The sequence below is a fragment of the Chiloscyllium plagiosum genome, unplaced genomic scaffold, assembly GCF_037043375.1.
Source record: "Chiloscyllium plagiosum isolate Xiang-an unplaced genomic scaffold, Cpla_swu_hap1 HiC_scaffold_8, whole genome shotgun sequence".
In the NCBI taxonomy this organism is placed as follows: Eukaryota; Metazoa; Chordata; class Chondrichthyes; order Orectolobiformes; family Hemiscylliidae; genus Chiloscyllium; species Chiloscyllium plagiosum.
The window spans coordinates 33,937,961-34,010,049 of NW_028270146.1; the positions used below are offsets into that span (position 1 = coordinate 33,937,961).

At 40.9% G+C, this 72,089-nt stretch overlaps 1 protein-coding gene across 4 annotated transcripts; it reads left to right on the forward strand.

Annotated features, from left to right (window-relative positions):
* Positions 1–7,269: 7,269 nt before the first annotated feature.
* Positions 7,270–54,410, forward strand: lgmn (legumain). 4 transcript variants are annotated; one of them, XM_087989689.1, is made up of 14 exons: positions 7,270–7,492; positions 23,501–23,666; positions 25,187–25,284; positions 25,373–25,454; positions 27,285–27,370; positions 30,669–30,744; positions 32,999–33,061; positions 38,357–38,423; positions 40,018–40,136; positions 41,830–41,919; positions 49,004–49,201; positions 51,149–51,319; positions 52,733–52,800; positions 53,932–54,410. In XM_087989689.1, exons 2-14 carry the CDS (start codon positions 23,520–23,522, stop codon positions 53,972–53,974), a joined length of 1,308 nt encoding a protein of 435 aa, XP_087845815.1. In that variant the 5' UTR covers positions 7,270–7,492; positions 23,501–23,519; the 3' UTR covers positions 53,975–54,410. The 4 variants fall into 4 exon arrangements, with proteins under 4 accessions (XP_087845815.1, XP_087845816.1, XP_087845818.1 ...); XM_087989690.1 differs by having other exon boundaries at positions 7,280–7,428; XM_087989692.1 differs by lacking the exon at positions 7,270–7,492 and adding an exon at positions 7,577–7,594.
* The last annotated feature ends 17,679 nt before the right edge of the window (positions 54,411–72,089 follow it).

A 72,089-nucleotide genomic window follows, 5' to 3' on the forward strand; every position in this document is an offset into this window, starting at 1 on the left:
AAAGTTACCTCAGATTACAACAGGATCTTGACCAGATGGGCGAATGGGCTGAGAAGTGGCTAATGGAGTTTAATTCAGATAAATGTGAGGTGCTGCATTTTGGGAAAGCAAATCTGAGCAGGACTTAGACACTTAATGGTAAGGTCCCAGGGAGTGTTGCTGAACAAAGAGATCTTGGAGTGCAGGTTCATTGCTGCTTGAAAGTGGAGTCGCAGGTAGATAGGATAGTGAAGAAGGCGTTTGGTATGCTTTCGTTTATTGGTCAGGGTACTGAGTACAGGAGTTGGGAGGTCATGTTGCAGCAGTACAGGACTTTGGTTAGGCTACTGTAGGAATATTATGTGCAATTCTGGTCTCCTTCCTATCGGAAATATGTTGTGAAACTTAAAAGGGCCCAGGAAAGATTTACAAGGATGTTACCAGGGTTGAAAGATTTGAGCTATGGGGAGAGGCTGAACAGGCTGGGACTGTTTTCCCTGGAGTGTCGGAGGCTGAGGGATGACCTTATAAAATCATGAGGGGCATGGATGGGGTAAATAGACAAAGTCTTTTCCCTGGGGTGGGGGAGTCCAGAACTAGAGGGCATAGGTTTAGAGTAAGAGGGGAAATATATAAAAGAGACCTAGGGGGCATAGAGAGTGGTACATGCATGGAATGAGCAGCCAGAGGATGTGGTGGAGGCTGGTACAATTGCAACATTTAAAAGGCATTTGGATGGGTATATGAATAGGAAGGGTTTGGAGGCATATGGGCCGGGTGCTGGCAGGTGAGACTAGATTGGGTTGGGATATCTGGTCAGCATGGACCGAAGGGTCTGCTTCCATGCTGTACATCTCCATGACTCTATGACTTGGAACTACAAACCAGATAAAATTATTGTAATTTGCATATATATTGTAAGAAACCTTAAGGAATTAAGTACTCACCGTACAATCAATACTTCAGAATGGAAACTTCACCAGCTTTTCCATTTGCTTGTCAGATAATTCTGGACATTAAACATGTTGTATATGACTGTCAATCAGATAATATTTGCCTACTGTTTGGAAATGTTTATGCAGTTACATCTGTGGAGTGCAGCAGGGTGGCTTGGTGATGGGATACTGGCTACTGTGGAGTTATTTCAGCATGTTTAAAAATATTGATTTACTTTCTTGAAAATTAGTATATCACAGGTGAAGAAAAGGGTTTTTGAGTTGAATTGAATTTACTGTCACGTGTACCAAGGCACAGTGAAAAGCTTTGCCTTGCGAGCAGTACAGGCAGATCACAAAGTTAAGTAGCATAGATAGTAAATAATAGGTAAACAGCAGCAAAGACAAAAAGACACAGGTATAGGCAAGTGTTAAGATTTTGAGAGTCCATTCAGTATTCTAACAACAGTAGGGTGGAAACTGTTGCAAAACCGGCTGGTGTGTCTGTTCAAGCTTCTGTACCTTCTCCCCATGGTAGAGGTTGTAGAAAAACATTGCCAGGGTGGGATGGATCTTTGAGAATGCTGGCGGCCTTTCATTGACAGCGGGCCTGGCAGATGGAGTTTATAGATGGGAGGTTGGCCTTTGTGATTGTCCGGGCCGAGTTCACCACTCTCTGTAATCATCTCCGATCTTGAATGGTACAGTTGCCGTACCAGGTCATGATATATCCAGACAGAATGTTCTCGATGGAGCACCTATAAAAGTTGGCAAGGGTATTCACCGTCATGCCAAATTTCCTCAGATGCCTGAGGAAGAAGAGATATTGTCAGTAACCAGCCCAGATGAAGAGTCCAAGAAAGCTTGTTGTGGATGACCACTCCCGAGAGCTTGACACACTCCAATTGTTCCACCTCAGTGCTGTTAATGTGTAAGGGGTGTTGGGGGGGGAGCATGAGTAACAACCCGCCAAAAGTCAATAATGAGTTCTTTGGTTTTGCTGGCATTAAGAGCTAGGTTGTTCTGACTTGTTGGAAGTGGAAAATCATGCAATGAACAACTAGGAACATGTCAGACAAGAGTTAGCACTTGTGTTTTGAGTGTCTTCGTCCTCTGACATCCTTACCATAGTACGTAGAGATGTTGGTCTAGTGGTTTAATACTGGATTATAAGGGTACTGTTCTGGGAACCTGGGTTCAAATCCCATTGTGAACAATGGCGAAGTTTGAATTCAATAAAAATCTGCAATCAAGAGTGTAATGATGACAATGAAACCAACCAAGATAGTATTTGCGAATGGCTACTCTGTACACTTTTCACTGTACTGATGTAATTCTATACTTGAGTACATGTGACAATAAAATCTAATTCTAAAATTCTGATGGGAAAAACCCATTTGGTACATTAATGTTAATGCCCTTTAGGGAACAGAAACTGCTGACCTTACCTGATCTGGACTACATGTGACTCCAGATTCTCAGCAATGTTTGGTGGAAGGGTCACTGGACCCTGATACATTAACTCTAATTTCTCTTCACAGATGTTGCCAGCCCTATTGAGCTTTTCCAACAACTTCTGTTTTTGCCTCAGCAATGTGGTTAACCCTTAACTGCTCTGTGGGAAGTTAGGCATGAGCAATAAATGCTGGCCTAGCCAGTGTTGTCCACATCCCATGAGCAAATGAATTGATTGCTGGGCTCTTTGCTGAGATATTTGTATCATCGATAGCCACAGCTAAGATACCGGAAGGCTGCAGGGTGACTAATGAGGTGCCATTATTTAAGAAAGGTGATAAGGAAAACCCAGGGAACTATAGGCCAGTGAGCATTTCACCAGTGGTGGGTAAGTTGTTGGAGAGGATTCTGAGGGGCAGGATGTAGATATATTTGGAAAGCAAGGACTGATTAGGGAGCGTCAACATGGCTTTGTGTGTGGAAATTGTGTTTCACTAACTTGATTGAGTTTTTTGAAGAGGTGACAAAGAAGATTGATGAAGGCAGAGTGGTAGACATTGGCAATTTGGACTTCAGCAAAACATTCAATAAAGTTCAACGTGGTAGGCTGGTTAGCAAGGTTAGATCACATGAGATCCAGGGGGAGCTAGCCATTTGGTTATAAAATTGGCTTGAAGGTAGGAGACAGGGTGGTGATAAAGCATTGTTTTTGAACTGGAGACCGGTGACCAGCAGTGTGCCACAAGAATCAGTGCTGATGTAAATATAGGAGGAATGATATGTTTGCAGATGATACCAAACTAGGTGGTGCAGTGGACAGTGAAGAAAGTTATCTCAAAGTACAATGGGACCTTAACCAGATGGACAAATGAGCCAACGAGTGGCAGATGGAGTGTAATTTTGATAATTGTGTGGTCTTGTATTTTGGTAAGACAAATCAGGGCAGGACTTATACTGTTAATGGTGGGGGCTTGGGAAGTGTTGCTGAACAAAGAGACCTAGGGGTGCAGCTGCATAGTTTCTTGAAAGTGGAGTTGTAGGTCGACAGGTGGTGAAGAAGACTTTGCATTCATTGGTCAGAACATTGAGTATAGGAGTTGGGGCATCATGGTGCAGTTGTACAGAACATTGGTCAGGCCACTTTTAGATTACTGCGAACAATTCTAGTTGCTCTTATATAGGAAGGATGTTGTTAAACTTGAGAGGGTGCAGGAATGATTTAAAAGTATATTGCTGGGACTGGACGGTTTGAGGAAGAGGCAAAGGCTAAGTAGGCTGGGTCTTTTATTTTCCCAAGTAGTGACAGAGGGTGAGGTGTGACCTTTTTAGTGTTAGTAAAATAGTTATGGGCATGGATAGGGTAAATAGCTAAGGTCTTTTTCCTCGCATTGGAGAGGCCAAAACAGAAGGTTAAGGTGAGAGGGGAAAGATTTAAAATTGACCTGAGGAGTAACTTTTTCACGCAGACGATAGTGCATGACAAATAAAGTGGTGGAGACAGGTATAACTACAACATTTAAAAGTCATATGGATGTATGTAAGAATAGAAGGAGTTTAAAAGGATATAGGTCAAGTGCTGGCAAATGAGACCAGTCTGTTTGGTGTGGAAGAGTTGAACTGAAGGATCTGTTTCTATGCTGTATGATTCCATGATGCCTTTAATTATACTGATGTATTCTCTTCTGAAACCACCAGATGTCAGTGGTGTATCATGAACAACGTGTACTTCTTGTGCAGCTGGGATTTTTTTTCTCATCAATCTTTTCAGAGATTATTAGACACCTCTGAAGCAGGTGTGATAATATGAACCAGACCTCCCAGTTCAGAGGCTGGGACACTACTACTGTGCCACAAGAGCATCCCCTTGCCAATAAAAGAAAATTGGGAAACATTGAGTTCTAAATAGTTACAGGTAAGTATTATAGTTAATTAACAAAATCAAAGTGGGACGCTTGTACCCAATTTATTTAGGATGGCTCACTAAGGAGTAGATGAATGGGCAAGAAGAAAATTGTCATCAATTAATTTTAAGGTAACAGATATAGTTTAAAAATGTCACCCATAAAGGACAAAAATTTAGAAGGTCTTTAGAAATCATTTCAAAACAGCCAGGACTGCTTCTGCCAAGACTGAAAAGGCCAGGAGATTTAAAAGAGGGCAGAAGATAGAAGGAGAATGAAATCCAAGGTGCAAGCATGAGTCAGCAGATAATTGATGCTGAATACAAAATGGCTTTGGGATCTGACTGACAGATCATACAAACTCTGATCTTCAGATCTCATGTGAATACAAGGATGCCCAGCAGAATGGGACAGCTGCAATTTTTATCTGTGTGTGTGTATGTAAAACAGTAGCTGGAAAACCTGGATTTAGATGATGATTAAGAATGGGGGAGAAATTCTTCCCCCCCGCCCCCCCAAAGAACTGGGTTTCTAGGATATGGAGGGTATAATCTAATGGAGTGGGAAGGGGAAGGGTGATAACACAGCATTAAGTAGGCTGAATAATATTTGATAAAGAGCATTTGTGATTGCAATGGAAAAAGGGCAAAATAAACTATATCTATTGCTGTAAATAATCTACAGCAATGTACAGGGCAGTTCATTCTTTGTAAAAAAGAATTGTCTGTTCCTATCGGCCATCACAAATATGTTTTTCTCTGACAACTCTATCACACTGGCAGACGTGCTGCTGAATGCATCAGTAAGATGATGTCAGTGCCCGACTACATTTCTCAATGTACCCAATCATCATTCATCTTGAACTCCATGGCACAACGTGAAATGTCACATACCAGGCTGGGTAAACACCATAGTGCTAGATTTGTGCTAAAACCCCAGCAACCATTTTGCAGACCCTGTCCCACTTATGTAGTAGGACTGTATGAAAGAACTGTGCAGAGGGTTTAGATCAACAGAGAAACTGATACCTAGTTGTGCCATCTCCTGCAAGAACATTAGTGGCATACTCAAGGACAGTATGACATTCTGAGGTTTGTCCATGTTCTGCTGGTCTTATAAAGACATTACTACAATGTAAGTTGGTAAAGATCACATCCGCCTGAGGGACCAACTCAATTCCTGTAACCAAGCAACTGTAACCAAGGATGTGGAGGTTTTAGAGAGGGTAGAAAATAGGTTTAGCAGGATGTTGCCAGGACTGGAGTGTAGTAGCTATAAGGAGAGGTTGGGTAAACTTGTTTTCGCTAGAGTGACAGAGGCTGAGAGGCAATTTGGAAGAAGTATACAAAAGTATGAGGGGCATGGATAAAGTGAATAGTCAGAATCTTTTCCAAGGGTGTAAATGCCAAATACTCGGGGGCACAGCTTTCAGTCGAGAAGAGTAAACTTTGAAGGAGATGTATAAGGCAAATGTTTACACAGAGTAGTAGAACATGCTGCCTAGTGAGGTGGTAAAAGCAGATTTGACAGCAACATTTAAGATGGACAGGCAAGGAGTAGAGGGATACAGATCATTTGTAGGCAGATGGGATTATTTTAGAATGGCATCACTGTCAGCACAGACATGATGGGCTGCAAGGTGAAAGTGAGGACACCAGATGCTGGAAATCAGAGTCACGAGTGTGTTGCTGGAAAAGCACAGCGGGTCAGGCAGCATCCGAGGAGCGGGAGAATCGACATTTCCTGATGAACAAAACATCGATTCTCCTGTTCCTCGGATGCTGCCATGATGGGCCGCAAGGCCTGTTCCTGAGTTTCATTGTTCTAAGTACTATGTATGGTTGAAGTATTTGAGATTGGAACTCTGGGATGGCCAACTGCATCTCAATGCCATATTCTAACTGGGTAGAATACTCTCACTCTGGCTTCCATCAGCTGAGTTGACTGGGTGGAGGTGGAAGGTTTTACAGTGAAGCCCTCAGTAATATGCGCAATAGGAGTTTCCTGCCGTTTTTCAGTGCCCGAGGTGAGCGGGTTGGGGGGCTGGTGGCAGAGTAGCGGAAATGGGGCGATTTATTTACAGCCGCAGCCTTCATACTGTTCAATGTTGACTATCATTTCCATATTGATAGCCAACTGAAGTCTGCTATTGAGAAAAGTCGAATCGATTCTATTACCCCTTCACTTCTTTACACTGTATATTTAACCATACAGCACAGATTTGATCAAAGTCACGAAAACTAGTGGTAAATATTGATGTTCATAACTTTGAAAGGGCGGCGAAGTTGCGATTTCAAACGGGGATTGTGAAATCCACTCAAGTTTTAGAATGGCTCAAATGCATTTTATACCTTTATATTAATTTCCAGAGAAAAAGAGATTATGCCTTTACCTAAAACTGTCAGCTGTGCGTGAATGTACAGTTATTACTAGGGTTTCGCTTTCACATCACTTCCCGATTCCAATTGCGGTCTGGCTAATCGAAAACAGTGGCATTTATATGCACAAATCAACAATGTTCAAATGAAAACATTTTATTTCCTTGTTTTTTTTCCCCTTCTCATGGCGTTACTTGCGCCACAGCATTCCAGGAAATGGATTCCTAGAAGCTAAATCATATTTAATCTGAGGGGAACTGGTCTATTTTAAAATGTAATCGACTGAACCCAAGGTCGAAATGTTCCTCTCTGTATTAAGAGCGATTATTTAAAACAAAACAGGCATTTACAGTTTGAGTAATTTCCCACTTTTTTAAAGCAAAATTAACCGATGCCCAGAATGCGTACAGTACTGCATTCACCATTCCCAATTTGGGATTGGTAGATTTTCTGCACCCTTTAACCTCCTTATTCTCTCAGGAAAAAAAAAGCCCATACACCTTTCCACTTTAGCATTTTAAAAGAAAACTTGATGCAGTATAGCTGTTTCACTGATATTTCTCCACCGCTTTTTTGTAAAAAAAAACATTTCTTTCTCTCTTCCTTTTCACTTTCCAGTTGATTTCGGTGGCCAGGGATTTGCAGAGAAGGGTTTGACTGGTGGATACAAGTGTCAGTCAGTGGCGAGTTCCTCTTTTACTGGAGCATAAAGCAGAGACTTGCGCAGACTGGCAATCAGTGCGAGCCAAGGGGCGAATGCAATCAAAGTAATTCAGGAAGGTAAGAGGGGGATTCTGCTTCCGCACCTTACAATAAAGATCCCTCAAGCAGGCATCAGTTGAAAGTAAGCATTGACGGAAATTAATACTGCGTTTTTAACGGGGAGGGTTGCTGTGTTTGCTAATTCCTTCTCAAGTCATGGTGTAATGAAACAAGACGTGAACTGGTAATCTGAAGGTCGATTTTTATTGTATTCGACTCACCCTTTTTATTGCAGTCATTATTTTAAATGGGCTGAAGACGGGTGGGGCAAGTACTTCATGAACAATGCGCTAGTTTTTCCTAGTCTTAGAAGTTTGGATGGATGGAGTGGTCTAATTTTATTGTTCATTCCCAGAATGTTTGTAGTAAAACGTGAATTGTTGTGTTGACTGGCGAAATCATACCGTAATTTTCAGCTGCCTTCGGGAAACTGTGTATTCATTTTCTTCCTGCAGATGAGAAGAAAATTAGCAGACCTGAACTATTGAACGCAAAATAAATGCTGGCATTAGGCATTGGCTTAGGTTGATCTTTTGTAGAAAGACCCTTCAACAGAATTGTCCAGTGGCAAAACAAGTAAAACATTACCTCAACTTTGTGTGTCAGGTGTAATGCTACATTTTTGGTCATTTTTGATTTGCAATAGCTCAAAACAAAATGCAGAAAATCAACGAACAGTTGACAACTGGAATAATTTTCAGGGAGTTTCTTTTTTATCTGTGCCTCCTTGGTTATTTATCTGTCCATCTCTTCTACAAACCTGCTGCTTAAAAGGGCTACTTACTGCTGATAGCAAGACTCAACATTTCCAGGGCACTATAAGTATACACTACTACAGCATTAACATTTGTAAGTTTCAGTATGATTCTCACATCACGTCACTACATGAGCATTCAGAGAAAAGAAAAGACCAGCTTATAGGCTAGATTGATGTTATGTCTTGATGAGTTTTCATCTTCACAACTTGCTAAACAATCTGCATATTGAGTATATTTAAGTTAATATGGATTGTGCGGAGTCTTGTCCAAGGCTTCAGCTAATACTACCTTGGTGTAATGTGTACAGCAGCTGAAAGATCCAGGTTTGACCTTTGAAGTTGTCCTTTTCCTAGTTGCGCTGTGGAGAAGGCTGAAGAACCTCTTCTACCCTTGACATTAGAATCCAGTCTTTTGGGACTAGTTACAGTCTCCTGCATTGACAATTGTTTTATCCCTTGCTAGTTAATCTATAGCTGGGAGCATTGATATCAGAGTTACCCTCTCCTTGGTAGAGTGTCAATGAAGGATAATTATTATGAACCACACCGTCAAGCACCTACCTTCACGACTGTGCCCGCAGTTTGAAACAGGGATTAGTACGTGAAGCCAGCGGCAGAAATTTGATAAGGAAAGGTTCTTGCGACTTACCATATGTGATTTTTTTTTTTGGCAAAAAGTGTCTTGACAGTCTTCACCTTCCTGGTTTTTAAGTCTCAACATATGAGTTTTATAACTCATTTTTGCATCACCCTGTACTATTGTGGGATTAGCATAGTATTACCTTTAGTGAGTTGGTTGATGAGCTTACAGAATGTGACAGGGTAAGTGCAGGGAAGATGTTTCGTCTGGCTGGAGAGTGTTTATGGGTTACATTCTCAGAACGGGAGGAGGAATCGCCTAATGAGAACTGGTTTCAGGGGGAATCTCTTCATTTGATGGGTTATGAATCATTGGAATGACCTGCCCCAAAGGGTTGTAAATGTTCATACTGAGTGAGTATAGAACATTACAGTGCAGAACAGGCCCTTCGACCCTCGATGGTTTCACAGGTCGGTGCAACAATCTAAAACCCATCTAACCTACACTATTCCGTTATTGTCCATATTTATCCAATGGTCATTTAAATGCCCTTAATCCACTACTGTTGCAGGCAGAGCATCCCATGCCCTTACTATTCTGAGTTAAGAACCTCCTTTGATATCTGTCCTATATCTGCCATCCCTCAATTTAAAGCTATGTCCCCTCAAGCCAGCCATCATTATCCAAGGAAAAAGGCTCTCACTGTCCACCCTGTCTAACCCTCTGATCATCTTGTATGCCTCAATTAAGTCACCTCTTAACCTTCTTCTCTCTAATGAAAACAATCTCAAGTCCCTCAGCCTTTCCTCATAAGACCTTCCCTCCATTCCAGGTAACATCCTGGTAAATCTCAACTGCACCCTTTCCAATGCTTTCACATACTTCCATCGGTGACCAGAATTGTACGCAATACTCCAAATGTGGCTGCACCAGAGTTTTGTACAGCTGCAACATGACCTCATAGCTCTGAAATGCAATCCCTTTGCCAATAAAAGTTAACACACCGTATGCCGCCTTAACGACCCTATCAACCTGGGTGGCAACTTTCAGGAATCTGTGCACATGGACACTGAGATCTCTGCTCATCTATACTACCAAGAATCTTATCATTAGCGCAGTACTCTGTATTCCTGTTGCTTCTTCCAAAGTGAATCAGCTCATACTCTTCCGCATTAAACTCCATTTGCCACCTCTTGGCCCAGCTCTGCAGCTTATCTATGTCTCTCTGTAACCTGCAACATCCTTCTGCAATGTCCACAACTCCACTGTTGTCATCTGCAAATTTACTAACCCATCCTTCTCCGCCCTCATCCAGGTCATTTATAAAAATGACAAACCGCAATGCCCCCAATACAGATCCTTGCAGCGCTAAGTAACTGAACTCCAGGATGAACATTTCCCATCAACCACCATCCTCTATATCTTCTTTCAGTTCGCCAATTTCTCATCCAAACCACTAAATCACCCTCCATTCTAAGCCTCTGTATTTTCTGCAATAGCCTACCATGGGGAACCTTATCAAACGCTTTACTAAAATCCACATACACCACGTTAGCTGCTTTACCCTCATCTCTCTGTTTGGCCACCTCCTCAAAAAACTCAATAAGGTTTGTGAGGCACGACCTACCCTTCACAAAACTGTGTTGACTATCCCTATCAAATTATTCCTTTCTAGGTGATTATAAGTCCTATCTCTTATAATCCTTTCCAAAACTTTGCCTGCAAAAGAAGTAAGGCTCACTAGTCTATAATTACTATATTCAAGACAGATATTGGGAGTTTTTGGATACTGAACGAATTGGGAATATGTGGATAGTATTTTTTTAAAAAAGTACAGTTGAGGTAACAATCATTAGTCTTAGGAAAAGAGTTAGCAAATTTAAAACAGTTGAAGAGAAACTACTTCTCCCAAAGGGTTGTGAATCTGTGGAATTCTCTACCCCAAAGTAAGGAGGAGTTGGACAGATTTTTAATTGGTAATCTGATTAAGGGATATGAAGAGAAAGCAGGAAAATGGGGATGAGGAGCATGTCAGCCATGATCGAATAGTGGAGCAGACTCGATGGACCAAATGGCCTAATTTTGCTCCTATATCTGATGAAATTAGGAACTTAGAAGTTCAAGTGGGATCTTATTGAATGGCAGGACAGGCTTAAAGGAATGAATGGCTTATTCCTGTTTATGTTTTGTATTTTAGTTCTCTTTTACAGAGCCCATATAATACACATGTAATGCTGTGTGTAAAATTTGCCCAAGTAAAATTTGGATGTCTTAAGAATAAAGAATTTATTTAAAAGTTACCACACTTTGCATTCAAACCAGCTGCCCAACCAACTGAGCTAAGCAACCTCCAATTTAATAAGAAAACTCATGGTGAATGAATCATTTGCTTCAGAAGCTGAAAACCATAGAGCTGACTTTAAATCTGTTATGCTAACCTTTGGACAACACTCTTGAGAGTTTGCAAAACCATTGCTTTGGTTCCAATTTAAACTTTTGTATTTGAAGAATTGAGAGCAGTGAGTATGTACTAGATGTACTGTTAACATAAGTGATTTCTGGGTGAGTTACTCCGAGGGTGATATGCTGCTTTATAAAGTGGCATAAAGCAAAATGTCTTACATATTTTGCATTTCTGACCATTTAGCTTACAAAATAGCTTAATTTTCCATTTAAATTGTTACTGTAAATTAAAATTGGCTAACAATGGATTCAATTTCCATAATATATAAATGTCTGGATTTGAACATTGATTCCAGGTAAATATTTATCAGAACCTGGGTTGAACATTTAGTTTATTTATAAGTAAGGTTCATTAATTACTCCTGTTGAATAGTCCTGGATGTTTTTCTCTATCTCTGTTGAGAAGCTGTGACTGTTTCTCATGGTGCACAGAAATTTCTGGTCCTGAATCTAAAATAGTTGGTGATAGCCAGACTTTTAGATATCGTCTACATTACTCTGTCTAGAATGATGTGATTCCATACCTCTGGAGCAGGTGGGACTTGAACTCAAGCCTTATGGCTCAGAGATAGGGACACTACCACTGCACCACAAGAAATCTAGCCAGACTGACTGCTATCCCAAAATGTCAAATGCTTCAGTTTTAAAGTATTAGGTTAACCATTTATGAAGCATGGACCCACCCCAGTTCTTCTAGCTAGGATGTGTAAATAGTTAATTGTTTCAGCTGTTCATTTGGATGACTGTAATTTTGTCAGATTTTAGGTGAGACAGAAAGAACAACTTTGTAACTCCAAGATAACCATTGGTGGGGCGACACGGTGGCACAGTGGTTAGCACTATTGCCTCACAGCGCCAGAACCTGGGTTCAATTCCGCCTCAGGTGACTGACTGTGTGGAGTTTGCACATTCTCCCTGTGTCTGCGTGGGTTTCCTCCGGGTGCTCCGGTTTCCTCCCACAGTCCAAAGATGTGCAGGTCAGGTGAATTGGCCATGCTAAATTGCCCCTAGTGTTAGGTAAGGGGTATATGTAGGGGTATGGGTGGGTTGCGCTTCGGCGGGTCGGTGTGGACTTGTTGGGCCGAAGGGCCTGTTTCCACACTGTAATGTAATGTAATCTAATCTAATCTAAATAACCGTTGTCATGGGCGTTTCTGTTTACCCTTGTTCATTGAATTTCAAAAGGCCTCTGGTGATTTTTGTGAGGTAAGCAGAGTCTGATTTCAACACTTGCTGAAGTCATGGGATAGTCATGTGACTTATGGGAACTATTTATATAAAGTATCCTGTGTCCATTTTAAAGATAGATTAGCTTTTCATCACAAAATTTGTAATATAATTACACATTTGAGATAAAGTAATGTTGTTGCTATAGTTGGGAGTTCACTCACTGAAGTCGGTTTTCAAAGGGATTTGTATGTAGGCTTGAACAAGGGTAGAAAAACTTCAGGTCATGGCAAAAGAGCAGAGGAATAGGGCTCATGCTCGAACCTTCAGAGAGTTGGTATAGTCCAAATGAGTGGAATGGGCTCTTATATGATTCAATAAATATGGCTGTAGCCATTATTGAAGTCAGGTGTTTTGCTTTGCTGAATAGAAAGCAGACCAGACGTCCTTTTGTGGCACAGTGGTAATGACCCCGCTCCTGGAGGGAGGCCCAGGTTCAAGTCCCACCTGCTCTGGAGGTATGTTTTAAAAAAAAGTCTCCTGAACCGGTTGGTTAGAAAAAAGAGATTAAATGAAACAAAATTAGAAAACAGACCAGGCAGAGGTTGTTGTGGAAAACAGATTCAAGAGCAGATGCTGTCAAATCTGCTGAATATTCGTTGTGATTTTTTAATTTAATTGCAGAAGCAGGGAATTCGTTCTTAAGATTAGAAATGAGTATTCATGAATGACTGGTAGAGTGGACTGCCTTGTTATCTATGTGAATAATTGAAATTCATTGAAAGAAATATTGTTTTTATTCATACTTTACATGTAATCCAAATCAGCTTGTTTACAAATGACCTTCTCTCCTGTATTGATTTAGTTTTCTTTGAAACAGATTTAAATGAACAATTGGTGGTTCATGCAGAATTCTCATATCCAGTATTTACAGCGTGAGATTTTATTATTTGCCTGAGTCATACGATCATATGACTGGGTTATTAAAGGAAAATATTGATCATGACATATGCAACATCCACTTCTGGAGGAAATAATGATCAAGGGAATATCAAGTGCAGCCGAGAAATTTGTAATGCCATGTAGTACAGAAGTTGTTGATTTTTAAGGTCATGAAGTCTAATTGCTGTCAAGTACTGAATGATCGTAAAGGGGTCAATTAGGTGTCAGTGAATATTCTGTCTCTGATCTATTAGATAGAATCTTCAAGGGTTCTGAGCGATGTGGCCTATGGTGTGATTGTGGCAGAATCAAGGCCATCTCAACGTCAATCTCATCTCACACCATCTTTATGCTTCTCCCAAGCAGCATGGTGAGATTCTCATTAGGAGGCAGCAAGATGCCAATTGATGCTTATTAATGACGTGGAATGCTTTTGTTAAGGGCATAACTCCCCTTGTTAATAGTCAGACTTCCAGTTAATCAAATTCACCAAGCAGGCTAGATGTTTTCAAATTTTGCGAAGGAAATCAGAAAGAGAACCGGATGGATTTAGCTAGCCACTTGTTCAGAGTAACCACCTTGTTGAAAACCAAGGACCAACATTTCAGAGCATCATCCAAAGATCCTGGCCTCGTGGCACATCTTTGATCCACTTGCGATATTGTTCTGCACTTCAATGCTGCATCTTGGGTAGTACCAGCTTCTATCACTGTAAAGCTGTAGCAAGGACACTGTGCACTCAGGGACAGACACCCAACTCGCAGACTGGACCGGGCTGAATCTCCTGGTCCTTTTTTCACTGTTCTTGTGTTCACTTACTCTAGGCCTACCTGGATGCTCACAGCATCCACACATTGCATGGTCTTGCTTTGCCCTTTTGCACTTTTATCCCCCTGTCAGATACAAGGCTCACATTACTGCTGTCTTGCTGTGTCACTTAGAGCAGATGCAAAGCCAGGGAGCTTGTCATAGGTTGTCAGCAGGCCTCGGTCATCAAGAGGAAGTTGGGAAGAGGTTTTACTTGAGCGTTCCTGGCACAGTAAGTCCAAGGCAGCCTCCATTACCAGTCCAGGCCCTGCTCAGCATGGTCAGAGTTTGTATCCTGTCCTCCTAAAGGGTGAGGAGCCGAATGACAGGCAGCACACAATGCCTCTTGACTCTTTCTGTCCTATTGTGAGCTGTTTGTCTCCTGCAATGAGTGAGAGACCGATGTTACAGTAGGAAAAAAGAAGGTGGGTAGGGCAGTTGGTGGTCATTAAAGGTCTAACAGAAAAAGGCCCTTCAGCCCATCAAGTCTGTTTTGGTCAAAAACAACCAGCTAACATTTGGTGGCTGTGGTGGTGTCCTGAGTGACTAGGCCATGCAGAAGACATGTAGGGTTTGGGGTGTGTGTGAGTGAGTGGGGAAGATGTTGCAGGCAATATTGAGAGTGTTAGAGCATTAAACTTGGTTGGAATTGGATGCAGTTCCAGAACGGAGTGAGTGTGAGAAGATGGTGGACTTTACTATGTTTGAGGGGAAAAGGCTATTGCACTTCCGACAATATTGTCACCCCAGACGGCTGAGGCTGCTTTAGAGGCTGGCAACCTCTGACCAGGCTGGCATGGTCTGTTGCCTTGACTTCTGCTGTTGGTCCTGAGGGAGGAGGAAATTAAAACTGTGCATCACCTAGCCAGTAGGACCTCCAGGTCCTTTCCTGCATTGCTGAGCATTGCTTTTTTTTTTCCCCGTCCAGAGTAAATGTCAGCAATCAAGCAGAACTGTTCTGCATGATGGTGCTTGTCTGAGTGTACAAAGATGGTGTGGCCACGAGGGATGCTTGTGAATCCTGGGATCTCTGGTGACCGGTAAACTATTCTGAGAATGGTATGTGGTAAGGTGGAGCAGAAATTGAATATGAGAGATGCCGTGGAGTGGGGTAGCTAATTAATGCGGCGTGTTTGTGAGAGACTTGCTAAGCCTGACAGCGAGGAATCCCTCTAAAATAATCAATGCAATGTGGATTTAGCCCACTGTATCTGATCAACTGTTCTTTTCTTTACTGTTCATTCGAAACAACTGTCACAGTTTGAAGAGACACTGAAGATACCATTCAGATGTACCACCTTCAAAATAACCACACTTCAATGATATTATTCATGCCAAGTTGAAGGAAGTTTTTAAGCAGTGGGATGTAATGGTGTGTTTGGACTTTGTTTTAATTTGGTTAAAATGAAGAAACATTATCAAGGTGAAAGTAGTGTATGATATTCTGTATCGCTAGGATAGTGTTGGACAGTACAGAATTTTTGGGTATGCTCCAATCTGGCAAAAGTTTAGTAGCAATTTCGAGAGCAGGTGGGTTCGCTCCATAATCTGATGGGCTCCTATAGATTGCTACCAAAGAATACGTGATTTCGAAAGATGGCTGTTGTGGTGGTTCAAGTCCAGAGGAGGGAAATTACTGCTTTTTCACAGACCTTTGGTGCTGCTTGAGTTTGGGAGCATGGAGGCAGTCAGCCTTATTGAGATTTAGCAGTGTAGAAGGCAGGACCTTTTGTTAGAACTGTGAGACATTTGTAGTTTGACAGAAATTGAGACTGTTAGGATTGATGGTATTAAAGGTGGGGGTTAGAACATAGAACATAGAACAATACAGCACAGAACAGGCCCTTCGGCCCACGATGTTGTGCCGAACATTTGTCCTAGCTTAAGCACCTATCCAATTGCCGCTTAAAGGTCACCAATGATTCTGACTGTGCCACTCCCACAGGCAGCACATTCCATGGCCCCACCACTCTCTGGGTAAAGAACCTACCCCTGACATCCCCCCCCATACCTTCCACCCTTCACCTTAAATTTATGTCCCCTTGTAACACTCTGTTGTACCCGGGGAAAAAGTCTCTGACTGTCTACTCTATCCATTCCCCGGATCATCTTATAAACCTCTATCAAGTCACCCCTCATCCTTCGCCGTTCCAATGAGAAAAGGCCGAGCACTCTCAACCTATCCTTGTACGACTTATTCTCCATTCCAGGCAACATCCTGGTAAATCTCCTCTGCACCCGCTCCAAAGCCTCCGCATCTTTCCTAAAATGAGGCGACCAGAACTGCACACAGTACTCCAAATGTGGCCTTACCAAGGTCCTATACAGCTGCAACATCACCTCACGACTCTTGAATTCAATCCCTCTGCTAATGAACGCTAATACACCATAGGCCTTCTTACAAGCTCTATCCACCTAAGTGGCAACTTTCAAAGATCTATGAACATCGACCCCAAGATCCCTCTGCTCCTCCATCTTACTAAGTACCCTACCATTAACCCTGTATTCCGCATTCTTATTTGTCCTTCCAAAATGGACAACCTCACACTTGACAGGGTTGAAATCCACCTGCCACTCCTCAGCCCAGCTCTGCATCATATCTAAGTCCCTTTGCAGCCGACAACAGCCCTCCTCACTATCCACAACTCCACCAATCTTCGTATCGTCTGCAAATTTACTGACCCACCCTACGACTCCCTCTTCCAAGTCATTAATAAAAATTGCAACAGCAGAAGACCCAGAACTTTGCCTGCGGAACTCCACTTGTAACTGGGCTCCAGGCTGAATATTTACCATCTACCACCACTCTCTGACTTCAACCGGTTAGCCAGTTCTCTATCCAACTGGCCAAATTTCCCACTATCCCATGCCTCCTGACTTTCCGCATAAGCCTACCATGGGGAACCTTATCAAATGCCTTACTAAAATCCATGTATACTACATCCATTGCTCTACCCTCTTCCACATGATTGGTCACCTCCTCAAAGAATTCAATAAGACTTGTAAGGCAAGACCTACCCTTCACAAATCCGTGCTGGCTGTCCCTAATCAAGCAGTGTCTTTCCAGATACTCATAAATCCTATCCCTCAGTACCCTTTCCATTACTTTGCCTACCACCAAAGTAGGACTAACTGGCCTGTAATTCCCGGGGTTATCCCTATTCCCTTTTTTGAACAGGGGCACAACATTCGCCCACTCTCCAGTTCCCTGGCACCACCCCCATTGACAGTGAAGACGAAAAGATCATTGCCAACGGCTCTGCAATTTCCTCTCTTGCTTCCCACATAATCCTAGGATATATCCCGTCAGGTCCGGGGGACTTGCCTATCCTCAAGTTTTTCAAGGGTTCTAGGGATTTTGGCAGAATTGATCTCTATCCTTTCATTGATTTTGTTATGCTGCCTGTTCAATATATAATATAAAAATTGGGGAAGGCTGAAGTTATTGTCTTTGGTCCCTGCCAAACACACAATTCCCTAGCCACCAACTCTGCCTATTTCTCTGACCTGTGCCTGGTATTTATTTGTTATAAGAACAGACTTGCTGAATTCCTCCAGCACTGACAGCAATAGAGGGGAGAGAAACAGGATGCTTGGCCATGAAGTGTCATGTTAGATTCAAAACATTTGACTCTGTTCCTCCTCTCTCAAACGCAGACAAACCTGCTGAGTTTTTCCAATACTTCTTATAAATATTCAAGACTCCAGCATTCACATTTGTTTTTATTTGAGTGTTTTTGTTACCTTGCCATACTATTTGAGCTGAATCTCTAACTACATATCATAGGCTATGATTTTTGCAATAGCCTATCTCCAACCCAGTCTCAGATCATGTGTTGTTGAAACCGATATCCTGTGCCTTTTTACTTTTTGTTATCTCCAAAGTTGACCATTCCAAAGCCGCTGATCTATGATCTTCCATTAATTTGAGTTCATCCAAAAAAATGAAGTGCACATCCTAATTTGGAATGAGTCCTGTCCATCCACAACCCCTTTAGCCTCACTAGGCCAGAACCTACTTTTAGAACCCCCTCCCCATCTTCAAATCCTTGTATCGCAGTGCCTTTTCATATCTGTACAACTTGGTCCACTCCTATAGTCCTTTGGAGATCTCTGTGCTCCTCCAATTCTTATTTTGAAAATCCCAGATTTTAGTCGCTCCACCATTTATAAGAGGCTATATAAATGCAAGTTGTTGTATCGAGGCAATGAATTCAGAAGTGAAATCAGGAAGTGCATTCACACAAGCAGTGGTTGATCTAACTCCTCGTCACTCCCTATCTTTGTAATCCTCTCCAACCCACAACCTTCCACTAATCCTGGCCATGAATGCCGCCTTCATTTTTGTTTTTGGTTCACCATTGGTGGCAATGCCTTTAGTTATCTGGACCATAAACTCTGGAACACCCACTCTCTGCCTCTGTACCTCACTTTCTTCCCATTAAAACCTACCTCTCCGATCAGGTAACCAAAACATGGTGATATATCTCCTCTGTTACCCTTGCGATTCTTTAAATCTTGCTTCTATGAAGCATTGGGATGTTTTGATAGAGTAAAAGTGTTCTTTTAAATTGTTGCTATTTAACTCTATACAGTTAATGATTATTATTTATTGGAATGTAAGTGATCCCCAATAATCTGGAACAGTGATTATAGATTTAGGGAGTGCATGCTGTTAGTATGTGTAACTCTAAATGCTGATAAGTGTTTGAAGATCAGTTCCAATTCTATTCTTTACCAACTAAGGTTTTGGAATATAATACACCCTAGTGTAAAGATAGCAAAAATAAATATGAAGGCTAGAATTTAATAAATTTCCAAACTGAAATGTATAATCTGGTGGCTACTGTGAAAAGGAGCTGAAAGTGAGGAGGGTGTGTGTCAAGTATAAGCAGGTAGGGAAAGAATTAAGTTTTGTGAAACGAGAGGTTCAGCTGAACATGGCTCGGATCAGATGAGAGCTTGTGGTTGACAGTGGGATTACAGGCATGTAGGGCTTGAATCTACACCTCATCATTCAGAGGTAGAGACACTACCACTGCCCAACTAAAGCCCTACCCCCTGGTATTGGAATTGATAACTAATTATAACAAAACAATCTCATTGTATCACATGACTACCAGATAATAGATGAATTATATAGACTTTGCCCCTACCCTGCCCCACCCCCACACCATTTTGATGAAAAGCCTTCAGTCTGAAATGTTATCTCTTTTTTTTTTCTTAGATGTTAACTGCTGAAGGTCTTGAGCAATTTCAGTTTTTACTTTTTTTAAATCTGTAGCATTTTGCTTTTATGTTTGTGCTAATTCACTGCCAATTTTTCTTCCAGGAATGTGCATCTTGAATTCCTGCTTTCCTGTCTAATTGAAGTTCTTTTGTAATCTGTTGTTTTACCTTTTTTGTTTCTGTTTCCCTTCTTATATTTCATTGGGCATCATCTAACAAATTTTAACAGCTAAATCTCTTTCCTCAGCATCTTTCTTTCTCCAGCTCTGACTTACTTTTGAGATGCCTACTGAAAGTTTAGTCTTCACAATTCCGATCCACCAACAATTACAGCTATGTGGCTCAGTGGTTAACTGTGCAGCCTCAGAGTACAGGGTCCCTCGGATGGCTGTTTGTGTGGAGTTTGTACACGCTCCCTGTGTACGGGTGCTCCGGTTTCCTCCCAGTCGTAAAGATGGGCAGAATAGGTCGATTGGCCATGCTAAATTGTCAGTGTTTAGGATGTGCAGACTAGATGCATTAGCCATGGGAAATGTAGGGTTACAGGGATAGGATGTGGGGGTGGGTCCGGGTAGGATGCTGTTCGGAGGGTTGGTGTGGATCTGCTGAGCCAAGTGGCCTTTTTCCACACTGTAAGGATTCCATGATTTTATCTCAAATATTCTGACACCTTCCTGCTGCCACATCCCGAGATCTACATTGAGTGTCTTGTGCCCCTTTTTAATCTTCTTTCCTTCCAAAGCAGTCTGTATCTGCAGTAACATTTAATCCTTTGCTGTCCTTGTTTCCTTTCAGAAACTTTTTATTCCCTTTCTTTTCAGATGTGAAGGATCATCAGCTGTAACACCTTTTTTCAAGACCACTGTTCACTTTTCCTTTCAACCTTTTATATTATGCTCTAACTCCAGCTCTCCTTCCAATCTAATTTCCTGCTCTGTTTTCACAATCCCCTCTCACCTCCCCCTCTTTTGATCCCAAAGATCCTCATCTGTTATTCACGAAGACCATGGTTGATCTAATTGTGGCCTCAGCTCCACATTTCCAACTGCTGAATATAATCTTTTGGTTCCTTTGTTTATCATAAATCCATCTAACTCCATTAAAAATATTCAGTGACGTATCTCCACTGCTCCCTGGGGCTAGAGAATTTCACAGCCTAACAACCTCAGTACAAGAGCAGTTCTCCCCATCTCCAGTTTAAAAGGAAACGTTGTTTATTTTTTAAAAATTTGTGTACCCCTATTTCTAGTCTCTCCCGCAATGGAAAAAAATTGCCTTGGCATTGACACTGTTGGTTTCCCACAGGACATATTTCATACTACAGTAAGATTACCTGAAAGATAAAAAGGAAATTGCTGGAGAAACTCAGCAGGTCTAGCCGCATCTGTGGGAAGAAAGCAGAGTTAATGTTTTGAGTCAGGTGACTCCTCATCAGAATTGGTAATATTTCTTCAAATTCTTCTCAACATCAAAGCCCCAACCTGTCCAGACTTTCCCAATAAGCTAATCTCTTCATCCCAGGAATCTGTCATGTGAGTCTTCCCTGGACTGCCTCCATTGCTCTAATAGCAACCAAAACTTTATGCAGTGCTGCAAATGTGATCTCATTTGCCTTACAAGATTACACATTTCACATTTCGTTCCCTTTTAAATTAAATGATAGCATTCCATTTTCCTTCCTAATCGCTAGCTGTACTTTCATACTATCTTGCTGTACGTCATATACCAGGACACTCCGATCCCTCTGTACTGCAGAGTTTCAATTTCCCCTCACTCACTCTGACCTCTTCCCTCACTAAAGCATACAGCACCGTTTATTCTCTGAGGTCTAAACCTAACAATGTCAGCAAATCTATTCGAAAGGAGATGCTTCCCTGGTAATTCAGCAAGCATGAGGCATCTGCAGTTCTTGGCTTTTAAAGAGACACTTTTTGGTCTTGTCTAATATTTCCTTTTTTTTACTAATTGTGCTGTGCATGCAAACAGTGGGGCATTGAGAAAATTTTCAAGTGGGTTAGCTAATGCTGAATTCTGCCAAATACTGTATATTCCTGGTATCTCACATGGAAGTGACAGCATTTCTAATGACTAAGAGTCTACACTAGTGAAGTATTGCTTCAACTGTGTTTCTAGCATGAGTGTATTCACTGGTCGTGGATTCAAGGTCCATGCTAGACTGAGCTGACTAATGTAAACCACTACTCTGTTGGCTGTAGAGTGCTTTGGGACATCTTGAGGTTGTGAAAGGTGCTGCATAAATGCACATTTTCCTTTTTTGTTGTTCCCGATGTCCAGTGGCTACTTTTGTAATGGTCGCTTCATACACCGTGAAATTTTCTACAATTTATTTACCTCCAAATGATTCAAATAACAGCAAAGCATGAGAAAGAATAGAATTGTATTAAATTTCGTTATGAAATAATGTAGTTTCCTTTTTTTAATCAAGTATTTTACTGTGAAATTAACAGATATTTTTGAAGTCTGCTGTCAATGAAATGTGTTTAGCTTTGATTAGTGTTGAGGTAGCACATGACAAAACAGGTAGACATTCTTATTTTTGCAGTGGCACTTGTCTTAAACCACAAGTGAACTGTGGAATTTACCGTGAATTATGTAAAGTAGGCCATAACCAAAACAATCTGAAACTATTCTTCAAGTTTCTTCCAAAATATGACCACTTCCTTCTACACGCTTTGTACAGTATCCAGTCAAAGTAGATTAAAAGATGGAGAATGTACTCTTTTTATCTCCCCATTATGTATGTGTCACAACAGTAAATCTCCTGTTTTTGTTGTTTTGCATTGCATGAGAAACCATATGTACTTGAGTAAAAGACCACCTCATGTCAAAGTCGGCCCCCTACTTTTGGCCAAAAAGTGTGAAATTTTCCATCTATCTCATGTAAAAGTTGACCCCATTTCAGCTTTGCTCGTGTTTCACAGCACAGTAAAAATTTTACTCCTACCTTCATGCAGGATTCGATTGGATGTGCAGCTGTTGACAGTTTCTCACGGCTACAATGATCAGTGACACTATATGAGAGTCAAATGTCTGATACGTTTTATTTCTGATTTTTAAAAAAGGTTTAGTTTGAAAAATTAAAACAGTAGATGAGAAAAAATGGAGGAAAATGGAAACATTTGGCATGAAAGTTTAAAACTCATCCGGTCAGAGCCAGGTGACAAGCTCCCTTTGTGTACCACACTTCGTTTAGAGATCAATTGGGCTTCTGCTAATGATGCAATATTTTGGATTATTGCATGAATTTCAGACCCTCCAAAGTAGTATGCATGTAATAGTTGACCACATAAATTTAACCTTAAAAAATTGTCTAAATAATTCTAACTTTACGTGAGTATATATGATAGGTTAATTAATAAAAGAAGTAAGTTGTACCTTGGAATTCACACTATTGCGCTGCTTGAAGGTAGATCTGTTTTGACAAAGTGCTAACTAAAGTCTTGAGCTGTTTGAGTTCAGTCATTTTTATGATCAGAGCCTAAGCAATGTATCAGTTGAAAGTTCACCTCCGATGCTGTCAATATTTTTCAACTGTTAGAAAAATCACTGGGGTGTGCAGATTTTGAACATAAGAATGGATCTATTACAGCAGTGTTGATAAATTGGCTGTAAAATGACCCAGTAATTTACACCTCAAGCCATGTGATGCTGTTCCCACACATTGTTAATGTGCCATGTTTTACAAGTAAGCAACTGGGGAAAATCCATGCAGGAAGTAGTATGATATTATTACAGTAAAAATATTGAGTTAATTTTAAATTACTTCACATTTCAAAAATTCACCTTATGTTTTCAAACCATGTAACTTTCCAGTTTGTGAGGCTTGATGTAGTGACTTGTATCAAACCATATCTGATTTTCGGAGGTGGGGAATTTATTGACATTTTACTATTTCACTTCAACCCAGTTTTCTGTGATGAGGGCAAAGCGAAACTACTTACTTTGCACTTTTCACAAAGGAAAGCTCAGTAAAACGTTTCGCAAAGTTTTATTTGTATTTGAACAATCTTGTTTGTACGCTGATTATCCCTAAAGTACAGAAGTAAGACTTCCTTTTTGTAGGTGTTTATGATGCATTCATGTTTTGATTCAAATTAAGTAATACCTTTTCTTTAATTCACCAGTTAATTGACTCACTGCAGAATGCACTACTTGGCACTTGGAGTTTTAGTGCTAAACAGTCTCCTGCTTAATGTCGTCACTACTCCGTTGGAAGAACTGGAAAATGGAGGCAACCACTGGGTAGTACTTGTTGCAGGATCTAGTGGCTGGTACAACTACAGACATCAGGTACTGTGCTGAATAGAATAGTTTGTGTGCATGTATGTATGACTCCACTAGGAATTAGTAGTTCATGACTTTGCACTGCCTTAAATTTTATCAATTTCCTTTCTCTTTGCTGTATATTTTATGATGTTGAAGTTTTTAAAATAACTATGCCTAAGCATTTTTAAGCAAGGTTGCATTGTTTATAACAGCAAATTCATTTTGCCTGGCCTCCTTAGCAACTGGGGACTAAATGACAACAGCCTGTATTCCTTTTTTATAGTACCTTTTCATCTAACGTAATTGTTAATGTCATTGTTAGCTAATCAAACACAAGATGTTGCAGTGAATGAGTTTGGGGCAATTATTTTAGATAATTGGCCTTTTGTTGCTGTTTTTGACCATCCTGACATCCAAATACCTGAATGTTCTTTATTGTGCTTGAAAAGTTTCTAGTGTTAATGTCCTATCAGCTCCAGAGATATAAGCTCTGAATAGGCACATTAGAAAATATATATAACCAGTCTTTTGAAGTGAATTTCCTCCAGCTATAGTCTATTGAAATTTAAATGAAATCTTAAAGTCCCATTATTCCTGATAATCACACCTTTTACAATTTGATTGGAGGAATTCTGTCTCAAAGATTCTGTCACTTCTGTGTATGGGGGGATGATTTTCATCTGACTGGTTGCCCTCCAGTTGAATTCTCCATATGTTTTTTTTTCTCGCTGATTTGCCCATATGTATTTTAAACACTGCCACCTGCATTACATTTTTAGTGTAGAACGCCAAATAATTTCGGTGCCATTTTTAAAAATGTTTTTTGCTCTAGTTGATAGTGACAGTGTTCTGTTAATTGTCCTAGAATGTGACCAATCCAAGAAAGGTGAGAACCCTATTTTGTAAGTTAAATGCAGAGTTTTCTTTTGAGGGGAGGTCATGTTGGAAGTGTGAATGGAATCTGCTGTACAGTTTTATAGCACTGTAATACATGTCCTGGTATAGTTTCACTTGTGGAGTGCTAGATTATTACTGACTAACTCATGAACATAGGGACTCTCCGATTCAAATATACAATGTGGAAGCAGGCTATTTGGCCCATGTCCACACCAACCCTCCGAACAGTATCCCACCCAGACCCAATGCTCCTACCCTATCTCTGTAACTCTGCATATTCCATGGCTAATCCACCTAGCCGGCATGTCCCTGGATACTATGGGCAATTTAGCATGGCCAATCCACCTAACATGCACTTCTTTAGACTGTGGGAGGAAACTGGAGCACCCGGAGGAAACCCACACAGACACTGGGAGAATGTCTACACGGGCAGTCCCCCTGAGAGTGTAATCAAATTTGGTCCCTGCTGCGGTGTGGCACAGTGCTAACCCCTGAGCTGCTGTGCCACCTGTACCAATAAGGTACATTTGTTTACTTAAGAATTTTGAGTTTTCGGAAGGACTTAATACTGCACGCATTTTATATTCAAGGCACTTTAACCAGGATAAATTTACATTTGGTCTAATTGAGTTTTGCTGTAATACTAGGCTGACATTTGCCATGCCTACCAGATTGTACACCAGCATGGAATACCCGATGAGCGGATTATTGTCATGATGTATGATGACTTGGCCCTGAATGAGGAGTAAGTACATTTTATGAAAACTGTTGTGAGAAGCTTTATTTGTAAATGCACAGGAACTGAATAGGTTGTGTTGTTTATCTTGTCTCAGGAATCCTACGCAAGGTATCATCATTAATCATCCCAAAGGAAAAGATGTGTACAAAGGAGTAGTCAAGGATTACGTCGCAGAGGTAACCCTTCAATTGGAGTAGAATCGTAGAATCCGTGTAGTGTGAAGCTGTATGCTAGATATTTAAGTAAAATGCATCGGGACAGGCCATTTTCAAAAACAACATGAGTAATTAAAGAGCCCTTACAGTTGTTATCGCTCAGTCAGAGCTTGTGGCCCCAGACTGTTGGTTTGCAATCTTATTGAATGTTGTGACCCACATTCTGGGCAGTCTTGCTCTATTAACGGTGATGTTTTAAACTTTTAAACCCACATCATGCATGATCCCGTGTGATGAGAAAAGCCATAATAAAAGTCACCTTGGTCCTACCAGACCATAGGCCTGTTCTCTCATTAGACAAGAGAGAGAACTGGTGGTGGTTTAACCCAAGGGTCACCACACTTCAGGTGAAGGGAAGAGGTTGAGAAGGCGAATCTTCATGATAACCTCAGCTTGTGCTGCAACTGAACCCACACTGTTGGCATCCCTCTGACAACTGAGCAAAACGACCCTCCATCGAGCCATATAACAGCTGTTATATTTAAGGGATATCGTATTGCCCTATCTTCTGAATGGTCAGTGCAATTGTTTGTGAATATACATAAGTAATTGATTGAAATATTATTTCACTATTTCATAACATGGCCCTCGATCTTTGCAAGTGCTGAGTTGAACATGTTGTTGGAATTCAGTAAACATTCTATCACATGAAAGACATGATCCTACTTGCTTTGTGAGACTTGGTGCAGTACATTAGTCCACTTATGTTCTGTCTCAACAGCTACCCTGAATCCCCTTTTTGTTTTGGACAGCATAAAATATTTGTGATTATTTCACATACCATTCGGCCTTTTTCTTTTGGTTTTCTATCTTGTTTCATTGGCGGCACTTACGCCTCGTTGAGTTAAAACATTGTGGATTAAAGCCCCATGCCAAAATCAAGCACATTCATCTCAGTTAATACCTCCATGCAAAATTGAAAGAGTGCTACACTATTGAGAGTGCCATCTTTCAGCTAAGGTGTCAAAGCAAAGTGATCTCTGCTCCGACTGGTACATGTGGAAAAAGTATCTGAGCCAAAGGGTCTCCATCGAAAAACACCTCTGGCCTTTTACTTTATTGTTCCTTGTGGAGACTTCCTTTGGCAGCTTTGATTCCAAAATTTAAATTCAGATCCCCAAATAAGATCTAATTGTATAAGTTGTGTGGCTACTAGTGCAGTTCAGACCCTGGGAATTCTGCAATGAGTAACTTACTTTGCAACTTTCCAAATTTTGTCCACTATCAATAAGGCACAAGTTCAGAGTGTGATGGAACACTGCCACTGGCCTGGGTGAGTTAGCACTAACTTGAGAAGCTCAACAGCATCCTGGACAAAACAGCCTGCTTGATTGGCACCCATCCACTGCCTTGGAAATTCGCTGCTTTAATCATTAGCCCACTGTGCACAATATACAAGATGTGCTGTAGCGGTTTGTTAAAACTCTCTTGTGAGCACTTTCCAAAACCCACGATTTCTACCACTGAGAAGGACAAGTGCAACAACTTAAGGGAACACCACCTACTTCACACACCCTTTCTAGGTTTCCTTTAATGTCCTAGAACTAACTCCCTGGCAGCACTGAGTGTAGCTACACCAGATGCACTACAGTGGATCCCATGCTCACCATGCTGATGTTGCTCATCCCCAAAAAAACAATAATAGCACTCTCTCAAAAGTACGTGTGTGACTGAGCTGTGTCTAGGTCATGCAGAGGTCTTTTAAAGGTGGAATATGAATATAAGTTCTGTTGTTACTTACACCTCATTTCATACATGCTGCTATCTTCTATATCTATTTCTGGTATGTAGAATGTGACCCCAGAAATCTTTTTGGCTGTTCTACGAGGAGATGAAGATGCTGTAAAGGGGAAAGGTTCTGGCAAAGTTTTAAAAAGGTAAAATGACAGTACTTCAATTGGTTTATTGTTTTGGATTTTTTTGTGTGTAATTTGATAATGCTACTAGGCTGAAGTAACAAATGAAAATACATACTTCCAACAGAGGTCTTTTATCAATTAAAACTAAACATGAGTGATTTTCTGTAATTGTATGTAACTGTGGAACATATAAAGAGAGGTTAGGAAGCATTTCTACACAGAAAGGGTCTTCGATGTCTTCCACAAGTGAGGTGGGAGGTTGGGTCAGTTGTTAATTTTAAGTAGAAATTGTTTGTTAAGCAAAGGTATTAAGGGATGTGGGCCAAAGGCAGATGTATGGACTTAGGCAACAGATAAGCCATGATTTCATTGAATGGTGGAACAGGCTCAAAGGGTTGTATCACCTACCCCTGTTCCTTTGTTAGTGTATATTTCAGAATGTTTAACTTCTGTTTTCATCTAACCTGCATTATGATGTGAAGCATTCTCTTTCTGGATGTCACTCCCAGCAAGACCTGTATTTGTAGCTGAATGTTAATTTATGATTTGTAAATGAGCTTCTGCAAACTTCTGATGCATTTAAATGGTATATCTACTTTTAATGTTAAAATAGCAGCTCCAGGGATTTTGTATATGTTCTTTGTTATTCATTCAATGGATGAGGATATTGCTGGCTAGGAGAGCATTTATTGCTTGTCCCAGAGGACTGTGAGGAGTCAAACCACATTATTGTGGGTCTGGAGTCACATATAAGTGGAGGTAAAGATGGCAGTTTCCTTCCCTAAAGGATGTTAGTGAATCAGATTGATTTTTTTTTTCCAAAAATCGGCAGAGGATTCATGGTCATCATTTGATTCTTAATTCCAGATTTTTATTGAATTCACATTCTGCCATGGTATGATTTGAACCCGGGTCACCAGAACATTATCTGGGTCTCTGGAGGGATTGTCTAGTGATAATGCTACTAGGCCATCGCCTTCCCTATTTGTGATAACAAATGTACCAGAAATCATGCTCAGCTGTTTAAAAATACATCCACTTTGATAGCCACAGTGAAGGTGAAATTCTAATTTTAACTGGAGACAGTGCTGGCTAATTGTGAATAAATTGCTTATGCATGTCTTGTCTGTTTTCTGTCATCAATGAAATTAGTGAAAGGAAGAATGAGGTAATTGGTGGCCAATTTATTGCTGTTGTGCCCATCTTGCACACCAATACTTCATTTATTTCTTTATATACACACTAACATATTTTAGGATTTGAAAGAAGAATAAATTGTTGTTTAATGTTCTGTACTTTAAAAAATGTAGATTAGATTAGATTACTTACAGTGTGGAAACAGGCCCTTCGGCCCAACAAGTCCACACCGACCCGCCGAAGCACAACCCACCCATACCCTTACATTTACCCCTTTAACCTAACACTACGGGCAATTTAGCATGGCCAATTCACCTGACCTGCACATCTTTGGACTGTGGGAGGAAACCGGAGCACCCGGAGGAAACCCACGCAGACACGGGGAGAATGTAATTGATATGTTAAAAAAGAAAAGCAATTTAATAGATGACAGTGAGACAGTATGCTGAATTCCTCTGAGTTTTAGAATGTAGGAAACAGGAACAGGATTAGGCTGTTTGTCCTCTCAACTCTGCTCCGCCATTCAGTAGGATCATGACTGATCTGATATACCTCTGACCATCTCTCTGCCCTTTCCCTGTAAGCCCTGATTCCCTTACTGATGAAAAATCTATCTCTGCCCTAAATATAAACGAGGATTCTACCCCCACAGGTCTCTTTGGCAAGGAGTGCCAGTGAAGAAATTCCTTCTCATCAAAGTCTTAAATTGGCGCCCCTTTATTCAGAGACTATACCTGCTAGTCCTAGAATCTTCCCATGAGGGGCAATATCCTCTTTGTATTTACCCTGTCAAGCCCATTTAGAACCTTATGCTTAATGAGATCAACTCTCATTCTTCTAAATTTCAATGAATAGAGTCCCAACCTGTTTAGCCTTTGCTCCTAACAAAGTCGCTCTATACCAGGTACCATCCCAGTGAACCTTTGCTGAGCTACCTCCAAGGAACTGATTCTTTTTCTTAAACAAATGGACCAAAACTGCTCACAGCACTCCTAGATGTGGTTTCACCAGTACCTTGTACAGTTGCAGTAAGATTTCCCTACTGTTCTACTCGTCCCCCTTAAAATCAGGGCCAACATTCCATTAGCATCCCCGATTACCTGCTGCAGCTGTGTGCTAGCTTTGTGTTTCTTGCACAAGCATCTCCAAGTTCCTTTTGTGTTGGGTTTTCTGTAGTTTTTCTCCAGTTAAACAATACTCTGTTCTTTTGTTCTTTCTTCTAAATTGAACAACTTCATGTATTCCTACATAGTACTCCCTTTGCGAACCTCTTGCCCATTCACTTCTGCCCATATCAGAATCTTTCTATAAACTGTTTGTATCCTTCTCACAACTTGCCTTGTTACCAACTTTTGTGTTGTCAGTAAATGTGGCTACAATACATTTGCTTCCCACTTCTGTCATTTATATAGATTGCCAGGACCGCAAATGTTTACACTGATCCCTGTGGAACCCTGCTGGTTACAGGTTGCCAATCTGAAAAAGAACTTGTTATCCCCACTTGCTGTTTCTTGCCCATGAGCCAATTCACTGTCTGTGACAAAATGCTACCTGCAACACCATGGGCTCTTGTCTTATAACTTAACGTTTTGTGAGGTATCTTGTTGAATGCCTTCTGGGAATCCAAATGCAACACCTCTGCTAGTCCCCTTCTATTCACTCTGATCAAGACTTCCTCTCAAAATAAATTAGTCAGCCATGATTTCCCCTTCATGAAGCCATGCTGATTCTCCTTGATTAGATTGGAATTACCCAAATAGTAGGATTTTTGGCTTGTGTTTTCCTTTTCTTCATTTTCCAAACCCTATACCATATTGTATTTGCACAGAAATTTTTGCTATAACTATTTATTTATTCCTGCTAAATGTCAGATTTGTAGGTTTCTAGTTCTGGAAGCAATTTATTTGACACCATGTAAATCATTCAGTTTGCTGAATTTGTAAGTTATTTGAATGTTATTTTACACATGATGCAATTGTTTTTTCCAAAACATCTACTTCCAGATCTTAGGTCTTTATTTTTTAAATTTCTACAAATTGCAAAACTTGCTGAGCAGATGATAACACTTAAAATGGAAAATGATTTTATCTTGTTCCTTAGCTTTGAATCACTTGTAACTGTGTACATAGTTCCACTCTATCTGATAGATGACTTGAATTGTTTTTTTAACTTTTGCCAGTGGCCCCAAGGATCATGTCTTTGTTTATTTTGCTGATCATGGAGCTGATGGGATATTGGCATTTCCTAATAGTGATGTGAGTAACTTCTTTGATGAGCACTTGCAATTGAGTAGTTGGATAGATGTCTGTTGTTAGAGGCTGCTTACGCCATCTTCAGTATCTAAGCTTCTACAGTTGTTGAATTGCAAGAATGTATTTCACATTTGAATAGAATAAGTGGTTCATCGGCCATACTGATCTTTTAGATCAAAACTATGTATCTCTCTCTGACAGGATCACAATGCTGTTAATAGTAGATTGTACAGGTAGCATTAGGGGTGACCATTGCTGCTGCTTAGGTTATTCTCATGCTTGTATCTGTGTGAATTCACTCTGCCTTCCTCCTTGTGTGAACAAAGCAAGTTAACCATCTGTGTTAATGTCCATATTTGACATAAAGCAATTGCTTTCGCACAATCTCATGCCTTTTTTTTTTTTTGCAGAAGTTAACCTGTCAGTTCAATATTCCACCTCTACAACCTTTTCCATTTATAGTTTGTTGGTAGCTTTTATTTTAAATGATAATATCATTAAAAGACAACACTTGATGCTCTGAAATCCTCCTTGATATTAGTGAATGAAAGGAGTTGGCTGCAATTGTTCAGAAGGGTGATAACTCGTCATCCATTTGAGTCATGCTGTTATAATGATGAAGCAGAGTGGTAGCAGAGAATGAAAGAAAACTAAGCAAATGTGCCATTTGAACCCATTCCATGTGAGACATCCTTCCCCATGTGTACTAAGATTTACTGTTAACAATTAACCTATTGAGATACAGGATGGCCCATAACAGAAACTCCTATCAATGAATAGACCATGCTCAATTTTGGAGACAGCTACCATAAATTACTATAAGTTGCAAAAATTATCCACTTGTGACATAATGGAGATCTGTTGACTTCCATAGTACTTGTCAGCTCTGCAGATAATTGTCTTTATTTTCTGGGACATATTTGTCTCAGAAGACCATAAGGTATAGGAACAGAATTAAGTCATTTTGGCCCATCAATCTGCTCCACCAATGGCTGAGCTGTTTCTCAATCCCATTTTCCTGTCTCCTCCCTGTAACCCTTGATCCCCACAAGTTTCACCACCCTCTGGCTGCAGATATTCCTTCCCTAAAGTGTAATCCCTTTATTCGGAGGCTGTACCCCCCGGTCCTAGTCTCTCCTACAAGTGGAAACATCTTCTCCGTGTCCACTCTATTCAGGCCTCTCAGTATTTTGTAAGTTTCAGTGAGATCCTGCCATTCTTCTAAACTCCATTGAACACAGACCCAGAGCACACAGCGGCTCCTCATACGATAAGCTCTTCATCCCCAGAATCATTCTTGTAAACCTTCTCTGGACTTGAGGCCAGCACATCGTTCCTTAGATATGGGCCTACTCTGTCTGCCAAATACAGTATGATTAGAGCCTTATACACCTTCAGTACTACAATCCCGCTCTTGTATTCTAGCTCTCTTGAAATTAATACTAACATTGCAGTTGCCTTTCTAACTGCCAAGTGAACCTGCATGTTAACCTTAAGAGAATCTTGAACCAGGACTCCTCAGTCCTTTTGTGCTTCTGTTTTCTGAAACCATTTGCCATTTAGAAAATAGTGTATGCCTCTATTCCTCCTACCAAGGAACATAACCTCTCATTTTCCTACTTTGTATTCTGTCTGCCACTTCTTTGCTCAGACTCCTAGCTTGTCCGAATCCCTCTGCAACCTCCCTGTATCCTCAACACTATCTGTCTCTCAACCTATCTTGGTAGTCATCTGCAAATTTAGCAACAACGCCCTCAGTTCCTTAATCCAGATCATTATTACAGAATATGAATAGTTGCAGTCCCAATGCTGACCCCTGAGGAACTTCACTAGTCACTATCTGCTATCAGCAAATGCAGATAGATCACGTCCACTGGCTCTCCTTTGTCTAACTTGCTTGTTACCACCTCAAAGAATTTAATGGTTATCTTATTATTCCCTCGAGCTGTTTCTATGTACTGTTTCGATCACATCCTCCTTTTGATGTGTAACAATTTTTTAAAAAGCCCTTAATGATTCTCTGTGAATTGAAACTGATTTGCTAGTTTACTTAATTGCCTCACCGACATGGTGAAAGATGAAGCTGGCTGTGTTGGGTTATCTAATCCTTTAAAATGTTTTTCCTACCTTCAAATGATCACATGCTGTAATATAAATCTATAAAGTTTGTGTTTTAACTGTTTTTGAATCTTTGTTTAATTCTTGACTTCTACAAAATTGCTGATTGAAGCTTTGTTTTTTTTTGTTTTCTTTTTAGCTTCAAGTTGATGATCTGCAAAGAACCATTAGACATATGCACAAACATGAGAAATATGCTAAGGTATTTTAGAACTTTTCAGCTATAACAGAATGTGAAAAAAGGGGCTGGTTAGTGGGACCCAATAGAATTCAGGTTAGAAGTCTGTTTTACCAAGATTTAACAGGAACTGTGGGTGTCACTGTAAGGTGAACTTGAGACCTTGCCCAGAATGTGCCTCTTAAACCAATACTAAACACTGTGTATGTGTGTATTGTGTGGGGGTGGAGCAGAGAAATTATACCAGCCTATCTTTTTAAGGAAAATATTCAGAACTTAGTTGTAGCCAATTAAAATCACCAAGAATTGTATGGGATGCTTATACTTAGAGATGTAGAATAAAGTATATGTGTTTGTGAGCTTAGCATCTGTTTTATTTTAGCAAATTTTGAGAAGTTTTGTAGCTCAGGTTGAAGTTTTGGATGTAAGTTTGCTCGCTGAGCTGGAAGGTTCATTTCCAGACGTTTTGTTACCCTACTAGGCAACATCTTCAGTGGGCCTCAGGTGAAGCAATGCTGAAAATTCCTGCTTTCTATTTATGTTTGTTTGCGTTTCTTTGGGTTGGTGATATCATTTCCTGTGGTGAAGTCACTTCCTGTTCCTTTTCTCAGGGGGTAGTAGATGGGGTCTAGAGTTCCGGTTGGAATGCCATGCTTCTAGGAATTCTCGTGTGTGCCTTTGTTTGGCTTGTCCTAGGATGGATGTGTTGTCCCAGTCAAAGTGGTGTCCTTTCTTATCTGTATGGAAGGATACTAGTGATAGAGGGTCATGTCTTTTTGTGACTAGTTGGTGTTCATGTATCCTGGTGGCTAGTTTTCTGTCTGTTTGTCCATTTTGTAAATGACATTAGTCTTGCTCATTGGGTCTTTCAATTTCATTAGCTGCTGCTTTAGTGTATTGGTGGCTTTGTGGGCTACCATGATGCTAAGGGGTCTGAGTAGTCTGGCAGTCATTTCCGAGATGTCTTTGATGTAGTGGAGAGTGGTTAGGGTTTCTGGACGTGTTTTTTCTGCTTGTTTGGGTTTGTTGCTGAGAAATCGGCAGACCGTGTTCATTGGGTACCCATTCATTTTGAATACACAGTATAGGTGATTTTCCTCTGCCCTGCGCAGTTCCTCTGTGCTGCAGTGTGTGTTGGCTCTTTGAAATAATGTTCTGATGCTAATCCAGAGATGTCCTGGGTACTCCGGTTCAAATCCTATTATTGGCAGATGGTGACATTTGAATTTAGTAAACATCTGGAACTAAGAGTTTAATGAAACAATTGTCAAGAAAAGCCCAACTGATTCACTGATGTCCTTTAGGGAAGAAAACTGCCAGCCTTACCTGGTCTGGTCTACATGTGACTCCAGATCTGCAGCTATGTTGACTCTTAACTGCCCTCTGGGCAATAACTGCTGGCCTTGCCAGTGACACCCACATCTTATGAATGAATAAAAAAAAAGTGCCTTCTTTTTCTTGACCAGCGCTTCAATTTCTCTAGTCATCCAGAATTCCCTTGTCCTTCGCACTAGCAAGCACATAGACCCTGGATTCTCATTATCTCATTTTTGAAGTCTTCCCACTTTCTAGCTGTCCTTTTACATGCAAATATCCATCCCCTCAATAAACTTTTGGAACTTCTTGTATAATACTGTCACAATTGACCTTTCTCCACTCTCCCCCCCCCCATTTAGAAGTTTTAAATCCGGTCTATCCTTTTCTATAATTATTTTAAAACTGGCCCAAAAGTGCTCCACCACTGACTGCTTTGTCACTTGCCCTGCCTTACTTCCCAAGCTTTGCTCCTTCTCTTAGGTGCATCCAAATATTGACTCAAAAAATGTTCTTGTGTCCATTTAACCGATTCCTTGCCATCCAAGCCATTATGGCAGTCCCAGTCTATGTTTGGAAAGTTAAATTCCCATAGTATGATAAACCTATTATTCTTACAGATAACTGAGATCTCCTTACATATTTGCTTTTCAATTTCCCACTGACAGGTGGGAGGGGCCTTTAGTACAATCCCAACAATGTGATCATCCCTTTCTTACCCTGGAACATTCAGCTGTCAAACTTGCCCCTCCCTGAGCTACATTTCTGTAATTGCTACGATATGCCAGTTCCATGTTCTGCCAGCCAGAATATTGGTCTCCTTCCAATTCAAGTGCAACTCACCCTTCTTATACAGTCCACTTCTACCCCAATTATCTAAAAAATGTGAATCCTTGCCTCCTGCATCAGCTTCTCAGCCATGCATTCATCTGCTCTATCCTCCTATTCCTAATCTTACCAATGTATGACACAAGGAGTAATCCAGATGTTACTACCTTCGAGGACCTACTTTTTAATTTCTTGCCTAATTTCCAATATTCTGTCTGCAGAACCTTTATCCCTTTCTCATCCTATGTCATTGGTACTATGACCTCCTGCTGGTCCCTCTCCCCTTTTGAGAATATTTTGCACACTCTCCAAGATATCCTTGACCCTGCACCTGAGAGGCAACATGCCATTCTGATGTCTCAATGTCAGAATTGAAATAATCTGTGCATCTGACTAGAGGGTCCTCAATCACAATCGATCGCTTGCAATCTGGCATATTCCCCAGTACAGTAGAGCCAATCTTAGTACGAAGAGCCAGGTTTCAGGTACCATGTTCCCCTGAGAGGCCATCACTGACCAAAACAGCATACTTGTTTGAAATGGAGATAGTCACAGGACACTCCTGCCTACCTTTCCTAGCAGTAACCCATCTACCTGACACCATTCATCACTCTCCGTAGGTCCTGTAAATTCCTCATTTGCCTCTGACTGCTGTTCCAACCGATCCATGCAATCCATTAGGATTCCCATCCAAACACACTTCCTGTAGGCATAATCTCCAGGGACATTGAAATTCTCCCTGATCTTCCAGCGAAAGCACATCACTCTACTGAAAGCCATCTCTACCCTAAACAATCTACAGACCCAGAATATACCCAAAAACAAACAGAACACTGTGTTTATTTTTCCTCAAAAACATAGTGTTGATACACTCTTACTGCTCAAAAACACTCCTAGGATTTCTGTAGCATTGTCCGTTTTGGGTAAATTTGGGGTTGTGCAGACGACACCAAAACTGGAGGAAGTGAGGTTTGTTGAGCAAGAGAAGATCAGTGTGAGTTTGCAGTCTCCAATTGGATGTCCTTACCCAATGCATAACCTAAGAAACTAGATGTGAATATCATGGTATTATGGAACCCAACAGACATATGTTACATCTAACCATTATATGCAAACACTTCATTCAGAGGCACATTGTCACTCAAACATTTTATTAGGCCATTAGTTCAAACGGAGGAAGAAGGGAGGTTAGCCATGCATGACATTGTCTACGTTTGATATAAACAAATGCTTTAACACCACCTTTTCTGCACGCACACTTTTAGTATTCTGGATCTGTGCCAAAAGATGGAGTCAAATAAGTTCTGAGTTTAGGCTACTATATAGTTAAAACAGAATGCCTTTGGTCTTGCAACTTTATTTGTTTGCTGGACTGCATCTTTTCTTGGTGAGCTCTCTATCCTAAAGAGGAATCAAACTAATTAATTAAAATGGTGAAATGAATTCCTGTTTTGCTGAAGCATATGTATGGTATACATTTATGCCAGCAGATGAGGATCTTTTAATCAAAAACTAGGTTGACGATATTTGAGAAGTAGCACGTGTTTCCTGCAGGTACAACAGACTGTACAAATTTTACTCTGGCAACTTTATCTCTGGCGAGATCAGTACACGTAGAGAAGATGCAAAAGCAAAACAGAATCAAAGAAAATGGTATTGAACAAAGTTAAGCAGTAGACTTTGAAACATCTGGGTTTTTCTTTCCTTGAGATTTGTATTGAATTGTGAAGACCTTAATGGTTGTATACAATAACTTATCTGTTTTGCTAATGTATTGACTGACTGGTGTTTAAGAATGTAGTGTTCTAGTAAATCAAATCGTTTCCAATCACTCAGCTGTGTTGTGAACTCTGAATTGGTTGAACTTTTACTGTTTCAAACCTACTGCCCAGATTATGCAAATAGCCTGAATTTGCTTTGAAATGTCTTGCAAAAATGCAGTACAAATGTATATGAATTGCTGTGATGGCACACAGCTTATTTTTGGCAGTTAATCATTTCCTAAATGGTTTCTTCTGTGACTTGAAATTAATATGTAATTTGCAGTGCTGTTGACTGTTATTCTGTGGTTGTGATTATCTTCCACATCTACTGCCTAAACCTTCATTTTATGTTTGTTCTTAATTCAACAAAGGCAGAGGTTTTGGTGCCTTTCCATATTCCAAAGCTTTCAAAAAATGTATTGCTTGAAGTTGAATTAATTATTTTTGTGTTTATGTACATTTTAGATTTTAAGCCCTTTTTGGATCAAAAGCAGTACAGGAAAACAAAATTCTCACACCGAGATGAGAACAATCTGGAAAGTTGGTCTGTCAGTGGTGCCAGAAAATAGAGTCAAGGATGCAGGCATCTGAATATTGAAAAATCATGTTTGCATTGAAGTTAAAGACATGAGTTTAGTTTGTAGACTGTTTTTAAGTGTCTCAGGGGAAAAATAACAGCTGGACAAAAATAATGCCCTGTGAACACACACAAATTTGCCAAAACGAAACCAGTTGCAGCTGCATCTGCCTGGGCCTGAGCAAAAAGCCTTGGTGTGAAGATAATAATGTCTCTTCTCTAAGGGTTAGCTATTTTTCTGGATGTTACTGGGATGAAAGGAATAGTGTGATTTTTGTTTTTAATATCTTTTCTGATATCTGTAATTGAATCTTGTGTTTGTGTTGATAAATCTTTTACTTGTGTCAAAAGTACACCAGCCACCTCTTATAAATGTGTTTAGAAATTGACCTCCTACTGACCTCCTACGGTCATTTTTAAAAAATATGTAAAGTTGGTATCTAACAGGCCAGGGTTTATTTGGGAATATGGTGTGTCCATTATTAACATCAGCTGGGGTCACGACAAGCAAGTTTTGAGATTGTTTATGCCAAGTTGAAAATCACACAACACCAGGTTATAGTCTAACTGGTTTATTTGGAAGCGTTAGCTTTCGGAGTGCTGCTCCATCAGGTGGTTGTGGAGAATAAGATTGTAAAACTGTGTCTCATAATCTTATTCTCCACAATCACCTGATGAAGACGCAGTGCTCTGAAAGCCAGTGCTTCCAAATAAACTGTTGGAGTATAACCTGGTGTTGTGTGATTTTTAACTTTGTACACCCCAGTCCAACACCAATGTCTCTAAATCGTGTATGCTAAGGTTCAGGTTTGGTGACCCATTATACCTCTTTTGCAGATGGTGTTTTACATTGAAGCTTGTGAATCTGGATCGATGATGTTAGACCTGCCAAGGAACATTAATGGTATGAAAATTCATAGGTTAACATTTTATCTTGCGTGGAAACCATAAAGCTCAATACTAGAATGCTCCAAAAAATGGTTTTTGTTGTAAATGTCAAATCATATATTTTCTAATGTTTAAAGTGAGTGTTAGATTTTTATAATTTGGAATTCCAAACTTTTCCCCAATGGCTTTCTAAAGGCTAATTAATATAATCAGTTTAAGTGTGTTACTCACTGAATATCCTTCTGCCTTCCTTGCTTCCCATAAATGAGCCAGAGCCTCTCCATCTCCGACTATGATGCCCAAAGCAACCTGGGGATTCAGGTGAATAAATCTTTAAAATATCACAAACAAATGCAGAAAATAATTAAGACCAATAGAATACTGTCCTTTAAATCTACAGAACATGTCTCCTATTCTGCAGGTATACAAAGCCCTAGTTAAACCCCACTTGGAGTACTGTGAGAAGATCTGGACACTATATGTCGGGAAGATATATTGACCTTGGAAGGAGGAAAATATGGGTTTACAAGAATGATACTTATACTTTAGGGGTTAAGTTACTGAGCAGAGATTATACAAATCAGGCCTGTTTACTCCAGAACTTAGAAGGTTATGGGGTGATCAGATCAAAGTATCCATGATATTAACAGGAAAAGACAGCATAGATAAAGTATTTCCACTGGTTGGGGATTCTAGAATTTGGAGCATGATATGACAATCAGGACCAAATGATTCAGGAGAGATGCAAAGGAGAGTAAAGTGCAGTACAAACAATGGTACAGATATAAAAGTTATTCCTGCTATTTATTCCCAGGAATACACTGCCCAGCCTTCCCAAATCTTCAGTGCTTCCTTTTTATCAATCCACCTGAACACCTTCCTGATTGCCCAGCTCCCCTTCCCCTGCCCCAATCTGCATTAGTCACTTGGGCCACAGCTAGGAGCCAATCCCAGCAGGATCTGGTAGCATCTATGGAGAGAGGAACAGAATTAATGTTTCGAGTACAGTAAGGTTCAACTTTGAATCTTGAAACCCTGATGAAGAGTCATATTGGATCAAAATGTTAACTCTACTCCTGTCCCCAAAGATGGCAGCCAGACCTGATGAGTTATTCCAGCATTTTCTTATGGTTCCTTATTTTTTTCACTCCAGTCCTTTGCCATTTACCTTCCTAATTGCCTGAATGGGTTTGCCTGTTTCTCAAATAACATTTACAAGTTTCACAACTCTTAAAAATGATGCTGCTTTATTTTTACTGCTAAAGCAAATAACTTCCCATGATGCTCTTGCCCATTTCCCTTCTTAGTGTTTTATAAATTAAAAGGTACTGTATAAATGCAAGTTATTTTTGTTTCTATTCTTCATGTACCCACTGTGACTTTAGTAGATTTTAGCAATAATCTAATTGTCTTTTAAGTAGCACAGTCCCATCTTTGAAAGTTTTTTGTTAATCTTTTTGCTATTTAAGTAGGAAATACATAATTTTCTAGCATTTTCCTTCAGTATTTGAACTGTACACCTTTTACCCACAAATCACTATTTCCTCCTTCCCCCCCCCCCCCCCCCGCCTCACTTTTTTTTCCATTAAACTCTACCATTCTGATTTCAGTATTTGCCACTACTGCTGCCAATGAACAGGAATCATCATATGCCTGTTACTATGATGATGAAAGACAGACCTACTTGGGTGATGTGTACAGTGTCATGTGGATGGAAGACTCTGACCAGGTTTGTAGCAATGCATCAAAATGGCAATGTTAATCACACAGGTTGCAGAGTAAGTTACTTTTATACATTCACAACTCTCTCTCCTTCCAAAGTGGTTACCTATGAACTAGAATTGGTATAAATATTGGTCCAATATAAATCGGTCACTACCCAAAACTCCCTGGCAAAATGATCTCCTTGTGTTTAGAAATACATTGGTGTCCTGCTATAAAGGAAAAGTCAAACTTGATGGACAGTGAGTATATTCAGGTAACCAAATTTTGTCACAATACACAATATAAATAATGGAATAGTAATGTTTCAGGAGTTTCCCATTTTGGAAGGAAGAATGTGGTGAGACAACATAAAATAAGGGGTACAATTCAAAAGGCAGTGCAGGAGCAGAAGAATCTGAGTGTATATGTATATAAAACTTTAGCAGTGGCAGATCAGATGGATAAAGCGGTTAAAAGGAATATAGTATCTTTAGGATTGATTAATAAGGTCATAGAGTTCATGAGGCAGGAGTTTTGCTGAACTCATACATGATTGCAGGCATGAGAACCTTCAGTTCTGAAGAAAGATGGGTGAAGTTTGGACAGTTTTCTTAGGAGAGGAAAAGGCTGAGATATGAGGAACTTCTCAAAATCATGAGGGGGCTTGATAAGGATAGGGAGAAACTGTTCCTGTTTAACAATGCACAAAAGAATCAAGAGAAGGTACAGATTTTAAAGTGATTTTGAAACAAACATGCAGTGGGAAAGTGAACATTTTCATACAGCAAGTCAGGAATGCACTGCCTAGACATGTGGTGGAGGCAGGTTCAATTCAGGCATTCAAGAGGGCAATTGATAATGATCTTGAAGATGAACAATGAACAGGGTTAGAGATAACATTCTGTCTAAGCTGCACAGCCGGGCTGAATATCCCCCAAGGTTCTGCACATGCCAGTTGGGGCTCCTACTCATTAACTTCATGTTTCAAAAGTCAGTGGTGCTCATGAACCTCAGAGGTCAGTGCACAAGAACAAAAGAAAAGGGTGTATTGGTTACAGGGAGAAGACAGAAGATTGGCGTGAAGTCATATAAAAACATGATTTTTTACCTGCTTCACCGGGCAAAATAAGTGACAGCCATTTGCTGTTTCACTTCTCAGGTTATTGCCTGATGAACCAGAATTAGCCTACCTGATTTAAAGTTTTAACAAAGTTTACTGTCATTCATTATTAACTGGTGCATTCTTTTGGTAATGCCTCTATCATTCAGAGTCCAGCTGCCGACCAATCAACATCTCTGCTTTTACAGTATAAATGTTGGTTTCCTTTTTTAATTCTTGCCAATTGTCCTGATGAGTGCAAAGCTAACAGCTTCTACAAAATATTTTCTTTTTTTTAGCAATGCTCAAATTCTATGTGATGACATGATTAAGTAACATGATGCAAAAGAAAGCATTTTGGATTTTATTAAATTGCTCTAACTCAAAATTGAAAAACATCAAGAAAGTATAATTGAGAAATGCTGATAAAGCACTTTCATTTATGACTTGGGTTATTTATGCTGTAAATGTAGAAATTTGCCTTTTTTTTTGGAGGACAAAGTTTATACCACATCACATGCCTTTGGTATGTTTGAAACCCAGCTGGCTGCTGTGTATTAATATGTGGAAATAATTTTGTGATATTGAAGAAATCTATTTCCATTCCTATTCTTTATAGGAGGACCTTAGAAAAGAATCGCTCCACAAACAATTCAAAATTGTAAAGAAGCGGACCAATACCAGTCATGTACAAGAGTACGGAAATCTGGTAGGAATTTGAATTTTTCATTCCCTATAATAACATTATTTCATAACTTTTAGGAGGAGGAGCCTGGACTGTGTTGCACAAGGGGGATGTAAATTGGAACAGGTTTGATCATATGACCCCTTGAACCTGCCTCCTCATTCAGTAAGATCACATTGAACTTCTCTATCGATCCCACTTCCACTCTGATTTCTCTTGGCACTGAAAGATCTGCTGATATTTATCTTCTATATGCTGGAGCATTTGAGTGCCCAAAAGCATCAGGGGTAGAGGAGTCAAGATCACACATGTTTGAGTGGAAAAATGCTTCCTTCTCTGTTATAAATGCCTGAATATTCCTTCCCTATTTTTGGCATGTAAGGCTGGAAAAATTCCTAACTCCACAAATGTGACTTGGGAGAAACTACCCCACATGTTTTTTTTTCTCCCTGTGGAGAGAATGTTAACAGAAACTATCTCAGGGTGGGCTGTGTGAAGTGCTTGCTTTGGTGCACTGCCTTACCTTGTTAATTTCTGTTTAAACTAGAAGCTCTTTCTATGTTGTTACGTATTTCTGGTTAGCTTTCTCTCATTCTAATTTTCACCCTTAATTAGATATTTTGGCCATCTTTTGCTTTTTTAAAAAATATTCTGTCCAATCTGCTGACCTGCTACCTGTTTTTGCATCTGATTTAACTTGCTTTAAGTTGGATAGCTTGTTTAAAATTTCTAGTTAACCACAGATAGTGGATCTGTACCTTGGAATGTTTATTACTTCGTTGGAATCTGTTTATTCTGTGTATATTCAGAAATGTCCTCTTAAATGTTGCGTCAATATTAACATATTTTAGCCTAATTAGCCAGTTCACTCTTTAGTGCCCTCATGTTTGCCTTTCTAAAATTTTTAACAAAAGTCTTGAACCCACCCCTCAAATTGAATAAAACCATTCAATCATCTGGTCGTTGCCACCTAGCGAAGCCTTCACTGTGGGATCGTTAATTAATCCTATGCACAACTTCAGGTCTGGTGTAGCCTGCTCTCTTGTTGGCTTCAGTACATGATATTCTAGAAGCTATCTTAAAAACATTCTATGAACTTCTCATCCAGACTACCTTTGCCTTTCTGACTGTTCCAGTCAATATGTAGATGAAAATTTCCCATCATTATCGCTGTGCTGTTTTGACAAGTTGCAATTATTTCTTCCTTTGCCTCTTCCTACTGTATGGTTACAGTTAAGGGACCTATACAGCACTCCCACAAGTGACTACTTCCCTTCATCAATACTTATTTCTACCAAAACCGCTTCCACATCTTGGTTTTCTGAACTGATGCTTTCCCTCTCTAGTGTGTGAACTCCATCCTTAACTAACAGAGTCACCCCTCCACTATTTCCTACTTTCCTGTCACTCCTAAATGTCCTGTAACCTTTATGGTTCAAGAGCCAAACCATGTCTTGCTCTCCTGCTAACATCAGTAACTAGGGGTCACAATTTCAAGATTTTCAGCAAGAGAGTAATGAGATGAGGAGAAACTTCTTTACTCAGTTGTTAGGATTTGGAATGCACTGCCTGGGAGAGTGGTGGAGGTGGATTTCATAGGAGGTTGTAAAAGAGAGCTGGATGTCTATTTGGAAGTGATGAAGTTAGAGGGTTACAGAGATAGGGCTGGAGTGTGGGACTAGCTGAGTACCTCTTTCAGGAGATGATTCAGACATGATAGGTTGAATGGCCTCCTTTTTGTGTTGCAAAGTTCTAGAACATAGAACAATTCAGCACAGAACAGGCCCTTCGGCCCACGATGTTGTGTCGAACATTTGTCCTAGCTTAAGCACCTATCCATGTACCTATCCAATTGCCGCTTAAAGGTCACCAATGATTCTGACTCTGCCACTCCCACAAGCAGTGCATTCCATGCCCCCACCACTCTCTGGATAAAGAACCTACCCCTGACATTCCCCCCTATACCTTCCACCCTTCACCTTAAATTTATGTCCCCTTGTAACACTCTGTTGTACCCGGGGAAAAAGTCTCTGACTGTCTACTCTATCTATTCCCTGATCATCTTATAAACCTCTATCAAGTCACCACATCAAGTTGTGGGCGGCACGGTGGCACAGTGGTTAGCACTGCTGCCTCACAGCGCCAGAGAGCCGGGTTCAATTCCCGACTCAGGCGACTGACTGTGTGGAGTTTGCACATTCTCCCCGTGTCTGTGTGGGTTTCCTCCGGGTGCTCTGGTTTCCTCCCACAGTCCAAAGATGTGCAGGTCAGGTGATTTGGCCATGCTAAATTGCCCGTAGAGTTAGGTAAAGCGGTAAATGTAGGGGAATGGGTGGGTTGCGCTTAGGCGGGTCGGTGTGGACTTGTTGGGCCGAAGTGCCTGTTTCCACGCTGTAAGTAATCTAATCTAATCTAATCTAATCTAATCACCCCTCATCCTTCGCCGTTCCAATGAGAAAAGGCCTAGCACTCTCAATCTATCCTCGTACGACCTATTCTCCATTCCAGGCAACATCCTGGTAAATCTCCTCTGCACCCTCTCCAAAGCTTCCACATCTTTCCTAAAATGAGGCGACCAGAACTGCACACAGTACTCCAAATGTGGCCTTACCAAGGTCCTATACAGCTGCAACATCACCTCACGACTCTTGAATTCAATCCCTCTGCTAATGAACGCTAATACACCATAGGCCTTCTTACAAGCTCTATCCACCTGAGTGGCAACTTTCAAAGATCTATGAACAGAGACCCCAAGATCCCTCTGCTCCTCCATCTTACTAAGTACCCTACCGTTAACCCTGTATTCCGCATTCTTATTTGTCCTTCCAAAATGGACAACCTCACACTTGACAGGGTTGAACTCCATCTGCCACTCCTCAGCCCAGCTCTGCATCATATCTAAGTCCCTTTGCAGCCGACAACAGCCCTCCTCACTATCCACAACTCCACCAATCTTTGTATCGTCTGCAAATTTACTGACCCACCCTTCGACTCCCTCTTCCAAGTCATTAATAAAAATTACAAACCGCAGAGGACCCAGAACTGATCCCTGCGGAACTTCACTTGTAACTGGGCTCCAGGCTGAATATTTACCATCTACCACCACACTCTGACTTCGATCGGTTAGCCAGTTGGCCAAACTTTCCACTATCCCATGCCTCCTGACTTTCCGCACAAGCCTATCATGGGGAACCTTATCAAATGCCTTACTAAAATCCATGTACACTACATCCACTGCTCTACCCTCTTCCACATGATTGGTCACCTCCTCAAAGAATTCAATAAGACTTGTAAGGCAAGACCTACCCCTCATAAATCCGTGCTGGCTGTCCCTAATCAAGCAGTGTCTTTCCAGAAACTCATAAATCCTATCCCTCAGTACCCTTTCCATTACTTTGCCTACCACCAAAGTAAGACTAACTGGCCTGTAATTCCCGGGGTTATCCCCATTCCCTTTTTTGAACAGGGGCACAACATTCGCCACTCTCCAGTCCCCTGGTACCACCCCCGTTGACAGTGAAGACGAAAAGATCATTGCCAACGGCTCTGCAATTTCCTCTCTTGCTTCCCACATAATCCTAGGATATATCCCGTCAGGCCGGGGGACTTGTCTATCCTCAAGTTTTTCAAAATGCCCAACACATCTTCCTCCCTAATAAGTATCTCCTCTAGCTTACCAGTCCGTTTCATACTCTCCTCTTCAACAATATGGTCTCTCTCATTTGTAAATACTGAAGAAAAGTACTCATCAAGACCTCTCCTATCTCTTCCGACTCAATACACAGTCTCCCACTACTGTCCTTGATCGGATCTACCCTCGTTCTCGTCATTCTCATGTTTCTCACATACACATAAAAGGCCTTGGGGTTATCCTTGATCCTACCCGCCAAAGATTTTTCATGCCCTCTCTTAGCTCTCCTAATCCCTTTCTTCAGCTCCCTCCTGGCTATCGTGTATCCCTCCAACGCTCTGTCTGAACCTAGTTTCCTCAACCTTTATGTAAGCCTCCGTCTTCCTCCTTACAAGACATTCAACCTCCCTCGTCAACCAAGGTTCCCTTACACAACCATCTCTTTCCTGCCTGACCGGTACATACATATCAAGGACACGTCGTATCTTGAAAAAGTTCCACGTTTCAATGACATCCTTCCCTGACAGCCTATGCTCCCAATTTATGCTGCTCAGATCCTGTCTTGCAGCATTGTATTTACCCTTCCCCCAATTGTAAAACCTACCCTGTTGCACGCACCTACCTCTCTCCATAACCAAGGTGAAAGTCACAAAGTTGTGGTCACCATCACCAAAATGCTCACCCACTAACAAGCCCATCACTTGTCCCGGTTCGTTACCAAGTACCAAATCCAATATGGCCTCCCCTCTGGTCGGACAATCTACATACTGAGTTAGAAAAGCTTCCTGGACATGCTGCACAAACACCGCCCTGTCCAATCTACTTGATCTAAAGAGCTTCCAATCAATATTTGGGAAGTTGAAATCGCCCATGACTACTACCCTGTGGCTTCTGCACCTTTCCAAAATCTGTTTCCCAATCTGTTTCTCCACATCTCTGCTGCTATTGGGGGGCCTATGGTGAACACCCAACAAGGTGACTGCTCCTTTCCTATTTCTGACTTCAGCCCATACTACCTCCAAAAGGCAGATCCCCCTCAATCTGCCTATCTGCAGCCATTATACCATTTCTAATTAGCAACGCCACCCCCCTTCCTTTTTTACCACACCCCCCAATCTTACTGAAACATCTGTAACCAGGAACCTCCAACAACCATTCCTATCCCTCTTCTATCCACGTTTCCATGATGGCCACAACATCGTAGTCCCAAGTACCGATCCACGCCTTAAGTTCTATGCTTTTGTTTTTATCCTCTGCTTGGTGCACTGCTCCAGCAAAGCCTAATACAAGCCGAGGATATCATTGCCATCCATCAGGACGTCCACGCTCTCCTCCATTTTGATAACCTCACATCCCCGGTATCTGGGTTTTAATGGGTTTGCTCTCAGCAAAGCTGACCTATTTTCTACAATTCATACTGACTGGTTAACATATTTTTTGTTTAATGTATATATCCATACCATGTGGGTAAATCATTTTTTTTTTATTCTGAGCACCTACATCATCTGTTCCACTTGTTTCTCTTCCCACTTTATCAATTGTATTAGAAAAAAAATCATTTTTCAACCTCCCTCAGTTCTGAAGACGTCATATCGGACGCAAAATGTTAACTGTTTCTTGCCCACTGCTAGACCTGCTGAGTTTCTCCAGCAATTTCTGTTCTTTTCATTTGAAGATCTCCAATATTCCCAGTCTTTTCACTCAAGCCATGTCAGCCCTCTTGCCCTGAGGTTCAATGCAAATGTGATCTTCACTCAGCTTTGAAACAAAGACTGTGCACTGTTCAGATGTGGTCTCGCTAAGATATTCCTGATTGCAACAAGACTTCAGCATTCTAGTGCTGCAGTCTGTTTGCAATAAAGTCTTCATTCTATTTGCTTTCCAATTGCTTTCTCAGCCTTCACATTCACATATTCTTGCTTTGCATTTGACAGCCAATTCACTCCAAATCCTGAAATGTACCAGTCTGTCACCTTTTTTTTTGTTCAAAAATCAAAAGAGCTCTCCTATTTCCATTCTTCCAACGAAAGTGACAGTTTTACAACCCTTTTACTTGTACTCTTCCTTACACAGTTGATACCATTTGGAGGCTTTTGGCACCCTCTGTATGGCTAACTTATCCACTGAGCTTTTGTCAGTCGCAAACAGGAGGAAATTGTACTTGGCCACTTTGTCTAATATGGAATTTCAAGTCTAGGAATGGAAAGGAATAAAAACAGAATGGGTTTTCTCTTGACTATTCATAGGAATGTTTATTTGATGCTAAAAAATTAATTTGCTTAGTCTTCCTAAGGAGAAGAAAAAGAAGACAGTCCACCCTGTCAATGGATCTATCAGTCATTCTGCAGACTGAGAGCCCCAGTTTCCATAAACTGAAATTTTAGAGTTGTAGATGACTTTAGTTTTGCACGATGTGGAGATGCTGGTGTGGGACTGGGTGTACAAAGTTAAAAATCACACAACACCAGGTTATAGTCCAACAGGTTTATTTGGAAGCACTAGTTTTCAGAGCGCCGCTCCTTCACAACCATTCGATGAAGGAGCGGTGTTCCGAAAGCTTCCAAATAAACCTGTTGGACTATAACCTGGTGTTGTGTGATTTTTAATTTAGTTTTGCATGTTCAGTATTTTCAAACCTGTGACATAGTGGTGTTTTTCCTTTCCTGCAACTGCTTTAAATTAGAAATGACTGAAAACAAAATGTTCTGTTTTGTGTCTTGCACTTTTTTAAAAGATCCCTGGCTTCCTTTTTTTCTGTAAAATACCCAAGATACAGAGTGAAGCTGAATTGAAAATTACTCATTGCAGCCCTGGCTATTTTAGAGCCAATTAGTTTGAACTTGTCAGAACAAGATTACATTCAGACTTACACTCGAGCAGACACCATGGCCATAAATGTATGTGTCACCTCTTCTCAACACTAATCTGAAGTCAGAATAGAGAATTATTGAAGCAATCATCATAACAATTTCGTAAAGAAACATCAGGTATAGACATTTCCAAAGTTAGAACAAAATTAGGTATGAAAAATGATTATTATCCTTTTTTTTTAAATGATCGTATTTAAATATTACCTTCCATTAATACTTGACGATTGAAATGTTGTGATGCAAGTAAATGCAGCAGCAGCAGTTTGGATTCTCCTGCTATAAAATTAATAACCACTGAGTATTGACTGAGGAATGAATGACTTCGGAAGGATTCTCCTAATTTGCTTTTTAACTTGGATCATAAATTTCTATGGTGGCAGGTTGAGAGCCTTGTTTAATCCAGAAAGCAGAATGTTCAACAGTGCAGCACTCAGTACTGTTTTAGCATTAGATTGTGTTCAGGTTCTTGAATAATGCCTGAGTGTGTACACTTTGTGACTCTGCGACATAACTATTAAAACTAAACAAAGCTCACACTGTTGCAAGCTGCACATTAAAAGTAAATCTAAATATACAAGTTTTATGGTATTTGTTTCCCACTTCCCAGACACTTTCGCACATGAAACTGAATGCATTCCAGGGCTCAAAGAAGGTTGACCTCCATATGACCCAGCCTCGAGTCAATATTGTGGATGCAGTACCAAGTCCTGATGTTCCTCTTGCCATTCTTAAACGGAAATATATGGCAACAAACGATATTGAGGCAGGTCAGAAGCTCTTGTTAGAGATCGATGCACTTCTGAAGGTGAGCAAAGTGTAGCAAAAAGACATCTGATCAAAAATGATTTCTTTTCTCTCTGCAATTAAGAAATCTGGGAAATGGCTGAGAGGTTGAATAATTAATCTGAAGAGCACTTTGTCTAGTAATAATTCTATTCATATTCTTTCAGCAACAAGAGTCTTCTTAAAAATAAAATGATTGGATGTTTTCATTGGTAAAGCCAAGCTATATTAATCTACTTACTGGAATTTACTGTCATGTTGAGGACCAGAACTTGTGGAGAAGTTGGGAAGGCCTAATGCCCTTTTACTTTTAAAAAGGCTCCTTCCAGTCATTTGGTTTGAGATGGGTTTCGGTCTGAAGCAGCAACAGAAGCAGGCTGATGGTAAAACAGCAAACAGGGGGTGGATACCTCTGTCACCTGGGGTGAAGGGCCCAGTTAAATGCTGAGTATCAGACCCTCACACATTCACCTCTCTGCTTCCAATAGGAAAGAAATTTCCTATTGCATCTCAACACTTTTTTTCACAATTCTGATCAACTGATGGTCAACTTACCTATGTAGAACAAAGCCCAATAATCAATCACTGAAATCAAAACGCATCTAATTTTCAAATAGTGTCTTAATTTGAAGCAGAAAGAACAGATTTCTATTTAATTTGTGTTTCAAAACCTGTCAACAGAATGATTCCAGGAACAGTTTTGAGACTGAGGTTCCCTAGTGCTTTAGGTCCTCTTTTAAAGGCTGTAGATCATATTATCTTTTAAAATTTGTCCTCGGATGCTGCCTGAATTGCTGTGCTCTTCCAGCACCACTGATCCAGAATCTGGTTTCCAGCATCTGCAGTCATCGTTTTTACCTGCCTGATTGCACAAAACGTCAGGAAGAGTTTAAATACCCACCTTTGCAGTCAGCAAGGACAGAAGTGCTATATACAGTGGAATACTCAAACCCTTATCCCAAGTCAGCGCAACTTGTGAGAAATGGGAATGGAAGTGGCAATCAGGTCTTGCCAACCCTTTTTGAAGGGCTCACAAGTCATCCTGACAGTGAAAATCTGGGTCTGGCCTCTGAACTTTGAATGGTGCAGTGCATGATCAGTTTCCAAAATCCTATTCAAAATTACTGTAGTGGAAAGGCATTAGTCAAGCCATACAACATGAAATGGCAATAAATCTCGAAGTGTCTAGCAGTTTTTAATGTCGCTATTAATTTTTTTCTTGTGCCAGTTTTGGAGGTTGTGTAATAATGAAAGACGTAATGCCTTGAAACAGTTAAGAATCATTTCTGAGGTTTTGGAAGTGACAAACTTGGAGAGAAATCATGTTTTAAAGCCATATTCAACAAGAACTCATTTACATTTTTTTTTAAATATTCATTCATGGGATGTGGGCATTGCTAGCTAGGCCAGGATTTATTGCCTATCCCTGCCTAGAGGGCAGTTAAGAGCCAACTGCATTGCTGTGTGTCTGGAGTCATATGGACTCTGGACCAGGTTAGATGGCAGTTTCCTTCCCTATTATTTTCCTTCATATTAGTGAACTAGACGGGTTTTTCCTGACTAACGACATTGGTTTCATGGTCATCATTCGACTCTTCATTGCAGATTTTTGTTGATTTGAACTTCACCACCTGCCATAGTGTGAAATGAACCAGAGTGTCCAGGACATTACCTGGGTCTCTGGATTAATAGCCTAGTGATAATGTCATTAGGCCAAAACATGGTGTGGTATGTATCTTCATGATTTTTAAAAACTTAAAGCTTGTAATAGTCATTCTTAAAATGAAGTGATTTTTTTTCTTATGGTTGAATTTCTAGTTACATCTCTGCATTGATATGTATAGCAACAAGAAAGCAGCGAATGCAAACTCCCATCTGTTCTTAGTTAATCTAATCAAATAATTTTGGGTTTCTTTGTGCACTGCTACTTTCTAAATATTCCTTGACCAGTCTATCTACTCTTTGATAGAATAAGCACTTAATTCAAAAGACCATGGAGAAGATTGTGTCCATTGTCACCGGTTCTGAGGAGCAAACAGCACGGATAATAAACTCACGAAGTCGTATCCGTGATCATGGCTGCTACCAAGCTGCAAATAATCATTTCAAAACTCGCTGCTTTAACTGGCACACACCACTGGTAAATATAAAATTAGTTCTTTTTTTTTCTCCAAAGGTGCTGTACATTTTGTTGCATCATGTTTTGTTTTATTAGGGTATGAATCATGTTTCAGGTTTGGGATTGGGTCCATCCGAAATGTGTTCTGTTGGAGAATAACAAACAAAGAAAATAAGGGTTACATTTGTTACTAGCTCATTGTAAAGTATCAGTTGTAAATCAGCTCCCAGCTCTAGCTGATAGGTAACGCTTCTGAAACAAATAGTCGAAGGTGGGTGAAACCTTTCTAATGTATATCACCCATCTTCATCATTTGTGAATGCAGTTACAGTAGCATCCAGTGTACCTCAAACAAAATGAATTTTTCCCTGTCTGAAACTGCATGGAGTGCTACCTTGCTTTTTGGGTACATGGGCCACTATAGCAGACTGTACTCGTCATTGTCTGCCATCCTGGCCAGCAATAGAATTCCCAGGGTAGAAATCGGAAGCAGGTAGCTAGGACATTTTGTTGCAACTCACATCTTTTTCCCTTGCTTGTGGTGTAAAGATTCTAGTTGCTGACTGCTGAGAAATTGTAGCAACTCAACTGTTTGAAGGTATCTTCCACCAGTGAAACTGCACACTACCATATTATTTTCTAGTAGTCCTGTCTTCAGCAGTAGAGGAAAAAAGCTTCCAGATGTCAATCTTAGTTGTGTAATAATATAACAGGAATTGTACATTAGCACAGCATTCACTGCGTCAGTTATCTCTCTGTATAAAGAAGTACAACTGTGCATCTTGAATTCTGAATCACGTAAATCCAATGTAGCTAAAGAGCATATGATGAATTCTTTACATATTGTGAAAAGTTAATATGACATGGTCGGTTCTTGAAAATCAATCATAACAAGCAGAATAACACTAGATATTCAACCTTTAAACTGATGTGTAGTGTTTTGTTCTCACGGTCATACAGTAGGGAAACAGAACCTTTGGTCCAACTAGTCCATGTCCCCATGTTCTCCAACCAGACTAGTCCCACTTGCGCGCATTTGGTCCATATCCATCCAAATATCTTTTAAATGTTATGATTGCACCTCCATCCCACTTATCTTTGGCAGTACATTTTGCATACAAACCACTCTCTGGTGGGGTTTGGGTGGGAGGGGGAGATTTGTTCAAAAGAATTAGGGAACATCTGTTCAGTGTCAATGGATCGCTGACACCCTTAAACCTCCCGCGCTCTAGTGAAAAACGTCCTAGCCTATCCAGTCTTTTTTTTACTGAAACTCTTCATTGCAGGCATCATCTTGGTAAATCTCTTCTGCACTCTCTCCAGTTTAACTATATCCTTTCTACTGAAAACTTGTTCTGAATTTCATTTTCAATTCATATGTAATTAGTGAAGAACTGCTGCTATATATTTTTAATGTTGTTGTTTCTCTTTCAGTATGAATATGCACTGAGACAACTTTATGCTTTAGTCAATCTTTGTGAAGAAGGTTTCCCAGTAAAGAGGTATTTTCCCCCTTTTTTTTTTCAATCGTTCATTGGTTGTGACAAGAGTAGCATTTGTTGCCTACCCCGGTGGCTTGCACAGCCATTTCGGAGGGTAGTTAAAAGTCAGCCATATTATTTTGGATGTGGAGACATATGTAGGTCACATGTTGTAAGAACTACACATTTCCTTCCCTTTCGGGCATTAGTAAACTGGATAGGTTTTCAGAACAATCTACAGTAGTTGTAATTGTCAACAATACTGAGACTAGCTTTATATTTTAGATTTAATATTTATATTCGAGATTTATTAATTTAATTTAAATTCTTTCAGCTGTTGTGTGGGACCTTGAACCAATGTCCCCAAAACCTGAGTGTCTGCTGACTCAGTGACACTACCATCTCCTGTTAGAGAGATCTCAAACATGTAAATATTAAATAGGAGTACAAGAGACTATTTAGCCCTGCAAGCTGGCTCCCCCATTCCATATGATCATGGCTGATCTGTTTTTGATTCAATTTCTACATTCCCATCTACCTCTGGTAGCCCTTGATTTCCTAGCCTACAAGAAAACTTGCACCTCTGTCTTTATTTATTATTCAACCACATTGCCTTCACTGCCTTCTGAGACTAAAGTTACAAAGTCAAACCGCACAATACTTTTTGTGAGGGAAAGTATTCTCCTCATCTCTGTTCTGAAAGAGTGACCTCTAATTATAAAACAGTGCACCCTGGTTCTGGATGAACTCCAATAAGAAACATTCTTTCCATGTCCATCTTGTCAAGGATCTTATACACTTCAAAATAGTCGCCCTCACTCTTCTAAACTCCAGTGGAAAGAAGCAGCGTGTTCAACCTATATTTGTACGATAACTCATTCATTCATAATAGTAAAAATCATCTGAACCACCCCCAGTGCTTTTACAACTTACCTTAAATAATGAGACCAAAACTGCCCACAGCATGTGAAGGGGAGAGGTGCTGTCAAATGAACCACTCCTAGCAACTAATATGAGGATTATTCCACTCTCCCCAAACCCCTAGCAGTATTGTATATCAATTTTTTGTAAACCCTTGGATCCAACAGTATGTTGTTGTATTTCAAAGTGAATGCGGAGACAGTTTGAATAACCCATCTTATCTTATTACAGTATCCTTCAAGCCATGGATACCGTGTGCCTACTGAGGAGTTAAGGAGGACTGAACAATAGGTTTCAAAATGTTCCTTCCTTTTAATTTGGTTGGAGTTATGGAGACTGAGAATAACTGAACTGATTTATGTTTAAGTCTTGTTTTAATTTGCTGTGGAAACATTCTCTTTTCTTTTGTATTTCTCCACCAACTACCCCCTTGGATTTTTTTGACTTTTCAATATTAATGGTTTATATTTTTTAGCTACTGATTTTTTTGGTATGAATTTTTAAATAGTGTGCTCAAATTGCCTTACTGACGCAGAGCTTTTATTTCTGTGTGATGATGCACTTTGTAACCGCAGAGATTTATTTTCCTTGAGTGCGCTGACTGTAAATTAATTATAAGGGACTGAGATGAAGGGAAATCACTAACTGTCACACTTGCCACTGTAAACACAATGTTTAATTCAAATAAATAAATGAATCTGTAAAAACAAGTATGCTACTTTTTCTATTGTTTAAAGTGTTTAGGAATCCAGATGAAATTCTTGAATTTTCAGTAGTAAATCTAGATGACGTTACAAATTTCTGGTAGTGATTTTAAGTATACTTGTATAAATCTATGTGGAGCATTGTCACAATCGTTTTAATTAATTTACTATAATTTAAATGAAAATAAACATCTTGTTAGTGGGAGGGGAAGTAATTTGAAGTTGCTCCTCCCACAGTCCTGAGCAGCAATCACTAACCTCTTACAACCACTAATTACTAATTAAGATATCAGCCACATTTTTAGATTTGCTAAAATCCCCAAACTGCATTCTCAGTCAAATGAGGGCTTTTTAAAAAAAAACTTGCATCTGAATTGTTTGAGCATTTTCTTGTTTTTATTTCTGAGAGATTTCTGAGACATCAGCTTCTGCTGATTGGGAGTGACAGTGGTGCAGTGTGGCATGTCTCCAGCTAAGAATGCCAATTAACCGTGTGATGGAAAGTAATTGGAACCTCTACCATCATTATCCACAGCCCAGCCTAATGGCACCAACCCAGTCTCACTGAGTGAACTGTAACTCACTACCACTCCTAATTTATTTCTTGTCTCTGTCTGTCGATGTCAAGGTGAGGAAATGATTGAAATGGACTGTGATGCTTTCCATGAACTATTGTGACTTAGGAAATTCAACTTCAGAAGTAGCAGACCTGTGGACAGTAGCAGACCTGTGCACTGAAAGGACAAGTTGGCAGAGTGTGTAGTAGGTGGTTAGTATATTACTGCCAGCTTCGAACCTTCATCAAAGTTTGTTTTCCCACCCCACCTGTTCTGTAATGAAGAAGAACCACTTGCACGAGACAGTAAACAGGTGGTGATATATGTGGAGCTCAATTCAAATGGGAAGAAATTTAGAATGTAATAGCCTACTTTGGATTTCATTCTCTTTCAACACAGTAATGTGAAGCCCTGAAACTATGCTTTAAGTAATCTGTGAACTGTTCACAATGGATAGATCTGGGTGATTAAAACTTGTGTGTTCAAAGTGTTATCCAAACAATAATTTGTACCAGGTTCATTCTGCTCCATGTTAAAGAAGTCTGGAAAACAATTTGTATATTTTAATTCTTTACTTCAAACTTTCTCTCCTGAGTACCTTGTTTATTCTTCCTCTACATCCATTTTCAGCATGTAATGGTTGGGTAGAATTGGCTGAAAAGTAACTCCACTAAGTCCTAATTGCCTTGGAAAAGGTGGTGGTGGTGAGTTGACTTTTTGAACTCCAACTGTCCTTTGACATTTGGAGTCGAGGGAATGGTGGTTGGTACACCCACAGAGCTGTTAGGAAGGATGTTACAGGATTGGAGTGAAGGATTGGCGATCTAGTTCCAAATCAGGATGGTGTGTGGGGCTTGAAGGGGAACTTGCAGGTGATTGGTGCTCCCAGGCGTCCACTATCCTTGGTCTTCTAGGTGGTAGAAGCCATAGATTTGGTCCTATCTAAGGAGCCTTGGTGAGTTTCTGCAGCTCATCTTGTAGCTGGTATACACTGCTGCACCAGTGATGGAGGGAGTCAGTATAGACAGTAGTGGATGGGGTACCCATTAAGTGGGATGCTTTGACCTGGATGATGTTGAGCCTCTTGAATGTTGTTTGAGGTCCTCTCAGGCAGAGATAGTATTCCATCACACTCCTGGCTTGTACTTTATCGATTACTGTACATCCTTGAGGACACAGGAAGTGAATTACTTGTCACAGAATTCCCAGTCTCTGATCTGCTCTTTTAGATGCAATTCAGTTCTTGTCAATGGTATGCTAATAGTGGGTGATGCAGCAATGATATATCCATTGAATATTAAGGGGTGATGGTTAGATTCCCTCTTGTTGGAGATAATCAGTGTATGGCACTTATTTCATGAGTGTAAATGGCAAATAATATGACTAAACGGATGTTACCCAGGTCTTGCTGCATTTAGATACAGATTGTTTCAATACCAATTGCCACTTCTGACTATATAGTAGAAGATGGTCATTGATGAAGTAGCTGAAGTCATTGTACTTTTGCTGCCTATTCAGTGCTCCTTATGTCACTGTGTGAGAGAGATGGGGAGAAGAGTGGTGTTGGTGGGGCAGGTTTTACATTATTAGCATCTGAAACAGTGTACTATTCAGGTTGTGCCTGAGGATTGATGGTGAAGAGAATGATCACATTAATGTACTCCAGAGTCTTCTACATTTTCACCCAGGGATATAAGAACACGTTCATTGTGATCATCATGAGAACATTCCACTTAGTTTTGCAAAGGGTGAATTTTCAAGATTAAGTGAAAGAAATGTTAATCTGCCTCTGCTCCTATCAGCGGCTAATGCAGCGGATAATCAGTATATGGCACTTATTTCATATGAGTGTAAATGGCAAATAATATGACTAAAACGGATGTTACCCAGGTCTTGCTGCATTTAGATACAGATTGTTTCAATACCAATTGCCACTTCTGACTATATAAGTTTGAATAACAAAAATGTAGAGAACAACTAGGTTCCTGTCACATTCTGCAGCTGTACCTGTGCTTCACCGCTGATGGTGAATGAGGCAGCCATGGACAGTCTGGAATAGTTAATTTCCAGCATATTGGAAGCCTCCATTCCACTTCCTTGTCCATTCCTACCTTTTGTTTAACAAACAGGCTAGCAGATTGGGAGCTGGTTGATGGATGAAAGCCCTCTCTCCCTCCACCCCACTCCCAACTTCCATGCCTATCCCTTTGCACTTAAAGAATTCCTGATGGGTTACAACAATCTACCATGATGTCATTAAAATTGGTGAACAAACCATTTGAAAGACCAAGCAGTTAATTCCCATTACTTCTGCATGACTGAACTCTTGTAATAGAATTCAGAACAGAATATCGTGTTATAAACTGAGTGACCTAATTTTACATATATAAACTGTAGATGGAAGTAGTTATGGGACTTTTCTTCTGCAGCATTGCATAATTTTTATAAATAATTTGCATAAATACCTTGGGTAGCAATCATCTTATTTCACCCCAAGAATACCACATAAGATATAGCAGCAGAATTAGATTATTCAGTCCATCGAGTTTGTTCCACCATTCAATGATGGCCGATATGTTTCTCAACCCCATTTTCCTGCTTTCTCCCTGTAACCCTTGACCCCCTTAATAATCGAGAAGCTATCTATTTCTGTCTTAAATACACTCAATGACTTGCCTCCACAGCCTTCTATGAAAGCAGGTTCCACTGATTCACCACCCTCTGGCTGAAGAAATTCTGCACATCTCATTTCTAAAATGTTGTCCTTCACTCTGAGGCAGTGCCCTCAGATCCTAGACTAAACAGCTAGTGGAAACATTTTCCACACGTCCTCTCTATCCAGGTCTGTTGGTATTCTGTAAGTTTCAATGAAATCACACGTGAACTCCACGTACAGATTCATAGTCCTCAACTGCATCTCATATGACCAGCCTTTGGTTCCTGGGATAATTCTTGTAAACCACCTCTGGATCTTCAATGCCAGCATATCTTTCCTTAGAAGCTCAAAACTGCTCTCGATATTCTAAATGTAGTCTGACCAGAGCCTTATTCAGCCCCTTTGTCCATTCTCTCAGCCTGTCCAAGTCCTTCTGCTGCCTCACCGCTTGCTCAACACTATCAGTCCCTTCACATATACTTGTTGCTAAGTTTGCAGATGATACAATGCTCTCCGTTCCATTGACAGGATGACTAATGTATAACATGAATAATTGAGGTCCGAACATGGACCTCTGTGGAATTCCATGGTCATTGGCTGCCATCCTGAAAAATATTCCCATATCCCTATTCTCTGCCTTCTGCCAGACAGCCAATCCTCTATCCATGGCAGTACCTTACCACTGAGATCATGAGTGTTAATTTAGCAACATCCTGTGAGCCATGTTGTCAAAGGCCTTCTGGAAATCGAAATAGATCAATTCCACTGCCTGTCCTTTGTCTAACTTGCTTGTCAAAGAATTCTAACAGATTTATCAGTCATGACCTCCCCTTAATGAATCTGTGCTGACCCAGTCTGCTTTACCATCCACTTCAAGCACTCTGCAATATCATCCTTAATAATGGATCTGTAAAATCTTACCAACGTCTGAGGTCCAGCTTACTAACCTATAGTTTCCTGTCTTTTGCCTCCCTCCCTTCTTAATCAGGAGTGTTCCATTAAACACTTTACACTCCTCTGGCACCAACTCAAACTCCAGTGATTCCTGAAAAATCACCACCAATGCCTCTACAACTGCTCTGCTATCTTTTTCAGATTTTTGGGGTGTAGTCCACCCAATCTGGGGTGATCTATCCACCTTCAGACCTTCTAGCTTCACCAGCCCCTTCTCCTAATTGATGGTCACAACACTCACCTCTTTCTTGAAGTTCTGGTAGGCTGCTGGTGCCTTCCACCATGAAGACTGATGCAAAGTACCTATTGAGTTCTTTTGCCATTTCATTGTTCCCCATTACTACTTCTCCAGCCTCATTTTCCAACAGTCCAATGTCCATTCTTACCTCTATCTCTTACCTTTTGAGATATCTTTTTAAAAAAAAACTCTAGCATCCTTATACTATTAGCTACCTTACTTTCATATTTCATCTTCTCCCTCCTTTATTTTTTCAGTTATCCTCTGCTGGTTTTTAAAGACTTTGCAATCCTTTGGCTTCACTCTAATCCTCACCAAGTTGTATGCTTTTTCTTTCACTTTTATACCATGGTCAGCCATGGTCACCTCATCCTCTCCTTTAGTATGTTTCTTCTGCCATGGGATGAATTTCTAGGAAAATTTTTTTTTAAATGCTCCCTCTTGTCTTTGCTAAGGATTAGATTAGATTAGATTAGATTACAGTGTGGAAACAGGCCCTTCGGCCCAACAAGTCCACACCGACCCGCCGAAGCGAAACCCACCCATACGCCTACATTTACCCCTTACCTAACACTACGGGCAATTTAGTATGGCCAATTCACCTAACCTGCACATCTTTGGACTGTGGGAGGAAACCGGAGCACCCGGAGGAAACCCACACAGACACGGGGAGAACATGCAAACTCCACACAGTCAGTCGCCTGAGTCGGGAATTGAACCCGGGTCTCTGGCGCTGCGAGGCAGCAGTGCTAACCACTGTGCCACCGTGCCGCCCACTTTGTTTAGTTTTCTTTGTTCAGAGCAGGCATCTTGATGAACAAAACCACCGTCTGCTCTGCATTTATGTCTTTTGATCTGGAATAGACATACCTGAGACGAGATTGAGAATTGTTGGATAGGGATTAAAAATGTAATGCAGTGAAGAAAATTGTTTTACTCTTTTCCCATCTTGTAGCTTTTCTTTTAGAGTCATGGAGTTGTACAGCACAGAAATAGACCCTTTGGTCCAACTCTTCCATGCCAACCAGATATCCTACATTAATCTAGTCCCATTTGCCAGCATTTGGCCCATAACCCTCTTAAACCATTCCTATCCATATAAGTATCCAGGTGCCTTTTAAATGTTGTAATTGTACCATCCTCTAACACTTCCTTTGGCAGCTCATTCCATACAAGCACCACCCTCTGCTTCAAAATGTTGCCCCGTAGGACCCTTTTAAATCTTTCCCCTCTCACCTTGAACCTATGCCCTCAAATTTTGGACTACCCTACCCTGGAGAAAAGACTTCAGCTTTTCACCCTATCCACGTCCCTCATGATTTTATAAACCTCTATGAGGTCACCCTCAGCCTCCGACGCCCCAGTCTATTCAGCCTCTCCTTATAGCTCAAACTCTGTAATCCTTGCAACATCCTTGTAAACCTTTTCTGAACCCCTTTCAAGTTTAAGCGCATCTTTCCAATAGCAGGGAGACCAGAATTGAACGCAATTCAGAAATGTATGTTTTTATTTAAGCTGTAACCAGCTTCCTCGGATTTCTATGAAATTGGAAAATAATGGTTGCATCTGGAAGATTACCACTTAATAGGTTGAAAGTACTGAAGAATTTGCACTATTTAATGAATGTATAGTTTCCTAATACTTGTTAAGTTTACAGGAAAGACGGTCAAGCTGGCAAGTGTCCATTTCTGGTAGTTTTAGAGGGTGAAAGGTCAGAAATATCTGGTGCCAACAAAATTTTGAGAAATAGTGAACTGGTTTGTCGATTGTTTTTAATTACCAATGATCATTTTCAATTCTGTATAGTAAAGGAAAATCCCACTAACATTCATGTTGCAACAGTTTAAAGCCTCTGACAAATGTCCATATTACAGAAGAGGAAATGCTGGATGTCTTGAAACGCATAAAAGTGGATAAATCCCCAGGACCTGATCAGGAGTACCCTAGAACTCTGTGAGAAGCTAGAGAAGTGATTGCTGGGCCTCTTGCTGAGATATTTGTATCATCGATAATCATAGGTGAGGTGCCAGAAGACTGGAGGTTGGCTAACGTGGTGCCACTGTTTAAGAAGGGTGGTAAGGACAAGCCAGGGACCTATAGACCAGTGAGCCTGACGTCGGTGGTGGGCAAGTTGTTGGAGGGAATCCTGAGGGACAGGATGTACATGTTTTTGGAAAGGCAAGGACCGATTAGGGATAGTCAACATGGCTTTGTGCGTGGGAAATCATGTCTCACAAACTTGATTGGGTTTTTTGAGGCAGTAACAAAGAGGATTGATGAGGGCAGAGCGGTAGATGTGATTTATATGGACTTCAGTAAGGTGTTCGACAAGGTTCCCTATGGGAGACTGATTAGCAAGGTTAGGTCTCTCGAATACAGGGAGAACTGTAGAAGACAGAGGGTGTTGGTGGAGGTTTGTTTTTCAGACTGGAGGCCTGTGACCAGTGGAGTGCCACAAGGATCGGTGAAGGGTCCTCTACTTTTTGTCATTTACATAAATAATTTGAATACGAGCATAAGAGGTATAGTTAGTAAGTTTGCAGGTGACACCAAAATTGGAGGTGTAGTGGACAGCAAAGAGGGTCACCTCAGATTACAACAGGATCTTGACCAGATGGGCCAATGGGCAGAGAAGTAGCAGATGGAGTTTAATTCAGATAAATGCGAGGTGCTGCATTTTGGGAAAGCAAATCTTAGCAAGACGTATATACTTAATGGTAAGGTCCTAGGGAGTGTTGCTGAACAAAGTGCATGTTGGAGTGCATGTTCATAGCTCCTTGAAAGTTCTGTCACAGGTAGATAGGATTGTGAAGAAGGCATTTGGTATGCTGTCTTTTATTGGTCAGAGTATTGAGTACAGGAGTTGGGAGGTCATGTTGCGGCTGTACATTGGTTAGGCCACTGTTGGAATATTGCGTGCAATTCTGGTCTCCTTCCTATCGGAAAGATGTTGTGAAACTTGAAAGGGTTCAGAAAAGATTTACAAGGATGTTGCCAGGGTTGGAGGATTTGAGCTATAGGAAGAGGCTGAACAGACTGGGGCTGTTTTCCTTGGCGTGTCAGAGGCTGAGGTTTACAAAATTATGAGGGGCATGGATAGGGTAAATAGACAAAGTCTTTTCCCTGGGGTGGGGGAGTCCAGAACTAGAGGGCATAGGTTTAGGGTGAGAGGGGAAAGATATAAAAGAGACCTAAGGGGCAACTTTTTCATGCAGAGGATGGTACGTGTATGGAATGAGCTGCCAGAGGAAGTGGTGGAGGCGGGTACAATTGCAACATTTAAGAGGTGTTTGGATGGGTATATGAATAGGAAGGGTTTGGAGGGATATGGGCCGGGTGCTGGCAGGTGGGACTAGATTGGGTTGGGATATCTGGTCGGCATGGACGGGTTGGACTGAAGGGTCTGTTTCCATGCTGTACATCTCTATGACTCATATGATATCATTTTACAATCATCATAAAGTGATTGCAGTGGGAACTTTATAGGTAGAGCTTAATACTTTCCCCATGGTGCGTTTGGTGGTTGGGAGCATTGAAATTGGCAGAAGGATTGAATTGGCATCCTATTGACTGCCAGCCTCCACTAAAGTTAGGGCTTTCCATATGAGGAGTTGTTGAGGTCTCCAGGTCTCAGTGGATTTTAGAAGGATGGGTTGGTGTGTGGGGGAATGAAATCTGATTAAAGCTTACAGAATACTGGACGACCTGGATAGAGTTGATGTAAAGGTGATGTTTCCACAATTAAGAGAGAGAGGGAATCTAGGGCATAGCCTCAGAGTGAAAGGACAACCCTTCAGAACTGAGTCGAGGAGGAAGTTCTTCAGCCAGAGGGTGGTTAACCTGTGGAGAGCATTGCCACAGAGGGCTATGGAGGCCAAGTCATTGAATGTATTTAACAAGAGATAGATCGATAGGTTCATGATTGGTAAGGGAATCGAGAGTTACAGGGAGAAGGCTGAAGAATGGCGTTGAGAAGTATACCAACTATGATTGAATGGTGAAGTAGACTCAATGGGCGGAGTGGCCTAATTCAACTCTTTTCTTTTTATGTTTGTATGATCTTATGGAATATTGCAAACAGTTTTGGTCCTTCCATCTAGGGAAAAATATACTGCCATTGGAGGCAATCCAGAGAAGGTTCACTTGGTTGATCCTGGCACGGATGGATTTTCTTATGGAGAGGTGTTGAGAAGATTGGGCCCTGTACTCACTGAATTTTGAGAGGTGACCTCATTGAAATGTGAAAGTTTCTTAGGAGACTTGAAAGGGTGGATGCTGCGAGGTTGTTTCCCCTTGCTAGGGTAAGAGAGGAAATTCTTAGAATAAGCTGTTGCCTGTCTAAGACAGTGAGGAGGAATGTTTCACTGACTAGTTAATCTATGGAATTCTTTGCAACTGAGGGCTGTTGACGCTGGGTATAGTTAAGGTATATTCAAGGCTGTGATAGATTTTTTTAACAGTAAGGGAATCAAGGGTTATGGGGACAAGACATGAAAATGAAGTGGAGAGTTGTCAGGTCAGCTATGATCTCAATGAATGGCAGAGCAAACACATTGGCCCATTTCTGCTGCCACATCAATGGCTCTTGTAAAATGCCCATACCAACTGACATTTGAAAAACCGAGTGATGGTGTGGTTAGGACTTGACAGTAGGTTAACTTTCCACATGCAGACCACTGAAGTGATCTCCAAAGTCTACTCAAATTCCTGACAAGTCAAGGGAAGAAGATTTGATCTGTTTGCTGCTTGCAGAAACATCATTTTTGGACTTTTGGTAAAATTGTTAACTGTTGAAATGTGCATTTAAAAATAATGCTGAGCATTTGCACACATTGGGTTTTGTTAAACTGAACTCTTACCACAAAGACATTTGTACCAATAAATGAGAAGTTGGGTTAAGTACTGCTAATCACAGGAGATCTAAAAATAGAAAGCTGAAATGATATCTGACTGTGGGAGTGTGTAAGGGATGTAGAAGGAAGAACCTGTGGCAAATGTGTGTAGCACAACTTTTCCCCAAAATGTTTTGGTCATGAAGCATATGTCAGGTATAGACAAGATTGATCGAATGATTCCTTCAAAGAGTATAAAGGCAGAAGGAGTATACTTAAGAGGGAAATCAGAAGGGCAAAAAGCGGAGATGAGATAGCTTTGGCAAAAACAGTTAGAGAATCCAAAGCACTTTTACAAATACATTAAGGTCAAAAAGGTAACTCGGGAGAGAATAGGGCCCCTCAAAGGTCAACAAGGCCGCCTTTGTGTGGAGCCACAGGAGATGGGGGAGATACTAAACAAGTTTTTTGCATCCGTGTTTACTGTGGAAAAGGACATGGAAGACATAGAATGTAGGGAAATAGATAGTGGACATCTAGCAAAATGTCCATATTACAGAGGAGGAAGTGCTGGATGTGTTGAAACACATAAAAGTGGATAAATCCACAGGACTCGATCATGTGTACCCAAGAACTCTGTGGAAGGCTTGTATTATTGATGGTCTTAGGTGAGGTGCCAGAAGACTGGAGTTTGGCTAATGTGGTGCCACCGTTTCAGAAGGGTGGTAAGGACAAGCCAGGGAATTATAGACCAATGAGCCTGATATCGGTGGTGGGCAAGTTGTTGGATGGAGTCCTGAGGGACAGGATGTACATGTATTTGGAAAGGCAAGGACTGTTTAGGGATAGTCAACATGGCTTTGTGCGTGGGAAATCATGTCTCATAAGCTTGATTGAGTTTATTGAAGAAGTAATAATGAGGATTGATGAGGGCAGAGCAGTAGATGTGATCTATATGGATTTTCAGTAAGGCGTTTGACAAGGTTCCCCAAGGGAGACTGATTAGCAAGGTTAGATCTCATGGAATACATGGAGAACTAGCCATTTGGATACAGAACTGGCTCCAAGTTGGAAGACAGAGGGTGTAGTGGAGGGTTGTTTTTCAGACTGGAGGCCTGTGACCAGTGGAATGCCACAAGGATCGGTCCTGGGTCCTCTACGTTTCGTCACTTAAAAATGATTTGGATGTGAGTGTAAGAGGTACAGTTAGTAAGTTTGCAAACAGCACCAAAATTGGAGGTGTAGTGGACAGCGAAGAAGATTACCTCAGATTACAACAGGAACTTGATCAGATGGGCCAAGGGACTGAGAAGTGGCAGATGGAGTTTACTTTAGATAAATGCGAGGTGCTGCATTTTGGGAAAGCAAATCTTAACAGGACTTACAGGGAATGTTGCTGAACAAACAGACCTTCGAGTGCCGATTCATAGCTCCTTGAAACTGGAGTTGCAGGTAGATAGGATAGTGAAGAAGGCGCTTGGTATGCTTTCTTTTATTGGTCAGAGTATTGAGTACAGGAGTTGGGAGGTCATGTTGCGGCTGTACAGGACATTGGTTAGGCTACTGTTGGAATATTGCATACAATTCTGGTCTCCTTCCTATCGGAAAGCTGTTGTGAAACTTGGAAGGGTTCAGAAAAGATTACAAGGATGTTGCCAGGGTTGGAGGATTTGAGCTATAGGGAGAGGCTGAACAGGCTGGGGTTGTTTTCCCTGCAGCGTCGGAGGCTGAGGGGTAACCTTCTAGAGATTTATAAAATCATGAGGGGCATGGATAGGATAAATAGGCAAAATCTCTTTCCTGGGGTCAGGGAGTCCAGAACTAGAGGGCATAGGTTTAGGGTGAAAGGGGAAAGATATAAAAGAGACTTAAGGGGCAACTTTTTCATGCAGAGGGTGGTACGTATATGAAATGAGCAGCTAGAGGAAGTGGTGGAGGCTGGTACATTTACAACATTTAAATGGCATTTGGATGGGTATATGAATAGGAAGGGTTTGGAGGGATATCGGCTGGGTGCTGGCAGATGAGACTAGATGGGGTTAGGATATCTGGTCGGCATGGATGAGTTGGACCAAAGGGTCTGTTTCCATGCTGTATATCTCTATGACTCTACGTATAATACTGCTTTTTGTCATTATAAACAGGTGTGACCATGTACTCTCAGAATGAATTGAAATGGAAGTGAAAATCTTCATTGGCAAGCAACCTTTGTGTTTTGTATTAAAATAGACATTGATACAACAAAGGTCGGTTTCCATGATGCAGTATGATACTGCCAGCACAGAGTCATAGAGATGTACAGCACGGAACAGATCCTTCAGTCTAACTTTGACCAGATATTCTAAATTAATCTAGTCCCATTTGCCAGCACTTATCCCTCTAAACCCTTCCTATTCAAATACCAATCCAGATGCCTTTTCAATATTGTATTTGTTTCTGCCTCCACAACTTCCTCTGGCTGTTCATTCCAAACACGCACCACCCTCTGCATTAAAACATTGTGCCTTATGTCCCTTTATATCTTTTCCTCTCCCCCTAAACCTGTGCCTCCTAGTACTGTACTCCTCAACCCAGGGAAAAGACTTTGTCTATTTACCCTGTCCATACTCTTAATGATTTTATAAACCTCTATCAGGTCACCCCTGAGCCTTCGATGCTCCAGGGAAAACAGCCCCAGTCTATTCAGCCTCTCCTTGTAGCTCAAATCCTCCAACCCTGGCAACATCCTTGTGATCACTTTTTTATAATGGGAAGAAACACTTGTCTTTTACAAGAAGGTGTAGATTACTGCCTGATTCTGAATGTAACCTCAGTGGTCTGTAACTCATTGTTTTGACTGAGTTCATCCTAATCAAATATTGGTGGATGATTGTGAAACTTGCTTTCCATTTCACTGATTGCTTGAGACAAAGTAAATACCACTCCAGCATACAACTCTGTCAGCTGGATGGGCAACATACAATTGCTGCTGGTTTGCTGAGTCTTGGAAGACTGTACCATTCTTGTTGTAGGTCCTCATCCATATCTGTTGCCCTTAGTTCCAGTGTGGCAACTATGGCGTATGGAGCTGTCTGCCATTGTGAGCGGCCTGCTTCTTGCAATATGATAGGTCCCTTTTACAAGCATTACTACCATTCTTCGGTCTTTAGGGAGCTGAATCTTCAGTTTCCATTTGATCAGAAATTCTGTTGTGATAAACCACACTGCAGTGGGGTGCAATGGTAAAATAACAAGACTGTACAAAAGTCAATGCTCCTCTAAATGGATTTAATCATCTGAACCCCATGCTCAATTTCCCCATTTGACTGTGGGTATCTCAGTGAGCTGGTTACATGTTCAAATCCAGATGTGCATGTGAAATGGCTGAAAAACATGATAGCAGACTGTGGTTCATACAACTACATCAAAGATCCCATGTGTACTGACCATTTCATGCAAGACCCTGACTCCTGTCTCTGTGGTGATGCTATGTAAATTGTTTACCTCTATTCACTGTGAAAAATTGTTAACAGCAATGACAGGAGACCACCTGTCAAATTACCATGGCCTGGAGAGTGAAGGAGGGGGGAGAAATTGGCTCATGCTATTCAGGCAGTGAACAGCACAGGTTTCACAAGCATCTATGATGTCCTCAATTGCCTTTGAGAGCCTTGACCACATTGCTGACTTGGCCAACTCTGGTTCTGCACTTCACCAACTCTTCCCCTCCATGACACTGGTTTATCTTGTGAGGATATTGTCCTGAGTGAAGCTGGACTGACCAGCCTTCCATCAAACATCAGGCAGTAGAATATAATACTAAAATGCTGTATTGTTCAAAGTAGATCTTCACAGTCAACCCACAGTGTCATATTAATGAATAGCAACATTTTCTCAGTCTTTCTTGTTGAATTTGATTGAGCCTGTTTTGGGTTGATGGTCATTATATCACTGCCTCCTAAGTATACATAACAGGTTGTAAGACTGTCAACAGACATTCTGGAGAGCCTTGCATGACTTGTAACTTCTCCTGAACACCTTTGGTCCCATAGAGAGACCTCCATGAGGCAGAGTCAGAACCTTTACGTCTGTGGAGGCTTCCTTGCCTATTCTTTCTCATTCAAAAGGGGAAGCAATGTTTTACAGTATGTCTGTATTAAAGTTTGCAGGTCAAGGATATAGACTGATGAACTCTTCAAGCCCATTTGACTGAGAGAGCCTCATTTTCTATAGGGGAGTAGCTTTCTCCATGCCTGACAATGCCTAGGAGACATGATGCACTACTTTTTGAAATCCATCTAACTGCTCCTGAAAAAGCCCAGGTCCTGTTCTTGTAGTTACAGCACTGTGGCTGTGATTGTTCCAAAGAATGGATTGTTGTGGGCCTGGACTTATTTTTAATTCAGCATGACTTCACTCTTTCGGAAAATATCTTTCTGATGCTAGTCCTCATGCCATCTTTGCAACTTCTTGAGTAATTGACTCAGTGGTTTTGTTTTTGTTTCCAAGTGAGGCAAAACCTTTTCCAATTGGTTTACCGTATCTAGAATTCTTGGCAGATTAGAATGACCTCAGAGTGGGAGATTCAGCAACAGTCTCTGTTTTTGTGGGCCTGGCATTCTTCCATTTGTACCAATGATCCGTCCCATGAAGTATACAAATTCCTTGGAAAATTTACACTTCTCTTTTAGAGGAAACCCTGAAGCCCTTTTGCATTTTAAAACTTGATCATTTACACATTATACCAATATAGCATCTCCGATACCTTTTAATATAGTGGACATATTTCTCTGGGAAAAGTCTGGTGTTGAAATATTCCAAAATAGCAGTCTGCCAAAGAACATTCACCCATATAGAGTGATATATGTAGCAGTCTTGATTGTTAATCTAATGACACCTCCCAGAAGTCTTCAGGCATTGCATTTTTTTTTAAATTTTTTCATGGGATAAGGACATCTCTGGCATTTATTGTCCAGAGGGCAGTTAAGAATCAATCACATTGCAGTGAGTCTGGTGTCATATGTAAACCAGACCAGGTACGGTCAGCTTCCTTCTCTAAAGGACATCAGTGAACCAGGTGGGTTTTCTGACAATGGGCAATAGATTTGTGGTCATCATTAGACTCTTAAATGGCCTAGTGATATTATCACTAGACTATTAATCCAGAAACCCAGCCAATGTTCTGGGGACCAAGGTTTGAGTCCAGCCACAGCAGATGGTGGGATTTGAATTCAATAAAAAAAACTTGGAATAAAGAATCTACTGATGACCATGAAACCATTACTGATTGTTGGAGAAAACCCATCTGGTTTGCTAATGTCCTTCAGGGAAGGAAATCTGTCATTCTTACCTGGTCTGGCCTCTGTGTGACTCCAGCCCCACAGCAATATGGTTGACTCTCAGTTGCCCTCTGAAATAGCCTAGTACGCCATTCAATTGTGTAATCATTACAAAGTCTCAAAGAAATTGAACCAGGCGGATTGCCTGGCATCAACCTATGCACCAAGAAAGGCTACAGCAGAAACAGGCCTGTCAACCCTGCAAAGTCCATCTCACTAACATTTGGGGGCTCATGCCAAATTAGAAGAGCTGCCTTACAGGCCAGTCAAACAACAGCCTGATATAGTCATACTCACAGAATCATACCTGACAGACAATGCCCCAGACTCCACAAGCATTATGTCCTATCTCACCAACCGGACAGGCCCAGCAGAAATGGCAACACAATGGCATGTAATTGGGAGGGAGTTGCTCTGGGAGTCCTCAACATTAACTCTGGGACCCCATGACGTCTCATGGCTTCAGGTTAGACATGAGCAGGGAAACCTCCAGCTGATTACTACATATTGTCCTCCCTCAGCTGATGAATTGATAGTCCTCCATGTTGAACAACATTGGGAGTAAGCACTGAGGATGGAAAGGGCACAAAATATACTCTGGACGGGGGATTTCAATGTCCAAAACTAAGACTACCTTGGTAGCAGCACTGTCGATCAAGCTGGTTGGGTCCTAAAGGGCATAACTGCTAGTCTCATCTTCGCATTGAGAATAACCTCCATTGTATTGTGTGTTATTATCACTCTGCTAAATGGTACAGACTTTGAACAGATCTAGCAGCTCAAGACTGGGCATCCATGATGCACTGTGGACTATCAAAAGCAACAGAATTGTACTTCAGCACATTCTGTAACCTCATGGCCCAGCATATCCCCCACTCAATCATTGCCATCAAGCCAGGGGATCAATCCTAGTTCAATGGAGAGTGCAGGAGGGCATGCCCGGAGAAGCACCAAGCATACCTAAGAAGGAGGGGAAGCTACCAAACAGGATTGGATCTAAGCTCCGCAGTTCTGCTGCTTCCATTCGAGAATGGTGGTGGACAATTAAACAACTTGCTGGAGGACAAGGGTCCACAAATATCCCTATGCTCAATAATGGAAGAGCCCAGCACCACTGTGCAAAAGATAAGGCTGAAGCTTTCGCAGCGATCTTAGCCAGAAGTGCCAGGTGGATGATCCATCTTTACCTCCTCCAGGGGTCTCCATCATTACAGTCGAGAGTGTAGTGCTGGAAAAAGTCCTGACGGTCTGAATGAAGGGCTTTTGCCTGAAACGTTGATTCTCCTGCTCCTTGGGTGCTGCCTGACCTGCTCTCAGCACCACACTCTCGATTCTAATCTCCAGCATCTGCAATCCTCATTTTCGCCTATCATTACAGATGCCAATCTTCAGCCAATTCAATTCACTCCGCATGATATCAAGAAATGATTGGAGACACTGGATACTGCAAATGCTATGAGCAACATACTGGCAATAATATTGAAGACTTGTACTCTAGAACCTGCTGCTCCCTTAGCCAAGCTGTTCCAGTACAGTTGCAACACCGACATCTAGCCAATAATGTGGAAAATTGCCCAAGTATGTCCTGTACACAAAAATCAAGACAAATCAAACCTGGCCAATTAGTGGCCCATTGTTCTACTGTCAATCATCAGTAAAGTGATGGAAGGTGTCATCAAGCAGCATCTGCTCAGCAATAACCTGCTCAGTGATGCCCAGTTTGGGTTCTGCAGGACCACTCAGTTTCTGACCTCATTACAGCCTTGGCTCAAATATGGACGAAAGAGCTGAATTCCAGACTTGAGGGTGAGAGTGACAACTCTTGTCATCAAGGCTGCATTCAACTGAATGTGGCATCAAGTAGCCCTAGCAAAACTGGAATCAATGGGTATCGGGGGCAAACTCTCCACTGCTTGGAGTCATACCTGGCACATAGGAAGATGTTCATGGTATTTGGAGCTCAATCATCTCAGCTCCAGGTCATCTCTGCAGGAATTCCACAGGGTAGTGTCCTAGGCCTAAACATCTTCAGCTGCTTCACCAACGACTTTGCTCCATCATAAGGTCAGAAGTGGGGATGTTTGCTGATTATTGCAGATTGTTCAGCACCATTCATGGCTCCTCAGATACTGAAGCAGTCCATGCCCAAATGCAACAAGATCTGGACAATATCCAGGCTTTGGGTTGATAAGTGGCAAATAACATGAGCACCACACAATGTCTCTACATGGTTCATATCCCCCTGTTCACTGCCTGTTCATATATCTATCAAGATGCCTCTTAAATGTTGCTATTGTAATCTGCCTCTACCACCTCCTATGGCAGCATATTCCAGGCACTTACCACACTCTGTGTAAAACACCTGTCTCTCACATCCTCTTTAAACTTTCCCCTTTTATCTTAACCCTTATTTTGATAGATATACTGGGTTTGTTTTTAAGATTTTTAATCCCGTCCCGTTCGGATTTCAAACCTTATTCCAAGAGCCCCAAATTGTTCCAACAGATTCTTCCTCTAGTAGCCAGTCTGATTCTTCTCCCAGTGTGACCAGTTTTTACTCTGTCTTACTAACCCTCACTGTTTTTACTGAGCCTTTTACCAGCAAGGAAGCAATTTTATTTTGAAGTACTGCTTCTGTTGCTGTGATGAGTATACCTGGCTGCCTGTCTGTTTATGTCTTTCCAGTTGCTGACGTTGGAGTCTTCTTAAAGTGGTGATGGTCTTAAAGCAGTATACACACTCATTTATTTTCCTTCTGGGTTGGGTTGATTTTTTTCACCATTGTTACCTTGAGGCATTTATGCAATGATCCACAACCATTGATCATCATATATTCTAATACCAACCACTGGTAGGGATCAATCCTCCTTTCTATTCTATTCTAAATCTAAGGGTCTATCTAATCCATAGTGGAGAGGATACACCATTGTCTTGCACATGTGGGAAGGAAGGAGAGTGCATCACTGGAGGCGGGGGGTTGGTCCTTTGCATGCATTGAGGTCAGCACCCCTCTCAGATACCACCTCCCCTTGGTGACAAAAAGCCTGGGATGGATTTTGGACCATGTGGAAGTGGTTATATGGAAAATGTTTTGTATGAGCATGCTATCTCACTGTACTCTTTGAGCTGT

What these genes read in the sequence shown, in the direction of transcription:
- lgmn (XM_087989689.1), top strand. Translation starts at nt 23,520, where the DNA reads ATGCACTACTTGGCACTTGGAGTTTTAGTGCTAAACAGTCTCCTGCTT. An exon ending in AGATCGATGCACTTCTGAAG is followed by an intron (nt 49,202 to 51,148) that starts GTGAGCAAAGTG and finishes ACTCTTTGATAG; the next exon opens with AATAAGCACTTAATTCAAAA. An exon ending in GAAGGTTTCCCAGTAAAGAG is followed by an intron (nt 52,801 to 53,931) that starts GTATTTTCCCCC and finishes ATCTTATTACAG; the next exon opens with TATCCTTCAAGCCATGGATA.